Below are 72,089 nucleotides of genomic sequence, written 5' to 3'. Positions count from 1 at the left end.
TTTGGTAGTTCCACGCATTGCCGGAAACCCAAACAAAACACGAAATTAGAGTCCTATTAATGCTGGTGGCATCAGTTACACAATGGATCCGAAGCCAGCACAACAGAGCCAGCAGTGCATGAACAGGAATGGATTTCTTACTTGGAAATTCTGACACCACTTCATATTTAAAGAGGAAACGGATGGGTGAAATCTGACAATTCAATGCAAACTCTGTTTGGCAGCAATGAAGTTGCACTCAAAAGACTCCACCCCCAACCTAAAAAAAACATCTGGAAGGAAGTTCTTTTTAAAAAACGAACGTTAGCCTACTGCAACTACCTTGTTTTAATTGTGGTAGCTATCTGGGTTATGTGCCACTTCAGTATCTTTGATGTTACAATTGATGAATAGCATTAACAACCTGCTAGCTGCAAATAATCGTGCAGTTCTGAAAGCAGTCGATGAACTAACCTGAGATAACGCCAGCTAACAATGTTAGCTCGGTGGCGAGTAGTCTTCAGTAGTAATAATAAATCACACAGCAATAGTACATTCATGTAGTTGTAAAAAGCATGACAATATATTAAAAGCATTCAGAATACGGTACTCTCATTGAGTAACTTAACGGAATACGTTACAAACTAGATTTGGGGGCATGTATTCTGTAATCTGTAGTGGAATACATTTTAAAAGTAACCTTCCCAACACTGTTGTAAAGTGAGTCACAATATATGTCACACATTTAGCCGAGTTACTAACAGGCTATGAATATTATCATTCCTTGGTGTGTGCTCTAGTACTACTCACACTGCACTACTTTTAAAAACAGTTGCCATTTTTAAACAGAGCCCAAACTAAGTTTTGAAGTTGTATCCACAATATCAGAATTTCCACAAAAAATTACATTTTATTTACCATTTTATTAATAAAGCAGATTTTGCATTATTTTTAGTAAACTCTATGATAGCAAAACAAAAGAACCACAGATAATGACCTCCTAGTCATAATGTGTCAGTAGATCTAAGTCCATGTCATACAGAATTCATTGCTTCAAATTTAACTCTGGGACTAATAAAGGCTATCCATCTTATCCTATAGTTTATTATCTTGGTATGTTCTGGTTTTCCTAGTCACTTTCATCCAGTGCTCACGACTTCACAAGACGAAGTGAAGTGCAGTTAAGAATATCTGCAGGGTCAGGAGAGACTAGATCAACCTTGAACCCCTCAGCAAGTGATATCTTCAAAAGCTCCTCCAAAAAGCCTTGCATGTCTGTGATTTCACAGGGACTGTAGTGCATGTTCATCATGTCATCCGACCACGTGACCTCAGGGCTAGACAAAGTTAGGCCCCTGTATTGCTGCTTATCATACTGTTCCTGTGGGAGTTCGTCAGGCTTTGGCACCCATTCCAGTTTCAGTCTGTTCTGCCTCGGACGACATAGGTGAGGGCTGTTGAGACCCTGGGGTGTCCTGTAGGAGAAGCGCTCACAAAGCAAACCTAGAAATGCCCTCCAGGTACAAAAGAGGTCGACTGTGAACGCTCGTACAGAGCATGTGCGGAGTTCATAGTTTTCAGGCCCATGGCGCAAGTTAAAATGGAGAACACGGACCTGAAATAAGAGGGAAGAACATACTGACTACATATCCCCCAGAGTGTACACAAACAAAGAACCGGTTGTTCCATGGCTACACATGCAAACAGGTGCACAAACACAACCTCTGTGTATGTCTTGTATATACACAAAACACTAGCTGTGATGGTTTATTGGGAAAAGTTATTTGATTAAAAAAACCTTTGCTCACCTGAACGAGGAACAGATAGAGTCGAACTAGAAGCACTCACAGCAGAACAGAACCAAACAACATGACTGTTCTCTCTGCTCATATTTCATTCATATTAAATAATTAGTTAATTTTTTGTTAAGCCATAATTTACCAAATTACTATGCTATTTGAATGTGGTATGATATTATGCACCTGTTCTTAACTAACTTATGAAATCGATTAAAACATAACAGTTGTCCAAAACCATAAATAACACCTGTCATCATACTTACACTATTTATTAATTCATATTATTTATAGCGTATTTCCTTTTTTCTCGCTTATACATATGTAGGTGATGACCTGCTGCACAGTTCTGAGGAGATTGTTTTTCATTTTAAACGTTTACAGATTTCACTTTGACTACAATTGTCACATTGAGACTTCTGTCAATATCATCACTGATTAATGGCATAAACATTTGGAAAGTACTAATCATACCCACTATCCTATAACTGGATGATTGAAACTTCAGTGTTGGCTAGTTTTGTTTATTAGGTTAACTTCTTCACTAAAACACTATTTGATACCAGAGCTTTACAAGAAATGGGTCACCTCCATCATATCTGTATGAGCTAAATTAACAATCAAAATGCAATTAAGATGTTAGGCAACATCATTTTCTCATAAATTGTAAAAAAAAAATGTACAGTTGCAATAACTATTGCTACCACAATAGTTATTGCAACTAATTTAATGCACTTCACCAATGCTATGACTGTCCATCATTATATGCAGTAAATATGTGAGGGTATTCGGGGGTTTGGGAAATGCACCTTCTTTCTTTCTCTACTGTACAAAAGTCTTCGGTCAACCCTCATTTCTTTATATTTTGCTTCCAATGACTCATTTTTTAAAGTAGTCTTCAGAAACAGATCTTTCTGAAGGTCTTTCAAAGTTTGTTTGTTTTTGGTTTGTTTGTTTTTTTTAAGAGGAATGTATTTTGTGTTTAAGCCACTTAGAAAAATGGAGCAGCCTGTTGAAAACAAAACAAAACAAACGCACACAACAGGAAACTATCTGACCAGTTTCTTTTGTTGAATATCAGATAAATGGTGATAATAACAGAGTTCGAAAGGCATAAAATTGTTTTTTTTGTTTTCGTCGTTTTACCCATAAGGCAATTCCACACAGCTCTTCACTAGAAACTTGGCATAGCTTGGCAAGGTGTGGTTCTTAAAGGACAAGAGAGGAAGATTACACAAGAACTGTATTCAAAAAAATCAATGGCAACAAGTCAAGCCAAATCTGACATTCTTGGTTCAAACTGCTACAACGTTTGAGGGAAGGCAAGAGTGAACAGTGAATAAAATAGGAGCTCCTAACACAGTTTGGTGGTGCTGTAATATATTTTCTGAGCAAAATATAAAGAAATTGTTGCCCAAGACTTGCACAGTACTGTATATAGAGTGCAATCAACCAGAAACTGCCTTTTGTGTCATTTAGCATTTATGGAAAAAAATGACAAATTTGGAGGCTTTAGGAAATAAATGGTCATTTTAACAAATAATTTGGAACAGTGCCTGCTTCGGGAGACAGACACTATCTCTACTTTTAAGATTAGGCTTAAAACTTTCCTTTTTGCTAAAGCCTATAGTTAGGGCTGGACCAGGTGACCCTGAATCCTCCCTTAGTTATGCTGCAATAGATGTAGGCTGCCGGGGGATTCCCATGATGCATTGAGTTTTTCCTTTCCAGTCACTTTTCTCACTCACTATGTATTAACAGACCTCTCTGCATTGAATCATATCTGTTATTAATCTCTGTCTCTCTTCCACAGCATGTCTTTATCCTGTCTTCCTTCTCTCACCCCAACCAATCACAGCAGATGGCCGCCCCTCCCTGAGCCTGGTTCTGCTGGAGGTTTCTTCCTGTTAAAAGGGAGTTTTTCCTTCCCACTGTCGCCAAAGTGCTGCTCATAGGGGGTCATATGATTGTTGGGTTTTTCTCTGTATCTATGAAGCGCCTTGAGGCGACTTTTGTTGTGATTTGGCGCTATATAAATAAAATTGAATTGAATTTACCATTTCCTAAAAAGCAGAAATACTTCTGACTGAGTCAAGATTCACTAAAGAGGTGCAGTAACAAGTTTTTTTTGGCTAGCCTTACTGCATATGCACTTGTAGGACTTTTTCTTTCGGTGTGCAAACTTCAAGAAGGCGTTTTACTGATGTTTGAGCCATTATTAAATGTGCAGACACTGTCCACACATGTTTGCTGAGGTCAAATTATAATATAATGTCTCATTTTCTTTGTACTACTTTTGAAAAACAAAGGTTATGGACTTTAAATACTTTGCAAACCATTTTGTCCTGTTTCTATTTTTCTGCACTTAAAAACAAACTGTTTGGCTTGTAGTTAGTGGTCAAGGTAAACATGATCGACTAACCTAGTAAAATAAATAAATCTATTATGAGCAGATGAACAGTCTAGCTAACCTCATCACACGTACCTTGGAGTCGACTTTTACTATCATGATGGCTCCTAACGGCCCACCTCTGAGGCCCAGAGGCACCGATACCTCATAGTGACGAATCTCCTTCAGCAGACGGGGTATCTGGAAGAAATCGGCCTCTCTCCTGAGCAGTGCGAGTTCAGTGAAGCCGTCTGGCAGATCCAAAGAGCCAGAGCGCAGGTAATTCAGAATGTAGCGAAACACTTTACCATCACGGTCTATGAAAATGTTGCCGCAGCTGTCCCTAAGCATAGGAACTTGTCCGGTGAACATGGTGCCTAGCATCGAGTCACGGCAGCGAGTTAAAGTGTCTAAGGTCGTTGTATAGATTTCTCCACCGACGTTCAAGCACACAGGGTCCTTAAGAGAGTTCTTCTTGCTGTCATCTGAAGAGCTGAGCTCCAGCATCCTGTAGGTGAAGCTGTGCTTTTTATACCTGTGAAGTCAGTGTTGCTTTTGTGAGGACAAGAATTATGCCCTGTTCAGGAATGTCGAGGACTGTGGAAGATTCAAGTATTTCTTTTGTTTCCCCACAAAGCCTTTATTCCTTTGACAGTCAGCAAGCCACAGTGGTGTCCTGGATACAGCCAAGTTCGGAGAGATACAAGAAAATCTGCCAAATCTGATTCAGAAACTGAAGATAAAACTGCCGTTTCAAAATATGAAAAAGGCTGCTGTTCTTTTTCTTCTCACTGCTGCTTCAAAGTCAAAGTGACATCTTTATAGATGCCGGCATTTCCGATGATAATCTGCGGCCGAAAACTTTTATTGATGCATCTCTTATAAGATCCTGAATTGTGTCAACCAGCAGCAGGCCTACTGGGTAACCAGAGTAGCATGCCAATGACTGGACTCTTGGCTCCGTCTCAATGAAACTTGCTTTTATTCTCAGCTCTCACCCACTGTCTCTGACTCTCACACACTGGAGATGTCTGAGCAAGACACAGGGGACTGGGGATCTGTCTGTAATGTCCTCTTAAAGTGATAGCTCACTGAAAGGTGTTTTTATCCACTGTCAACAAATGAACAATGCTCCACACATTTTTCTTCTCACACACTGTCAGGAATGCTAAGATTTACCAGAAAAGAGAATAAAAACAGAAAAAATAGAGTTACCTACCGAAAAACAAAGCAAAAAACTGACTTTGTTCCTATGAAAAATACAATTGCTGAAAGGAAATGCTAATAAATTATTCACTTCTTTGGCGCGCACGATCAGGTGTCAAACAAAACAAAAACAAATAAATGGCCCCTTGAGGATGATTCCAAAAGCGAGTCAGTCTCCGTAGACTCTCCCGTCAAAAAAAAGATCAGCATGTTTAAAGCCTGGCACAAACAAACTGTTTTGGTTTCCATGGACAGTTTCCCCCTTTATAACAATTGTACTGTACTGTGAGCAACATCTTTCTGTAATCTAAGTTTACTTAGCCTGATATCTGCAGTGAAGACAAGTCACACACACATAGCTATCCTATCACTTTGATAACCCAGAGTTTCACTTGGATGTTTTCACACGAGAGAGGCGGTGTTGGTAGTATCTGCTCAGTCACAACTATAGATAAGTGTAATGGCAGCAGAGCAGATAATTTTACAACGATAAAACTACACTATGAAATATGAAGAGGTTAAATACATAATACAGCTGCTACAGACAGCAGATGAGAGGAAAAGCACTGCATGAATGCCCGATTACTTTACGTGTTCTGGCACATAAGACTGGAAAACAGCTACTACGTGTATTAATAAAATTTGAAGAAGAGATGGCAGAAATGCTGACTGTGTCAGACCCTGCACCCACACACACACGCCCCTATACTGTAGTGGTCATTAACGTAGCCAGTAATGGACTGTTCATACACCACTGTACACTATATGTCGATGAGCCATAAACCCTCATAGAATAGCATAATTTAATATGTTGTGCAAAAGTCTTGAGCCACCACTCATTTGTTTAAATTTAGATATCTATTTAAATATTTATTATCTCTTTATATATCTGTGAAGGCAAACATGTTGCAAAATGCAAGAGCCTGCATAATAAAAAGTGAGAATGTGTAAAAAAAAATTTAATGTGTATTTTGACATTTTTCCCCCCTTATACACACACACACACACACACGTATTCATATCCTTATGGGGACAGCTCATCGACATAATGCTTTCTGTAACACTAACCTAATTGTAACCCTGACACTAAAACCACATTTTGAGTCTCAAAAATGTCTTCAAACTTGTGGGGACCAGGATTTTGGTCCCCACAAGTTTGAAGGCTAGCTCCTACGGCTGCACGATTTTGCATAAAATGAGAATCACAATTTTTTTGCTTAGAATTGAGATCACGATTCTCTCACGATTTTCTTTTCCAGTATAAATATTTATTGCACTTATTAACTGCACATCAACTTCGTAACAGTTGAGACTGAACATAAAAATAATAAATAAACATAAAAACAACAAATGTCTCACGTTTTGTCGTTGCAGCAAAATGTTGTACTGCTTGAAATTGCGTCTCCACCGTTGCTCGACACTGCGTGTATAGAGCAGGTAGTGCAACAATAGAAAAATAGTTGCGGGACGGCACTGTGTAGCGTTTGTCTAGGGTGTTGATCGTTTTCCTAAATCCCTCGTTTTGCACACTGTTGATGGAGCCATATCTTTAGTCAGGTGATAAGTAACAGCCTCCGTAATTTCTTTGTGCCTGCGGGAGTTCGACGGGTATAGGGAAGCGCTGCATAAGGTTCCCGTTATTGATGTTTGGGTGGTTGCCCGGGACGGATTTTCTCCTGTCACTTTCTCGTCATCCCTGACGTGCTCTCCGTTGTTTTCCCTGCCAATTTTAGCAGCCAGCTTCTGTATCACGTGGTATAAGGCTCCGCCCTCGTCATTTGTTGAGCAGGAAGAGTGAGCGCTTGTTTTCATGCAGATTACGAACCGGATCAAAATGCGGCACAATCCTCGTCGTCTTTTTTTTCTTTTTTTTTAATCGTTGTCATTTGGAAATGAGATCGCACATAAGTATGAATCGAGATCGCGATTTTCTAACGATTAATCGTGCAGAACCTACTAGCTCCCCAGTGCCAGCTCAGATAACAGTTGTTGTTTCAACACACATTGCTACCACTGCTATATCCTCTACAAAATGTCTTGTGTAGATGACTTAGTGAAACAATTAATTAAACCGTCTTGTGACACAACATACATCCTCTATATTGCACAAGGCTGTAACCATCAATAACTTTGCATCTGTCCATTACCAGCTGTTTCATTTTGTACAAATCCACTCTTCTAGGTTTGTGGTTTTTCTGTCTGAGCAGATGCAGCTTTCTGCACCATCTTATCCTTATCACCACACTGTGTTTATGTGCTAAAAGAGAAATTTCCTTCCTTGTTACTAAAATTGATTCTGAAGTATGATTTCACTAACTCAGATGGTGCAGCAACTGTGGCAGTTTGTCTTGAAACAACAGCTGTAATGTCCACATTTTGACTTTTTTCTCAAAACAGATGTTTGACTTTAATCTTGAAATTTCGACTTTATTCTCAAAATTATGAATTTAGTTTTTCTTAATGTGGCCCTAACTATATTTCTCTGTGGATTTGTATATTTAAAAAAATGCTACAGTTAATTCTAAGTTTTCAAAGAAAATTTAATGATGGCTTAAAACTTTTGCCCCTATAATAAAACTTCGGACCATCATCATCAGGTTGCTCCAAGTCACGTTTAGCTTAGCACACTTTTAAAACAGCTAACCTAGCTCCATCACAAGTTTAGCTTTTACTGAACTGTTATATTTGGAATTGTACTTTCTACAGATTTTATTTAATTGCATTTCATCTTAATTTCTAACATGTAAGTTTGTTTTTATTTTTAATTTGCAACAAATATTTCTTCAAAGTCACTTTAAGCATATTTGCACTGCACAAGTCACTTACAAATGTGGATTGCACAACACTGGACATTATATTCTTCATTTCCAGTTAATACTTGTACAGCTGCTGTTATTGTGTATATATATATATATATATATATATATATATATATATATATATATATTTCTTCATACATTCTTATATATTTCTATACTGTGTATTGTATATTTTGTTGTACAGTTATTTTATTTTTAACTTTAATTTTTATATTTTATTTTATTCCTTCCTAGTTAAATTTACCCTTTTTAATTTTCATATTTATTTCCTATCTTATTCATAGCCGTTTTTTTTCTTTAGATCACGAGGAGTTGTCTAAGCATTTCACTGCATATCGTACTGTGTATGTGACAAATAAAATTTGAATTTGAATTTGAAAGTGATCATTAGAGCACTCCTGATCCGGACTGATTAAATCCACACAGAACTCAAATATACACACACATTGTGTAGTATATCACAGGGCATAAAAAAAAGCCTTGGATTTTTAAATCTATATATGCCATTAGATAGGTTTGTACTGAAAAGCTTATCACTGACCAATAACAGTGTCTCCTAAGTGTTTATTTTAAGGTTACCAGCTTTACTGAATATGTAGTTATTTGATTCTACTGGTCGTGGTCATCCTGATAACCACGACTACATGCAGTACATCTTTATACATGTGTGTGTGTGTGTTAACCTGTATGTGGTGTATGGTCCTGTCAATGGCCTCAGCGAGTAGCAAAGTCACAGTGCATCCACCGAATCCTCCTCCTGTCATCCGGCTGCCAAAGACGCCCTCCACTTCCATGGCTGCAGACACCAGCTCATCGAGCTCCCTGCAGCTCACCTCGTACAGATCTCTGCCACAGGGACATCGAGTTACAACATGCCTGACGGTGACCTATACAGTAACTCATTTGCTATCTGTACCTCAGACTGTTGTGGCTGTCAACCATATGTTTGCCAAACTCCTTGTATTCTCCTCTTTCTAGAGACTTAGCCGCTTGGACAGTTCTTTGGATCTCCTCAATTACATGGCGAGCTCTTCTGTAGGTAACGTCATCCATCCTTCCCCTGGCCTCTGAACCGATAAACAATAAACAGTGTTAGCTTTAACTGATGAGTTTAAAAAACCAAAAAAATATATACAGTCATCTAAAAGTACTGAAATGCTAATAAGTGCTTTGAAATGGCAAACAAGTGGTTGAAACTTAGTTATGTGTAAAAAAGGTCAGCAAAATAGAAATGCTTAAAAAGTTCAAAGCAGTAATAAAATAAGTGAAACATTTATGAATTACTGTAGTGGTGAAACGATTTGAGTCTAGAAAGATAAAAGTCATTTTATTAAATTTGAGTCCTTGAGGAAGAGGTCAGAGGTCACCCTGATATTTACATGCCTGTCAGTACAAACAACAGTAAGAAACATAGTTTTAAATGGGTTTGCATGCTATTATCATCACTTTGAACCTCAGATCAACTGATCTTGAAGAAGAACTCAAAGGTCAAATGTGACATATTTAAGGCTACGTCCACACGTACACGGGTATTTTTGAAAACTGAGATTTTCCGTTACCGTTTTAAAAAATAATCCCGTCCACACGTAAAGGCAGAAATGAAGGAAACGCTGCTAAGAACATGCCAAAGCAGCAGGTGGCGCTATATTCCTAACCGTGCAGAAATGTTGGCCAATCAGAAGTCTAGAAGCCTCGGTGGGAAAAAGTAAACAAAGCTGGGGCATAGCAGCAGAACCGAGTCGTATGTGTGGAGGGACAGTAACTGTGTGTATATGTAAGCATTTAAACACTGCAGAGAGAACAAGTAACAGTAACAGTATTGTAGAAATTCATTTCACTGAAACAATAACGTGGCGCACAGTGTGACGTCAAAAAAGGCGCACACCTTTGACGCTGCGTTTTCTGCGTTTTCTCCGTTTTTTTCGTCCACACGTAAACGCAAAAACTGAGTTTTGGAAAATATCCACCCTGGCCGGAGTTTTTAAAAAGCTCCGTTTTCAGTGACTGAAAACGCCGTTTACGTGTGGACGAAAGGTGCAAACGCCTAGAAAAATCTGTGTTTTCAAAAATACCCGGGTACGTGTGGACGTAGCCTAAATCTTTATATGGTACTTTCTACATGTCAAAAATAAGTTACAAGGCTTTTATGTCCATGTTTAACTAGTAAATCATAAATTTGACCTTGAAGACTTTGGCAGATGCGAAATTTTTACGAACTGTTAACAAGACCCCACTGGACACACACATTTTATCAGAAATCATTTAAACTTTTCAAGCTGTCATGTTTACAGACACAATGAGAGGATGCAAACACTACCTCCTTGGTGGAGACAACCAGCACTATTAGTAAAATAATATGGTGAAATGCCAAAAAGTACACAATCTATCACTTGTAGGGCGTGGTGGATAGCAAAAAATGTCTGCATGCTTCAAAAGGTACAAACGGACACCAAGATGAAATCAGAAATTAGAAATAAGCAAATTACATCCTGACTAAATGCAGAAACAACGTTTTCATGGGTATCAATGAGTGCCATCTTGGGTTTTTGAGGCCAATCAGGCAAAATTAATAAGTATACAAAGGTCCACCATTGTTCCACAATTTTGGAGTAAATTAGACATTATCTGTTCCACTAGTGCTCTAGTGCATGTGACAGTATTAAAACCATGCTGTCATATAAATTAAATAAACAAGACTCAGCCATATTATTAAAACTCTCAGTTACCGGCTCTCACAGTACATTATTGGCAAATAATTTATTTGGCTTTTGCAATAATTTGAATTCCTACACACTGTATATAATTAATAAAAATAACCTGGACTCAGATAAATACTTTAAGACCTTGTTTGTGGGGACTGTAAGTTGTGGTTTTTAAGGCTTTCAAAGACCTGCCAATGAACTGTAAAGCAGTAAGAGAAAATGGATTACAACAGGAAGGAAAAAAAAACATCCACACCCTCTAGGTCCTTCATCGTAGCATCCCTCAGACTGTCCTTCCCCAGAATGGAGGCAGCCGTCTCACATTGCCTCCGTCTTATGGGATACTCACTGCAACTCAGAGAGTGCCTTACATTGGAGTTGGTGATGAGAATGACCAGGCCTGGATCTGTCAGAGGAATGGGGGTGGCCTCCAGCGATCTGTCAAACACGTTTTTTTTCTTTTTAATTTTAATGAAAATATAACATAGTAACAATGTCTGTAACCAAAGACCATCACTCACTAGATGCTTGTACTACCTGCAGTCAATGAGCAATGCATGGCCCTCCTTGCCAAGAACAGATACAAACTGATCCATAATGCCACAGGGTACATCAGCATGAGTGTGTTCAGCCTGCTGACAGGCTAATGCTTTGGACACCTGGTTTCCATCATCTATGAGAAAAAGAAAAGTAAAGAGTAGATCAAACGGCTCCAACACCATCGGCCTGTTAGTGAAATCAATAAGCATCGGCTGTCAGTACGAGTATGGTTAGACGTTAAGAGCGCTCAAACACTCTAACCATATCTTGGAATACATTTTGTTGTAGCATGAAAGCTGTTATTGCCAGGCCACCATCACTCTAACAAAGAGTGAACAGCAATGGCCCCATCAAAATGTGCCACGTGAGACTGAAAACAAACACACGTGTTGAAACAAGCAGGTAGCAGAGAGGTCAGGACTCTATATCACTTATTCCTTAAGTGAATCTGAAGGCATTTACTACTTGAGAAGTCTTCTTTTGGCATAATGACTTAAATACTACTGGGTAGGCTTATCAAGAATAATGCAGCATCATATATTGGCAGATTATTATAAAATCTGAACGAAATCAAAACAATAAGTAAAATAAATGGTAAAGTATAATAACTGCAAGGACTAAATGTAGTGGAATAGAATAAGGCTACGTCCACACGTACACGGGTATTTTTGATCCCGTCCACACGTAAAGGCAGAAATGAAGGAAAACGCTGCTAGGAACATGCCAAAGCAGCAGGTGGCGCTATATTCCTAACCGTGCAGAAATGTTGGCCAATCAGAAGTCTAGAAGCCTCGGTGGGAAATAGTAAACAAAGCTGGGGCATAGAAGCAGAACCCAGTCGTATGTGTGGAGGGACAGTAACTGTGTGTGTATATGTAAGCATTTAAACACTGCAGAGAAGTAACAGTAACAGTATTGTAGAAATTTATTTCACCGAAACAATAACGTGGCGCACAGTGTGACGTCAAAAGAGGCGCACACCTTTGACGCTGCGTTTTCTCTGTTTTTCTCGTCCACACATAAATGCAAAAACGGAGTTTTCAAAAATATCCACCCTGGCCGGAGTTTTTAAAAATCTCCGTTTTCAGTGACAAAAAACGCCGTTTACGTGTGGACGAAAGGTGCAAACGCATAGAAAAATCTGCGTTTTCAAAAATACCCGGGTACGTGTGGACGTAGCCTAAGAAAGCAGTATAACACAGAAATACTTGAATTAAGTATTCAGTCACTGCCATGTCCTCTAATATGACTCTAACCTGGCTTGAGTTGCTGCAGGAAGGTGTAAAAGGCCACCTCTAGAGAGGCAGAGCTGGACAGTCCTCCACCCAGGGGGACACTGGTGGCTATCACTGCCCTGAAACCTGGGACTGGAGAAGCTAAAACACAAGACACATAAAAAGTAGACTTTTTGGATTTTTCTTTAAAATTTTGATTGTGAGATTCTGCTTGACATCTGTTCTCATTCACTGTGACAGTATAATGTGTTTACAGGCTTGTTTACCCCTGTAATGGTGTATAACACCCTTTACATAGTTGGCCCAGCGGGGTAACCCTGGAGACAGTGCAGATCCATCACTAGACAGGCAGAAGTCCAACCGGTGAGGCTCGTCAGCGTCGAAGGCTGCGGTTACCACGGTAACATCCTGGCCGGATATTTCACTTCCCACCACCACAGTCACTAAAGGAAGGGCCTGACAGCAAATGCACAAGGAAGTACTTAGTTTTGTCTTTAGTCTTTGTGTCAAGAAGAAATTTCTTTCCAGAAGTTATTTAAAAAAGAAGAGAAAAATCACTGTTGCGCTATTCTTACTATTACTAACATAAAATCATTTTATTAAAATCAGATCTTTGCCTGTTTTCGACATGAAAGTGATAATGCGAGACTTCTATTGAGTGGTAGTGTGGTACTGATACCATTGGAAGCACGAGTCCCTGGTTGTAGTCGGTGTGCTCTCCTATTAGGTTCACTCTTCCAGGCGCGCACACCGCCACTCGAGCGGGCTCGTCACCGAACATCTGTCCGTACAGTCGCCGGGCCTCCGAAACCAGCTCGGACACACTCGGAAAGCAACTAGCCATGTAGCAGATTTCTTTAAAGGGTTCAACAAAAATGATGAGCTGTCAGTGTCAACAGACAGGTGAAGTGCTCGAGCAATCATGTGACGCGTCCTTCTTCTTTTTCTTCTTCTTTATCATTTATTGGCGGTTGGCAAACAGCAAAATGGTGAATTACCGCCACTAACTGGTGTAGAGTGTGCTCTGAAATATTAAAAAAAAAAAAAAAAAAAAACTACACAAAAATCCTTCCAAACAAATGAGTCTGTCTTAAAAAAAACAAAATATGACCTGATAACTTTCACTCTTCGAGTTCTTGCAAAGTAAATCTAACAAATCCAGTTTCACTTTCATATAACGAGCTTTTGAATCAGTTTTCTTCTTTCAGCGTCACATTTCTGGCAGTGCACTAAAACATGGTGTTATCTTCTCTACTGCAGTCACATTTTCTTGTGTGGTGTTTTCCTTTTAAAAATAACGTGCTATTCAAACCAGTGTGCCCAAATCTGCCTCTCTCCTGTTCCTTCCTGTGCTTCTCATTTCTTCTGTTTTCTTTTGGATTTTGTAAAACCATCACCTTTTCCTCTCTTCCTCCCATTGCTTTTGACACCTTTCTTCCATTTTCTGTCATATTCTACTCTTAATCTCTGTCCGACTGACATAGATGACCAGATCCACTGAAATTCTCGTTGTAGCTTCCTTTGCTGTCCTATCTGCCATTCTGTTTCCTTTAACTCCACGATGCACTGGTACCCATGAGAACGTGACCATAAGCCCCATCATATTGACTTCTGCTGTCTGAGTGACTGTCTTGCAAACTTCTGTCTTCAATCCACTGGACAGCCAACAGTATTGAAATCATTTCTCCCGTGTATACTGATGAGAGAGATAAGATAAAACTTTATTAATCCCTCAGGTGGGTTCCTCTGGGAAATTCGGTAATGATCCATCACTGATCCTTTTCCTTACTTTGAAACAAAACTCAAGAACAATAAATGCTGTCCCACTTTGGTCGGCTGTCTTCCTTGATGCATCTGTGTACATTTTGACATAATTGTAATACCGACCAATGTATTCCTGTGCTGTATGTGAATTTAAAATAAAACCCCTATCCTTGTTCTTTTTGTCCAATAGTGTGAAATCTACTACAGCATCCATGGTGGTCTTGTAGGTAACGGTGCTGTTTCACTAATGCTGATCTTGTCCAGATTAAGTTCAGGTGCTTTCTGACTCAGTGTCGACTCAAAGCTCTTCATTTCTCTTTTTCCCAGCAGGATTGAAAAACAGTTTTTGTTGGATGATGTCCTCAGAGACTTGTCCAGTAGTTCAGTGTTAGCCGCTCTCTTCTGATTTCTAGTGGCATTTCTCCCGTCTACCTGTACTGGTGCTGTTGGGGTTATTTTAAATGCACCTGTGCAGACTCATGAAGACTTGCTCCGGCAGCAGAATTATATGCTATACACCCATAATCCAATACTGATATAATTAACCCAGTATTAACACTGCATTATTTTGCAGATGTTTGATGTTAAAGCACGAGGCAGCACGGTGGCACGGTGGTTAGCACTGTTGCCGCACAGCAAGAAGGTCCTGAGTTCAATTCCACCATCAGGTCTTTCTGTGTGGAGTTTGCATGTTCTCCCCGTGTTTGCGTGGGTTCCCTCCGGGTACTCCGGCTTCCTCCCACCGTCCAAAGACGTGCAGCTTGTGGGGATAGGTTAACTGGATAATCCAAATTGCCACTAGGTGTGAATGTGCGAGTGAATGTGAGTGTGAATGGTTGTCTGTCTCTGTGTGTTGGCCCTGCGACAGACTGGCGACCTGTCCAGGGTGTACCCCGCCTCTCGCCCTATGACAGCTGGGATAGGCTCCAGCGCCCCCCGCGACCCTGAAAAGGAGAAGCGGAAGCGAATGGATGGATGATGTTAAAGCAATTGGTCTGTAGGTTCCTGGCTTGTATCATCCTTCTCTGGTTTATGTGCCACATGAGCTTTGTGGTAACTTCCCTCCCTCCAAACTCTACCCTAATATTAATTGAGTTATGAATTTTACCAAAGGTTTTTGCCATCTTATGTGCCTTTTCTTCATTTTTCACTGCTGTAACTTCCCCATCATTTAATACTGGATGCCCATATTCTCTTATAATTGTATTCATCCTTCTGATCATTGACCATACCTTATCAGTTTCTGTCTCTCTCCCCACAGAATTACAAAAGCCCCTCCAACTGTCCCTCGTTGCATTTTAATGGTTTTTCTTACATTAGCTCGTGACTTTTTATATTCAACAGGATTCTGATCATTCTGATTTCTTTTTAACATTTTTAAAGCTTTATTTCAGCACTTCATCATATTCCTTTGTCCACCAGTATACAATCTTTTTGCTTCTACCTCCTTCCACTTGACTTGAAAGGAATCCATGTTTATAAAGTCAACAAGAGCAATGTGCTGAGCAACAAATTCTTTGTTGTGAGGTTCTGGTTGGTTTGAAAATATCATGTGATTCAGCATCTTTATTTTTTTGATTATTTATAATTAACTATTTATTAAACGTATAATATTCATTCACTTATAACACAATAACAAAATCCAAGACACAAATATTAATATTTTTAAGAAATATTAAAGAAAGTAAAGAGAGAGCAACCTCAGCATTCAAAGAAGACAGATCTTTGCTGCATCGAAGGCCTCAGGGGGACTCTCATGTAAAAAGTCCTCAGCAAAATTTTGGTTTCTGTCCAATTAAATAGATTCAAGTTTACTAACGAAAAAAAGTTGTTGGGCAAAATACTTTTTATATGCCAGGGTTACACTATCAATTTCCACCTGAATGCCACAGTCCAGGGTAAGTACAAGTGTCACGTCCGGTGTGGCAGACGTGTGGAGTTTGTAGAAAGGACCCAAAAGGCGGCAGCTGTGGTGCAGGTGAGTATTTATTTACAGGAGTGGGTACAAACAGCAATGGTGGGTGAACATGAAACTGGAAAACCTAAACTGGGTAAACTAACAAAACAAACCAGAAACGAAGATGCAGGAAGGTACGGCGAAATACACAGAGAGACGCAGGGAGACCGAGGGGAACAACACAGACGAACCAGCAACGAGGACGAGGTAACACACACTACGGCTGTATCCCAATTCAGGGTCTGCAGCCTCAACGATCCTCAAGGGCCGCGTACTTAAAGACCGCTAAGGCCGGAAGTGCGAGGCTTGTGAAATGGGATGGTCTAGCCTCCGTTGCGCTGCCCAGGTTGCCTAGCAACCATGATACTAACAGCTGGAAACGTTTCATACAGCTTTGTTTGACAGAAATGAAGGAGAAAATCGTTTGTTCATTTGTTTTGTTTGTTTCTACATGAGCTTTGATCGTTCTCTGATTAAGCTCAGCTATTGAACGGCGTATATTTTAAAGTAAAGACTGTAAAACCAAGTTAGTACAAACGTCACTAATGTCACATAACTTTGCCGACATGTGGCCAACAGGAATGTTTTAATGTTCTTCGTTATTAAACATTTGCACATAAATAAGTGACATAATATTCAGTACTTACTTAAAGTTTACTCTTCGGGCGCCCCTCATCCGCCATTTTTTTTTTATTATAAATTATCCACACCCACCACCGCGCTATGCATTCTGGGATATGTTGGGCCACGAAGTCTACACCGCCACGTCCTTAAAATTCAGGGAAATGAAGGACGCATTTGAGGGCCGCATTTCGAGCAGCCTTCAAATTGGGACAGCCTTCGTCGCGTCGCAGTGACGTAATCGGCCTTAAAATGCGGCCTTTAAGGCTGCAGACCCTGAATTGGGATACAGCCTATAAAGGAATCAGGGGATGGGAAACAGGAGGGGAACACACCTGGAAGACATCACAGCTGACGAGGCAGGGGAAACGTAAACAGAGCACACTGACATAAGACACAGACTTTCACAATAAAACAGGAACTTACACATGCAAGGACACAGACTAAGAAACGCGGACTAAACACAGGAATACATGAGCAGAACAGAGTAAACACTAAACAGAGGAAGAACGGAACCAACAATCACACTAATGGAAAACACAAAACGCTGGGTCAAAAGGACCCAGGACCATGACAACAAGAATTGAAACAACAATCCTTTTGTAGTGAGTAACTGTATTACAAAGTGACTACTTTGGATAAAACATATGAATATTTATTTATAAATAATTAAAAAATAAATATGAACACTGAAATCCTGCTATCATTACGATACTAACAGGTCAAACACAATTTCTTGATAAATGGCTTCACCCAACCACAAGACACTAATTCTGCCAAGATATGCAAACTTTGAGCAAACTTGTATCTGTCATGGCTTGGTCAGTCAGGTAAGTATTGATGATTTCACTGCTGGTTGGAAGTAGGAGACACTGAATTTAGAGAAATGTGTCAGAAGTGATCTACACCGTTTGATGAATAATCTGGACCATGAAACTACAATCGTGTTGCCAAAGCAACCAAAGAGGTTAAATATTAAACAGGAAGATTTATCCTGGATTTGTGTGTTCATTTACTTTTGTTTTAAACAGTTCCCTCTCCTCGACTCGTCTACAATTCTTCCCTTCATTTCTTTATTCCAATCTTGTAAACTAAATATAAAGAATGAAAGATGTTATACAAAACAACAGAATAATGACAGTGAGCCAACAATGCTGAAATCAATACTTATTTACTAGCTGACAGTGATATTTTTCAGTTTGTTGAACACTATTCAGAAGAATTGTTTGTTATAAAGTTTGATTGGTGTACAGAATGTATGCACAAACACAATATTTTAAACATAATAATAACAAAAACAGTGGAAAATGTTCAAATTTGAGTTTGTCTGCAATTTCTACAGTTCAGAAAACAGCTTTTGACATGTTAACCTACAATGTACAAAGTACAGTGAGCAAAATCCAGAGAAATAATTCATAAAATCTGGGTTTTGTGATCTTATGTTTTTTTGGTTAATCATATAGTTAGTTCTGTTTCAGTTTTGTCATTTAATTGTCTCATAAAATGATGGGCCTGACAGTAAATGTACAATTCTTCTCTCAGACATTTTTAAATATCCATTTGTGCTAAACGTATGTTCACATGCCCACGTGGTATTTTAAGTAAACATCGAACAAATATGTGACAAAGCTACCGTACTCTGACAAATAGATTTTGCATGTCTATTATGCAATCGATTTAATCATTTTAAGCCTTTATGTTTACAGTAAGCTACAGCTTCAGAATAATACTGTCTGTCCACTACCCAGTGCTAAAAATGATTTGAATTAAAACATTTTCGTATAGTTTGTCTTTATATAGATGTTATAGGTTCTGTAACCTTCTTTTTTTAAAAGTCAGATCGATTTATTATTTTTTAACACCAATACTGATATGTGGAGATTTTAAATCTCTGACATTCCAGTGAATTTCCTGTACTCTTTTCTTTCAGATGTATAAAACATGACCCGATTACCCTAACATTTATTTGTAGTTATTTATTTACTTGTTTTACACTTCACCCTGCTCAGATCAGCTGGTTCATGTGTTACCAACAGGACAGCCGCAGAGTGTCCTCTTGTGGACACAGTCTGCAACTTCAATGCTCATAACATGGTTGAAGGAGAAAAACAATATTAAAAATCTTGCCCTAAATATAATAACGCTGCCAGCCAGCGCAGGAGAAACTGCAATTAAGTTTCCACACAGGACCTGGTTTGTAATAAATAAAATTAATTTATTCAGGTTATCTTTTTTCTGATACTAAAATGTGTTTGTTGATCTGAAATATAAGTGTAAGAAATATACAACAAAAAAGAATCCATAAAAGGAGCAAATACTTTTTCACAGCACTGTATATCATGTTTATCTACAGCAGAGAGTTTGGTCAATGTGGCAACAGGATATGTGAGGGATACATTTAGTCTAGCAGCATTATCCACCTCCTCCTAGCAGGTCCCAAAGTCTTCCCAAGCTGGAAAAATACACAACTTTTCCTGCCCAGACTTGGGCATTCCCTGAAAACAGAAGATCAGCAGCTCTACTCTTTCTAAGGAGAAACGTCCTTTGGCTGATTGTCTCTGAAATCTCATTACCCAGACCTCATGATCCTAGATGAGGATGGAAAGGTCAGAGGTGAATCAAAACATGTACACTTTTATACTCTACCACAAAGCTCTGGTATGACTCAGGTATTACTAATAATATTACCATAATATATACCATACTGCAAAACCAATATTTTATCATAGATACATTAATATAGATTACAATACTCTCATACGATATCTTTTCTTTCACTTCTTGGTTATGAAATCATTTTTGTTTATGTAATTCAAGTTTACAGATTCAGAACCTCATGTCATACTAATACATAACAAAACCGTATTAATCACAGGAGAAATCAATTTTATTTCAAGTTTAATTCTAATTCTAATGGATGTTGAACATCTGCTTTGCTTTGTCTCCATACTTAAACATGAAGGTCAATATATTCATGTGTTAAAGTGGGATTCAGCAGGTGTGGGAACCCTGATATCTGAGCAGATTTAGGCTGTGGTTAGCTTAAACTGTACTACTGCTCTTATTGGATTTAGCCATCTGAATTCAACAAAAGATAAGCAGATGTTACATAAACTATCACGACTGATTTCCAGCCCATAGGCAGTATAAAAATATAAATGTGGAATTCAGTGAATGTGTCTGTGAATGTTCTCAGTCATCCAGGCCATCATAGTCTAAGGAGCTTGGAAAGAAAAGCATTTGGACTTCTTTAAGTTTCCTTGAAGATGTTTCACCTCTCATCCGAGAAGCTTCTTCAGTTCTAAGACCAACTGGTGGAAAGTCCCAGATTTTAAGCCCTATGGGAGTACAGGAATATGGGAGCCCCCTTTGGGAAGGGATCTCAAAGCTTCCCAACTTACAGACAGTTGGTGTCGTACAACCATTGATGGGAAGGTTACTTTTATAATGTATTCCACTACAGAATACAGATTACATGCCCCAAAATGTATTCTGTAACGTATTCCGTTATGTTACTCAATGAGAGTAACGTATTCTGAATACTTTGGATTACTTAATATATTATCAAGCTTTTTACAACTACATGAATGTACTATTGCTGTGATTTATTACTATCACTGAAGGTTACTCGCCATACCAATACCAACTAGATTTTTAAATCTTAATATAAATGAGTAACAGTAGGTGGACATTAGGTAAGGCTGCACTTTTTGCAGCGATCTCGTATAGAAAACTATTCAGCGCGTATATAAAACAGGCGCCGAACCGTAGTAAAGTGACCTCTGGCTAATACATCGGTTCGTGTCGGGCTCGTAGCCGAAAACTAGCTTTACTTTGTTGTCTGGGTCAACTTTGATATGCGGGCTGCAAGTAGAGGTGACATGGGCCGCGAGATTGTGACACAGTCATTAGAGGCTCTTAATGCATGTTTTGTTCGGGTGTCCACCAGCGTGGAATTACCATAAATAGAGAGGGCATAGCCTAACATATGAAACAGGAAAAGACCGCCATGCAATCCCTTTGTTTCAACAAAGTAACTGTATTCTGAATACCACCTTTTAAAACGGTAAGTGTAACGGAAGACAGTTACTTTAAACACGTAATGCCGGTACATGTATTCCATTACTCCCCAACACAGCGTACAATACCAACTGTCCAAACTTTACTCTTGGCACAGTACAGTCAGACAAGTACCATTCTCCTGGCAACCACAAAACCCAGACTCATCCATTGGATTTCCAGACAAAGAAGTGTGATTTGTCACTCCAGAGAAAACTTATCCACTGCTCTAGAGTCCAGTGGTCTCATGCTTTACACCAAGTGCTTGTATTATATAATGCTAGGACGCAGCTGCTCGGCCATGGAAACACAGTCCATTCTGCTCTCTATGCACTGTTCTCAAGCTAATCTGAAGGCTACATGAAGTTTAGAGGTTCTGGAGCAATTGACTCAGAAACCTGGTGACCTCTGTGCAGTATGCACCTCAGCATCCACTGACCCCACTCTGTGGTTTTATGTGGCCTACCACTTTGTGGCTGAGTTGCTCTCATTCCCAGTCGCTTTTACTTTGTTATAATACCACTAAAAGTTGATTGTGGAATATTTAGTAGCAAGGAAATTTCATGACTGGACTTGTTACACAGGGGGCATCCTAACAGGACATCCTGGAATTAACTGAACTCCTGAGAGTAACTCATTCTTTCACTGCATGCCTAGGCACTTGATTTTATACACCTGTGGCCATGGATGTGATTGGAACACCTGAATTCAATGATTTGGATGCGTGAGTGAATACTTTTGGCAATATGTATGCATTAAGCTGTTTGAAACTTTGTACTTCCAATTGCCTGCCACTAATGTTACTTCTTTTATGCTTGATCCTCTTCTGTAGCACTAGCTAGATTTCCCTTTGTTTAATTCATCACACACTATAAGAACCTGTGATGGATACACTAACAGTTATCTGTGACTTTGATGTTTAAAAGTGTGAAATGTCAAGAAATAACTCTTCTCAAGTGTCTTAAATTTAAAGTAACAAACATTTGAAAATGTAAGGAGTAGAAAATATGTATATTGATATACAGAAATATTTGGTTAAGATGTAGGGAGTAAAAGTAAAAGTTGTCAGAAAAATAAATACTCAAGTAAAACTAAACCAGAGCTAAAAATTCGACTTAACTACAACAACATGTATGTAATACAAAGTGCTTGTACTCTATTAGTTCTCAGCTCTGACTCCGACCCTACTTCTAAGAGTTTAAAGTACTTGGGAAGCTTTCTACAAATGAGACATTATTACAATAATTCAGGTAAAACAGACACTTAAATTGACTGCTCTGAAATCTTAGGTGTATCATAAGTCACTGGTATGCACAGTATTACCTAATTGGCTTTTAGCATTGCATAACAATGTTGTCTTCTTAACAAATCTCAAATACAGTTTTGAAACAATACTGTTGCGTAAAAAAATGAATCAGTTGATGATACCGGTGCTACATCTGTGAGAGAAAGCTGTAACCACTGAGTTTTCTCTGATTAACTACCATGGAATGATCATGTGGCTGAAGGGCAGACGTGGGATTAGGGATTCTTGGTTGGAAAGTGGGTTGGTGATTTTGCTGAAGATTTGGAGTTCTGACAGGAAGTGACCTTAATATGTATAAAGAGTGACGCAGGTGAAAGGCTTGATCCATCCATCTTGAGCAGTCGGACATGACGATAACCTGCAGAGTTAAGGGGGTTTAAGATAAGTAGAATATGTGGCTATTCATATTGTGTTGATGTTGACGACACACACACACACCCACACACACATATTAACCCATTCGCTGCCACACATACCTGTGCGGACACTGGGGAAAGGGAGAGTGAATTGTCCCAGGAAGTCATTTCTGGAAGTATAGTCATGATCCTCCACCAAAAAGCGGACCAGAGCCAAGTCAGGGACATGGACGGTAAAGTTAAAGGTGCAGTCCCACCGTGGATTAAAGCCTGTAATGAAGAACATACATTCACACACTAATTTTAGCAATGTGTAAAGTGATAGTGTTTCTAAGCTTTTATGCCTGGTGTAAAACTGAGCTGTCCACTTTTAATACAACCTGACATGATTATAGAAATCACTGCATGGCTCAAGAGCTGTTAGTGAACACCATTCATCGCTGCATTTCCAAAGTTCAAACTTTACCATGCAAAGAAAATAAAGTAAATGAAAAAAGATGTCAGAACATAATTAAATTTTTCATCAGATGAAAAGTGTGATACTTAGGACACTCAAGTTTAACATTAGCTGTTATACACTCTCATGTTGGTGACAATAACGGGAATAAATAAACATGTTTATTCATGTTTTCATGTGTTAGAGCCCTGATTGCAGTTCAGAAGCTGAGCTTTAAGGTGAGGAAGAGGAACACAGTTTATCCGTAGTTGCATTAACTCGCTATTAGTTTCTTTCACATTCTTACTTCTTCCATGGCTTCTTCTTCTGAGATGATAAAACATACAGTAGTTATAATCCTTAATATCTTGACACTCAAGGTGCAAAACTGAATTACATACGTGGCCAGTCTCTAGCCACATACTTAGGCAGAATCGCAATTTCCATCTGGCCCACTGTTTTAAACACTGCGCAACATGGGGATTTTTTACAAAATCAGTATATGTAAATTTTATTGAGCAGAGGTGGCAAAAATACACATTGTTTACTTTAGTAGAGGCACAGATACTGGTGTTAAAAATACTCTGGTAAAATTACTGATTCGATTTCTTTACTCAAATAAAATGGTAAATGGCCTGTATTTGTATAGCGCTTTTACTAGTCACGCCTAGGGACCCCAAAGCGCTTTACACACCCAGTCATCCACCCATTTACACACTGGTGGAGGCAGCTACAGTTGTAGCCACAGCTGCCCTGGGGCAGACTGACAGAAGCGAGGCTGCCATATCGCGCCATCGGCCCTTCTGGCCATCACCAGTAGGCGGTAGGTGAAGTGTCTTGCCCAAGGACACAACGACCAAGACTGTCCGAGCCGGGGCTCAAACCGGCAACCTTCCGATTACAAGGCGAACTCCCAACTCTTGAGCCACGATCGCCCATAAAGTGAAAAAGGATGAAATGTACTTGTAGTGGCTCAGCATGGGGGAAAGAAACACAACTCATAATAATTTCCATTGTTCGCTCCAGTAGATTTTCTTTGTATACAGGGTGTGCTCAGCTGCTGCTGCTGCTGAGGTTCACTGCTCTTTGTGGATTTACACAACTTAATTCAACAAGATGTAACCCAATATTTCATAAGCTATCTTGGCTTATTTCTAACCCCTGCACTAATATATACTGTTTATAATGTCTTTATACAAGACAGTATACAGGTGGTATGAAGGTGGAATTTAATGAATGAATCTAAGCATCATCAGGTTATTGTAAATTAACACTGACCATGAGCATCACAGCCACTGTGCAACAGTCCATAACAGTGCTTTACTGTAAATTCCTCACAATACTGCTAAGCTAACCTGTTCATCCTGCACTAAACTGCAGAATATGTTCATGCAGATTTTGAATAATATAATTGTAGTGTACCTCAATTTGTTTTTCAGGAAGTTTCACAATATGAAAATCATAACTTAGCTCGTGGCTCAGGGGGTTGGGAAGCGTATCTGTAACCGGAAGGTTACAGATACACTGCCGGTTGCCGGTTCGATCCCTGGTGGTGGTCGTTGTGTCCTTGGGCAAGACACTTTACCCTACCGCCTACTGGTGTTGGCCAGAGGGGTCGATAGCGTGATTTGGCAGCCTCGCTTCTGTCAGTCTGCCCCAGGGCAGCTGTGGCTACAACCGTAGCTGCCTCCACCAGTGTGTGAATGTGAGAGTGAATGAATAGTGGCATTGTAAAGCGCTTTGGGTGCCTTGAAAAGCGCTATATAAATCCAATCCATTATCATTATAACTTCACATCATACACAGATCTTATTTAAAAATTAGGGCATGCCTAAGTTCTAATTTGCAGTTTATCAAATGCCAGTTGGAAAGTACACGCGGTGTAACTTCAGCTAGCAGAAACACACAAAACATATAAGCTGTGCACAAACAGTGTGTTTGCTAGTATTTGTTGAGCTGATAGAGAAGTTTCATTTGAAATTACCTGAGTTATTCCCTTTTTATGTACCCCTCCTGTGTAGTGCTAGCTTGACACTAAAGTACCGAGACCACAACGGACAGACACCTGCACCAAAAACACCACTTCAGCCCACTTTCACCCCTAGTTAGTAGGGGTTTAAACTGGTTTGATGTTTGGATTTTTTGACATTATATATAAAGAGTAATAATTGTAATACCTCAAATTTGTTTTCATATTCTTATGGTCCTCATTTTTATTTTAGTTTAGATTATTTCTAGTTGCACAGGGGGAAAAGACATTATGGGCCAGTCTGTTTCCTGTAAATATTGCAGAATAATAAAGTTGACTTCTTTTCTTCTAAACTTCTTTTATAAAGGTGGTCACATTTGCTGCTGATTGGCCACTACTTACTCTCTTAATTTTTCTGAAAGCAATAAAGGTGTTATTACTTTTTCATAGGTTGCCTCTGCATGTTAGCTTCATTTTTCTTAAATAAATAGTGATGTTGTACTATGTCCCAAAGAGAACCCACATGGGTACAAAATTATAACCTGTCACAATCAAACCCAGGAACCTCTTTCTGTGACAGGGCTAACAACTACACTACCCTTAAAGCATTTAACTATAAAATGATCTTTTATTGTAAAGACATATATACCATTGTTTTCAACATAATGCGTTTTCTTCTTATTGTTGTCAATAGGAGCGCCGTGGATCTCCACCCACACTTGTGGGTCCACAATGGAGCTGGGCTTATCCCATTCTGGTTTAGGCAGCTGCTGAGCTGAAATGACCTGGAATAACAACAAAGCAAGAGAGATCTTTATTTAATTAAAGTATCATTATAGATTGGAGAAGAAGAACCCACTCAAGAAATAGACAAATTTCTTTAATGGGTTATGTTTGGAATCAATATTGAGGCAACTAGAGCTTTCTAAAATCGTTACAATAAGAAACATTTGGTCACCAAGCTTAAAATACAGATTTAGTTTCCATCTTACCCGAACAGTGAGCATGACAGGTTTGTGGCCAGGACCTCCTCCCACATTCTCAGGATTGAAAGTACTGTCAGGCTGACACAAGAAGGCAGGTTTCAGAATGTACCCACACTCACCATTCTGCAGAAACCTGCCTTGGTTCAAATCCATCTGCTCACCAGGTGTCTGGAAGTTCAGAGCAACTGGAGAAAACAAAACATCAGTGTGAAGAGCATGCAGGCCTCCTGAGACAATGTCCATCAGAGATGGGCAGTAACGCGTTACTGTAATCCGATTACTTTTTCAAGTAACGAGTAAAGTAAGGGATTACTATGGCAAAAACGGTAATTAGATTACCGTTACTTTCCTGTAGGAACGCTGCGTTACTGCGTTACTAAAACTGTGATTTTTTTGCGAGAATGTCTCATGACAGTGACGTAAGCGAGTGCGACATTAGTGACAACAGCTGTGTGCAGATCAACAATGGATCATATATCGAGTGCAGAGAGAGTATGAGCGTGCAGCGTTTAAAGCGTGGAAGTACTGACCTTACTTTGAGTTTGATTCCATAAAAAGTGACAAAAACATTAGTGTCCGTTGTGCGTGGGAAGAAAACTTCCCTAAACTTCCGAGCAAGCACCGAGTAGCTACCACGTAATGGGAAATTCACAGAGAAACTGCCGTATCCTTCCACTGACCGCTGCACACCTGCACCAGGGTAAACCTCCGCCTACCCTACTCCTGCTTTACAGGTGAAAATAGAGCAACAGGACCGCTAGTCTTTGACTTTATTTATTTTCTGCTGTGTTTTACTTGCATCTATTTGAAAGACTGAGTGTAAACACAAATATATATATATATATATTATGTGCTGGAATGTGCAGAATGTGCTTGATGCATAAAGTTAAAAGATTTAAACTAATAAAACAAGTTTTAAAAAGAGACTTTTCCATTTGATTACATTTTGTATGATGGATTATGCAGAAAAAGTAGAATTGGGCTGAAAGAGCTATTTATCACCTATTCAGGTTGTAAATCGTGTTTTTAAAAAGTAACTAAGTAACTAAGTAATTAATTACTTTTGAAAATAAGTAATCAGTAAAGTAATGGGATTACTTTTTTGGGAAAGTAATCAGTAATTAGTTACTGATTACTTTTTTCAAGTAACTTGACCAACACTGATGTCCATTAGTCTACCCACTGGAGGCGCGAGTGTGGGAGAACAGTTAGTGACAGTTCTTTACTTTACTTTCTGTTTGCTTCTCTTAAAAATAGAACAACATAAACAACATATTAAAAAATGCTCTCACCAATTTGACAGCCTGCATTCCACATCTCCTGAGGGTTATAGTTGGAGGAATGGAGGCGCTGGCCTGAGGGGTAGATCCTGCTCAACTGGTGACTGTTGTGACGAACAAAATACACCCCTGAATTGAGAGAACAAGAAAAGTTCAACACATTTTGCATTGTCGTTATGCTCTTGAATAAGGTACAGTCAACACAGGAATCTCTCTACCCAAATTATAAGTTTATATAAACTTCTACATCTAGATTGCAGCACACAGTTCTGTGCACAAGTCTCTACCTTTAGATTTTGCTTGCTAGGTGCCCAGGCCACGCACACACACACACACACACACACACACACACACACACACACAATGGTGCTTTGAACCACTGATCAAAGCACCATTCACAGAGAGTTGGGGAATGGCTGCAATCACAGCATTGTAAGATGGTGAAAGATGTACCCTTAGCCCCCTTACTCAATTTAGAGATGGTATTTCCCTTTTAATGTTAATGGCTTCTCTGACCACCCATTTAAACCGGTCCTGTACATCCGGTATCAGGATCTGTACATCTGTACATGCTCATCATTAAAAGAGTGGCGACCGGTCTATAAAGCAATATATAAATTACATCAATCTTCCTGGCACTTAACAGCGTGCACTATATTACTCTGTTTGTGCCGGAGGACCTGATCCTTGGTCCTAATTTTTGTGTGAGGTGCATGAGGCGTTAATAGTGAGAATGACTATGTGAAAAGTAGAGTGCTATCAAAGTTGAAGGGACAGATGGGACATGAGTACAAGACTGCTGGTCAACAGTGCAAAATCTACACCTCCCCCCCAATGTCTAAGGTGCATGTAACACTGAGAGGCAGACAGTAGTGATTGTCACCCCCTCTGCAGCCCCACCACCAACCAAGGAAAAGCGACTCGGGACCATTTCAAAAGTGCCCCAGAACACGGCTGCACCCAAGGCCAGCACCCACCGACCCTATCACAAAGGATAGTGTAGCAAATGCAGACGGGAGGAGGCAGACCTTTTCTCCAAACTAATTTAATCTAGACTAAATTTCTATATTGTGTAATATACAAATCATTTTTAAATTTCCAATTCATAAGGATAATTTTACTATCAATGTATGGGGCAGTAAGGACTAGATGTGTTGTATATGGTTGAATATCTAATTCACTTATGTCACCTAAGATGCACAGTTTGGGTGAGGATGGGATGCACCAACTAAACCTAAATGGATCGGTCTTCAGAATATCCTCTGCCAGAACCTCTGGAAAGGCATACAAGACCATACTAGTATTGCTGCCTGTACATTGGGGTTTCCCCTAGTGGACGAGAGAGTTTGTTCCCTGCGCCTTTGGGTCAGGGAACAGGTCCTGACTGTCATCTGCGCTTATGTGCCAAACGACGGTTCAGAGTACCCGGCCTTCTTGGAGTTCCTGGGCAGGGTACTTGACGGTGCTCCACCTGGGGACCCTGCTGTCCTACTGGGAGACTTCAATGCTCATGGGGCTTCAACAACAGTGAGACTTGGAGGAACGGCCTGCCGGATCTGAACTCGAGTGGTGTTTTGTTGTTGGACTTCTGTGCAAATCACAGTTTGTCCATAACGACCACCATGTTCAAGTATAAAGGTTTCCATTAGTGCACGTGGCACCAGGGCACCCTAGGTCACAGGTCAATCGGTTTTGTAATCATATCTCCAGACCCGCGGCCATATGTTCTGGGCACACGGGCAAAGAGAGGGTCTGAGCTGTCAACTGATCACCACCTGGCGGTGAGTTGGATTAGGTGGTGGGGGAGGACACCAGAGATGAAGGGAGACATCTCTGGTGTCTTTATATTTAAGCTTGTAACAGACATTTATGCAATATAATGAAATAAATGGGGAATAAACAAAGAATATATTTAAATTTAATTTCATTTAATTTCATTTAAATTAAATTCAAAGAGAATTTCAATAGTTTTCTTCAATCTTTTAGCACAGGTTCTCTCAGGTTAAATGCAATTTTAAAAAAACCTATATACTAATAGGTAAGTATACAGATATATTAGTGCTGTCAAACAATTAAAATGTTTAATCATCATCATCACAGGGTTGCTGTGGATTAATTTTGATTAATCACGATTAAATATCATTCTGTCCCTTTTCCCTTTCTATTCCTGGCTTCCTTCTTCTGTCTTTCATCTTATAAAACAAACCAACAATATTACTTGCAAAACATAAAGAAATGTGGGGTGTCTCAGTACCTTTGCTACTGTACTTGTACTGTACAAACTATTCCACTTTACTCTAAAAGGCAAGTTTAGACGTGTCCTACCTGAGTCCTTAATATGTCTGAGTGCATCACTTTCGGAGAAAGATGACATGTTGGTTGCTGGACTTTTGGCAGCTTGTTCGAAGCTTTTAAAGGGAACACTGCAAGTGTACACAACCAGGTCTGATAGCTCCGGAGTTATCTTGGAGACGCCTGCCTGACATCACATGCACATACACAGAAACCAAATGAATTAGTCACCATCCAGAAGTGGTCAGAGGTACTGTTTCTAGGACAGTGTCGTACCAACCTTTTTATCCTCCTTCCTTCTGGGCTTCCCTTCTGTGCAGCTGGTCTCCTCATCTGAGGAACTGAGGTCTGAAGAGCTGGACGAGCATTCCTCCAACCTCTCCTTCTTCCCCTTCACTAGGACTTTACCTTTAAGAGCCTACACACACACACACACACACACACACACACACACACACACACACACACACACACACACACACACACACACACACACACACACAATGTTTGTTCTGGTGGCCCACATTAATAAGAGAGCATGTTTTAAAGAATATGTGTCTACTGTGCTCAGAATACAATCACCAGCTCCTCTCCGTTTGTACTCTTCCAACCCTTGCCTATGCCGGGATGTCCCTGATCCCACATCGCTTTGGAGTTCATCACTGGACCCTTAACAGGTAACCCAATTCTAACTATTGTAGACCATTTTTCTAAAGCAGCTAATATCACTGCCCTGCCTAGGCTACGCTTTGTTCTGGAAACCACTCAACTCATCAATGACCATGTTTTCTGCCTGAATGTCATATCAGGCAACAGTCCCCACTTCCCGAGTTTGGAAAAAATTCTGTACTGAGCCCAGATCAGTCTCTGTTCTGGTTTTCACGCACAGAGTAATGGCCAGGCCGATAGGGCCAATCAGGAAATGGAGACCACCCTCCGCTGTGCTGCCACATCCAACCCTGCACACATTAACCTTTTCTGCCATTGGTCTTTCTCCTTTTGAGGCATTAGTGATCTGCCTATTGATCACGATAAGCATTAAATAATTTTCACCTAGTTAGACACAAATTGCAGATTTTTCCTATTGTATAGAGAAGTTTTTCCTTTTGTAAAGCTCTAAACATATTTGTTACATTTATACACTTGTGATACATAAAGGTAACTGCAGTTACAGCATAATCTTCCCAATAGAGCTCTCTGAGCAGTGCTCAAATTTTAGATAAAATTTAGTCATGTTCACAGACTGAAAACTGCATTACAGGGCTAAATAATTGTCTCATGAAAGGGGCTACTTTCACATTTTTCTGTAATGCTTTTGAATATGTTAAATTCTTACTGCATAACTATGTTACATGAGAAAAAGGTCAAAGGGCTCTGAAAAAATCTCATGAGAGATAAACGACACATGAAACATTTACTGCAAGTTTTCCTATACCAGGCTGAAACAAAGCTACAAATGTTCTAAGGTTTTATCAGAAGTATCAGAGGAACAAATGTATTTAATTGTTTTAGTTTCAGTTATAATAAAAGATGGTAAGCAGTCTTACCAGCTGTGTAAAATACTGACAGCTGCCAGTGTTACACCTCAGCCTCCTAGTAATTATTGTATAAATTTAAGAATCCTAGGTGACTTCCTTCTTGAGTTACAGACCTCTGACCGTGAAGGTCCCCGAGATTCAAATTCATTTGAGGTTTTCAGTAAATGAACCTATGGCATTAATTTAAAAATCCTACGTCGCCATCTTTATCATGTTTTAAAGTTGGGTGTCCACGCCTGGCAGAGTGATGACGGTACCCTATCAGCCTTTTACAGCTGAGGATTAAAAACTGTAAAAGTGGTTGGAGACTGAAAAACTTTTATAGGACATTGAAAGCCAGCCAGTCTAATTTTAACCATGTCCACCTTCCAATGAAAAGTATCAAACACAATACATATATCTCTTTGTATGGATCATTTTTATCTTTATTAATCTGATGAAAACTGTAATTGTGAGAACAATCTATATGTGGTTTAATTAACCCAGGAATATTTACACGTCCCACATAAAGTTTGCTATCAGTGGATTTAGTGGTGGTAATGGGAACTGAACTTCCTTGACTACTTACCTCTGGAGAAGGCAAATTGTGGGGATCCAGGCCTTCAAGAGGCTTTGTTAGACATTTGTCTCCCAGAATGGAGTGCAGATGTCTAGCCATAACTTTCTGCTGCTCCAGAGAGCAGTGGTTCTCCAAAGACAGGATTAGAGGGTAGGGAGAGGACTGGGATAGACACAATGTTGGAAAGTCAGTGAGAAAAGTATTTTCTGTAGACCAGAGAAAGATAAGGAAATTATCACTTGGCCTGTCAGCAAAATTGTCACTGTGGCTAATGTCGATCTATAACACACCTTCCTCTTGTGTTAGGGTTGGCACCAACCTGTTTTTAGGTTTTAAATGCATAGAAGTGCTATTTAAATTTGTTTATTGCATCAACCTTTTTTGACTTTGTCAGGAACCTCAATTTAAACAAAATAAAATAAAAAATAATTTCACAAAATTACAAAATGCTTTGGCAAAAGTTATGACCTTTGTGTTGTCAGGGTCGGTTCTGACCCAGTTAAAATAATCAGTGCCAAAACTAAAATCATAAACACACTGAGCTCACTAACACTGTCGGAGAGAAGTTAGGGGCTTCTCTCTCTGTTTGTCTCCCCAGAACAAACAGCCCCTTTTATCCCTACTGCTTGATTGAAAAGGTAATCCAGATGGAAATGTATAAAAATGTAACACATGTAAAGACGTTGGTGACATGCAGAGTATACATCTCCAGTTTGCAGCATGCAAAAATGAGAAGATTTACAATAAGCCAAGCTCTGCATCATATCTTTGAATAGAAGTAGGCAGAAGACACAAAACAGCACAACAATATGGACAAGCCAGTTTCTGAGGAGCAGGATGACAGCAAATTTCAACCACGGGATACAACAAAGATACATCTGATAAGTCTGATGAGGAGGTCACAGGTGCTGAAGCTGCTTCTGTTCTGCTGAAACATACAAATCCAAAAGTGGTCACATCTCTTGGAGTGCAGTATCTCCTGGCTTGCATGGCAGGCCACTGCTGAAAATGTCACCAAAATGACCCCTGGGATTACCAGGTGTGCCGTGACAAGAATACGTGACATCAAGACATGTTTTAATTTGTTATTGATTTCACCACTTTTCCTAAAAGTCATTATTGCTATTACAATGCTTTAAAGAAAAAACAGCCCATGGCAACATTTGGAATGTCACCGCTGGGAATACCTGGATGCTTATATTGGTGCATTATAAACACTGGCAGTTTCTGGATGCATCGCCAGGCAGAATCTTTTTCTTTTGAATGGTATTAAAAGTCCTCAGATTTGACAACAGTGGTCCTAGAGCAAAACTGACAAGCTTGCCCATCAGAGATGTATGGGAGAGATTGGTGCATCTTCTTCCACTGATGTTCAACTCAGGGCAGAGGTGACAGCAGATGAACATTTTGTCCCTTTCATGGAAAAATGCTCTATCTGGCAACATAACACCAGCCAGCCTGGCAAAAAAGACACAGAAATCCATGCATAGCTGATGCAAAAACTGCAATGCACGGAATCTACAGACTTACACAGACTAATGTGCAATTAGTATCCCTGTGAAAAATCAAGGAAAACTTCTAATCCTTAATATGATTACTGGACTGCGAGGACACGTGACAATATCATGTGCGACAGTTTCTTTACCATCTATGACCTTGGATAAGGACTTCAGGAAGAAACTTACCAATAAAACGAAGGCAAGCAAAACAAAAAAACTTGAACTGACCCCTGAAGGACAGGGCTCCACTTTCTTAAATATGTATGCATTAAACTGACCTGTAACACCACAGATTAGGGATGCAACGATACCAATTTTTTCAAACCGATACGATACCGATACTTGGATCTGAGTACTTGCCGATACAGAGTACAAAAACCGATACTTCTACCACACACACACACACACACACACACACACACACACACACACACACAAATGCAGTGAATTGGAAGACAGGTTTTATTTTATTCTCTGCCGATAAAAAATAAAATCTTAATAAAAATGACCACAAAAAAATTTGCACTTCTGTTAAATTATTGCAGAGTCTCCACATTGTAATTTAACAAAATATCACTGAACTATTGGCACTGTCTCGAGCTTTCAGAATAATAAATAAACACTTCTGTTTATTTATTATATTTCATATCGCAGCTCGAGTATGCTGAGAAGACGGTGCAATCCTATGTTTTCCACGACCGGCATTGGCTGGTCATCCAGAGCGATAAAATGAGTTGAGCCTCTGTTATTTTAACTGCCAGTGGATTTTCTCTTGACATTTTTCTTCGCTTTTCCAAAACCTGAGTTAAAGTTGGCTGTTCCACACTGCTGACATTTTGTTTAGCCTAGCTACAGCAGCCTCCAGTTTCTCTTTTTTATCTGGAGCCGCCAGTCTCACTCGCCTAACCCTGTGCCTGTTTAGTGCGGGATGTCCCCCTAGTGGCCAATCTAAAAAACTACAACAGAAATGACATGCCACCCTCTGATTAATGAAATAAGTTGGTATCGGTTCATGGTATCGGTTAACTTTTACGAGTATGAGTACACACACATTTTACAGTATCGCCCCGATACCCGATACCAGTATCGGTATCGGTGCATCCCTACCACAGATCTTACAATAGTTAATAACATTAAAATAAAGAATAAATAAAAGAAATTATTTTAGAGATATATTCTAGTAGTTGTAATTAATAGTAAGGTAACATAAAAAATCTCTTGAGGTTCAGTTTACCATTTTTTTCGATTGAAAAGGTATCCTGTAAAAAAGCCCTGTGGGCCACATTAAAACCAATCTTTTCATAGATAAGGAAGCTGAAGAAGGTAACCAATAGGTAACAAACAAATTGGATGATAAATTATTGTTTTGGCTGATTTGAGGCACGGTCAAAACTGACACGTTAACATAAGAGACAGTAACAGAAAGCTAACACAAGAGGAAGGACAAGCAGTAAAAATCAAAGAACATATACAGCAGCAGCATCTATATCTATATATCTCAAGACACAAGTCCAATCCATCATCAGAATGGACAAACATATATTTACTAGGGGTGCAACGATACTCGTATCGATATTGAACCGTTCGATACAGTGCTTTCGGTTCGGTACGCATATGTATCGAACAATACTAAATTTTTAATTTATTTTATCAACTTTCCTTCTGACGATGCTGTCTGTGTTGAGCGCTCAGTGGATCTGCGCTCGACAGTGCAGCCTAGGCGGAGTAGTCGAACGCAGATTCACTGAGCGCAGGGCAAGCTAGCTAGACAGAAGTTAAGCTCGTTGCAACATGGCAAATTGAACCTCCCCCACCCTCATTCAGATCTGGTGTCTGGAACTATTTTGGTCTTCATGTGACGTATGACCCTGAAGGTAAGCTGTCATGGACTAAAGTAAAACAGTATGTCAGATGTGCCACGCAATGCTCAATTACATGAGTGGGAACTAGTGTGTTAGCGCAGTTAGCTCGTTAACGTGTTGGCCGTCCAGCCCCACGCACGGGGCAATCCGCGGTAGCTCATTAACAGAGATTTGCCGTGTTGTGGCGTTAACGTCATTTCAGATTAACGCTGACAGCACTAGTGGGAACACAACGAATATGACTGCACATTTACTCCAACAGCATCCTCGTGCAAAGACAAGTGGAAGCAGACAAAAACAACAAGCACGCATGCTACAAACTTTAGCCGAGTCATTTAGACAGCCGTTAGCACATGATTCTCCTTATGGGGACCTGATATGTTTAATATGCTGCTGAGAATATAGCCCAGAAGAAGCGTATAGTAGAGCTTTTATTTTGGAAAGAGACATTTCTCTGTAATAAACTCTCTTTTCCAAAGATGAGTAATTCCTCAATCAGATACAGGGCTCGCAAAATCGCTAGCCCGACGTCCCGGGGCTAGCGATTTTTCCAGTCGGGCTGCCCTGCTCTGCTCGTCGGCCTATCGTAGGAAGGAAAAATATATGTCGGAAATGTAGCTGGGTAATTATGTCATTGGCATCGGTGAGCCACTGTCAATATGTGACATATTGAAATCGCGTTTGAATTTGCGCTTGTTTTTTGCTTTCACTTTGCAATCGCGCGAACTGTGTATAGAGAGCGACAGCACTGATTGGTGAGTGGTGATAATTTGCGCACCAATTCCTCTGACATCGTCTTATCAATCGTTAGCTTACTATGCAAACATGACAAGTGAAATCTCCCGCAGCAACCTTAAACATGTGAGAGGTTGATCGCGCAGAGAATCGCTGAGCGTTATGTGAGTGCGTGTGTAAAAGCAGCAGGATATATATTTTAGTTCTGCTGAGCCAAATAAGACAGGTCAGGGTGAAGACGTGACAGCCAAAGAAAAGCTTACCACAAAACGGAAAAGTTATGACAAATCAGACTATAAGGCAAAAAGAAAGTGCAGCTTTATGGTTTCATGGACAAAAGAATTTCTGTGGCTGCAATATGACGAGCTAAATAACCAGGGCTGCACATAAGTGGTCCGCAGGTGCGCATTCGCTGTCAAAATAAAAAACGGGCACAAGATAAGAAGTTGCAACGCGTGTTTGCATACATAAGATTTTCAGACATTTGTTTAGAACTCTTAAAGATGTTGAAGAAGCTCCTTTAAGCAATTACTTTGGTGTTCCTCCACCTCCAAAGAAATGTCAGGAGTCCGAACCACAAAAGAAGCGCGTATTCTCGGAAAAGTGGTTGCAGGAGGTGAGCTGGCTTCAAACAAATGATGAACGCACAGAGAGGTGGTGCAGAATGTGCCGTGAAAATTTAATAAATGACAAATTAATAAAAAGGCATCAACATTTTTTTGTGTATCGAAAAAATATCGAACCGTGACACCAAAGTATCGAACCGAACCGAACCGTGAATTTTGTGTATCGTTGCACCCCTAATATTTACCATCACTAATGATGCATTCAGATGAGCAAAACTAGCTTCTAGAAGTCATTCATAATGGGTCCAAATATATAAATATATATATACATATCTGAACACTGAGAATGTGAGCACAGTGTTAGCATTTGAAGCTTCTGCTGCTTGTGTGAGGAATTGTTTTTGGCTCATTGTGGTCTCTTTAATGTCACGTAATCAAGGTAAGAATTATATAATCTGTGGACTAAAGCAGCATCCATACAGGAAGCAATCTGATTATTGAGCATTACTTTGCAGCTGATGGTTGGTTGTTAGAACACATTCAAGGCTCCAATTAGCTAGTTAACCCTCTAATATATTTACACTACTGTAATAAGTCAGTCAATGATATCTGCAGTAGTTGCTTAGATTGTTTGAAATACCATACTACACAATTTCTACAGTAAGATTTCATTTTCTGCAGAGGACTCTTGGTTACAGTGAAGTACTTACTTTGAAAGCATACTCATTGATAGTCTCAATTACTTCAACGAAGGGCACTTTGGAAGTAAGTGTGTGTCCGTGATAGATAACTGGTTCTCCTTTGTCTCCATCCCAACAGTCCAGCTCCACACACCGACAGCCATGCTTTAGAGCTCTAAAAGACAAATTCAAGCTTTGTGAGTAAAGGTGTACCTTGGGTTAAGAAAAAATTACATCTTAAACACCTTTTATTACATATTTCTGAAGTAAAGTAAATTTAAAGTAACTTAAAAAAAATATGGCATTTAATTACTTTTTGGACAAATGTAACATCAACAAACAACAATGACTGTTCTAAGCATATCAAATCCTATAACAAAGTACATAAAGACAGCAAAATGGCTTTATAGTATTTTGTAGAAGAGATTGCTTTTGAAAATTTATATCTGTGATTTTTTGGCTAATGTTACTTGCATGCTTGCATGCCTGCTTACAATGAATATTTGCCAGCTATCTGACATTTTCCATTTTCCACCTATTTCATCAGTAAACAATACAAATGGTGCACCTGTCACGACCTGCGGGATCGGCAAGGCGCTGATCATAATCTCCCCACTCCTGGCTCTCCTTTTCTATCTCTCTCTCCCCCTCTCTCCCTCCCTCTCCTGTTTGGCCGGGGCAGAACTCATGGTGGGTTCACGCCCTCGGCCCACGCCTTCCTGGATTGGGAACACCTGGGCCTCATCAGACCAGCTGGTATTTTAGAGGGAGGAGGTCAGCTGTTCAACGCTGGATTGTTGTGAAGACTCTAGTCAGCCCAAGTTTCCCATGCCTCCGTCTCAGAAAGTTAACGTGTGTTTCTGTGTTCTAGATTCCCCGGACCCGTCCCCGTGTTTCCCCGTGTGGAGTGTGGAAGGAGTGACTGGTCACTAGCGGAGAGAGAGAGGTTGGCGTGAGCGCGTGTGTGATTCCCCTGTTTTCCCTGGAGCCCTGCCTCTCACATCTTGTATGTAGCACTATCCTCGCACTGTCTGTAAATACACTTGGTGAAGATCTTGTAAATAAACCGTTTCTGTTAAAACACAACTCCGGAGTCCTGCGAGTGGATCCTCAGAGCAACCCGTGACAGCACCATCAGATTCATGCAGAATAGCTGAGTTATAGCTGGCTGGCTAACTTTATTTTGTTTGGTTAAGTTATACTCAGTGTTGGGGAGTAACGGAATACATGTACCGCCGTTACGTATTTAAAATACAAAATATGAGTAACTGTATTCCGTTACAGTTACCGTTTAAAAAGGTGGTATTTAGAATACAGTTACTTTGTTGAAATAAATGGATTACACGGCGGTACTTCCCTGTTTCATATTGTGGCGGGTCAGGACTGTTTGGGTTTTGTTTGACAGCTACGTTCTGTTGTTCCAGGCGGCAGCGTTACGGTTGCCATGGTTACAGGGTGACGCTCTCTCTCTGCGTGTTTCCTGGGTGAGAGAGGCCTTTTTGTTGTTGTTGTGCTAAGCTAACAGGCAGAATGCTACAGGTATAGCTCTAAAGAATGTAGCATCATGGGCAGTGTAGTCCGTGCTGCAGGGAGAATGGACTGCCATACACGTTATGTGTCTGTGAGCGAGGGAGGGAGAAAAAGGAAAAGTACGAGCTGTCATCGAGCAGAAACGGGAGCTGGAAGCATGTAAATATAATAATAACCACTGCAGCCAAGAAGAGAGCCTGACGAGCCCAGCTGTAAGTAAGCTATTAAGACTCGACTGTACACCGTGTTCGTGTTTTCCTCTGAAACAATAAGTTCTGTTGGAGCAGCCTTTCAACACCTCTCTCTGTCTCTGCTAGCAAAGTTGACCCAGACAACAAAGTAAAGCTAGTTTTCGGCTACGAGCCCAACACGGAACCCACCGTTGGAATACATTTTAAAAGTAACCTTCCCAACACTGGTTATACTTAGTAAAAGTATGCGTGAGTGGAATTATCTGGCTTGCCAAATTAACTCACCAGCTGTAATGAGCCATGACTTTAACTTATGTATAATGTTGAACAATGCCATGGTACAAACATTTCTACACTAAAGTATAATTGCCAACATGGGGTTGGTTAGCCAGCTAGTTAAAACTTGTACATGTGGTGGGTTCATTTGTAAATATGGCAATGGTAACTTTTGTTAACAGTACCAAATTCCGAGGTATACACACCAACATTATGACCACCTGCCTAATATTGTGTTTATATCCCTTTGCTCACAGAAAAGCCCTGACCTGTTGAGGACTCCATTGCACCCCTGCAGACACGTTGCAGTATCTGGCACCAAGATTTTAGCAACAGATCGTTTAAGTCCTGCAAGTTGTCAGTTGTGGCCTCAATGGATTGGGCTTGTTTGTCTAGAACATTCCAAAGTTGGATTGAGATCTGGGGAATTTCTGAGGTCAGTATCTTGTCCAAGGACACTTTGGCATGCAACCAGAGACCAACCTTCAAATTAGCAGGCCACCTGCTCTACCTACTAAGCTACAGCCACCCAGGATGAAGTGATAGTCTTGACAGTCTTATTCACTTCACTTGTCAGTGGTCATAATGTTAAGCCCGATTGATGACAAAGTTAATATAAAAGTCTTGTTTAAGTCTCAGTCTAATGCAAGCTTGCACTGAGTGTGCACAAAAGTAAGCACCACTGCTGTTTAATGATTTTCTAGGGTTTCACAGAGATTCTTTCAGATCACAATCTCAATCGCTCAATCTTAATCTGAGTTATGATGTCAGTGGGCTTAGCTAGGCAGCCCAGACAACGCCATCCAGCTGTTTATAGGGGACTGACAAGTACTTGCTGCATTTTGTGTGTTATGATTGGTTTTTACAAAAATTCTAATTCACCTTGTTCAGAATTTTGTGAGACAATTTAAAGTATAATGATTTAGTACAAACCTCTCCTACAATAATAATAGTATACTGCCTTTGGTTACCAAATTAATAAATGTATTTGCACACAGCCTAGTTCGCGATCACTGCCCTGTTGCTGTTACCGTATGTAAGGCTCTGTGCTGCTGCTCCCAGTCAGCTGGTCCTTAGTGAGGTAGGTGTTGTGGGACGAGGAGATGAAGTAGTGCGACAGTGGGTGTGCCATGTCTTGGTAAACTCTAGCGTGTTCTGGGTTAAACACACAGTTTTCCTTTGACAACATGTACATGGTGAAACCATTGGGAGTCATGAAGCTATTCTTCTGGGCTGCAATGGGCAAAGAGAAACAAAGTTTAAAAAATAGGGTATTAAATAAACATCATTTTTATTCTTATAATTAAAAATAATAATAAAAATGCCTTCATTTTTTGTAGCACAGAAACAGAGGGGGAAGACATCCAGAAGGGATGCGACTGGCCAGGAATCAAACTGGTTAACTGGTTGCTGATGTATCCATGTAGACTGCATCCTCTTCACTCATTTACAGCTTTTCAACTCTTTTTATATCAGTGTCTGAATTAATCTTCATGTGCCTATGATTAGTCAATTGATACTAGGAAAATACAGTACACACATAGAGGAGCAGTCTGGAGCAGGGTTTTAATAGTTTAGCAATTTTCATTAGTTTTTATTTTTATTTAGTTTTGACTTCAGATTTTCAATTTTATATCAGTTTTAATTAGTTTTTACCAATTGTTTGCTAGTTTAGTTTTTATTTTTTTGAAAATCCTTAGTTTCAGTTTAGTTTTGATTCGTTTCAGTTATAGTTTTAGTTGTGTTTGCAATAATTAAGTGTAACAAAATCCCAGTTTCATCATATCAGTCATTCTGCTCATCCTTGGGTATGTTGCTATTCCAGCTACCATACTGCACCCTGGACAGGTCGCCTGTCTGTCGCAGGGCTAACATGCAGAGACAGACAACTCACATTCCCACCTATGGGTTCTTTAAATAAATAAATAAAGGCAGATGAACAACCATTGATACCAGGCAACTATAAAACGTATATCTTGGCCCCAATGAGACTATTAACTCTCGCAGCACCGGGTGTTCGTAATTTTGGTTCAAGTGAATTGATAAACTTTTTGAAGGTAATTGACTCACACAGTTGTGTAGATATCCCCGTCCTGTTGTCTCGGGATGCATCACGCTGCCTTGCCTGGGGTTAGCTTCTGTTTTCTGGGGATGAGGGTTGAGTGTGCTCCCTTACCTTCTCAAGCTAAGCTAGGTTAGCCTTCTTGTGTGAGCTTTTCAAGTGCACTTTAAGGTTTGTGGGATTTTTTTCCCCTTTAGAAATGTCCCTCATAATTTGTCTGTTTCCACTACAAGACACTTGCTTCATCCAAAACACAGTCATATTCAAAGTAATCCCAAATTGGACTCTGGCTCCCGACTTTTCCTGACATGATTCTGCGCGTGGACGGAGCAGCGACACAGACGACTCGACTAACGTGCTGCCACCTGCTGGCATAATGAGACACAGCAAGAAAAAAATCTGGAAACTAAACTTCATTTTCACCCTTGACTCTTGTATGACACGCACACATCAATGAAAACTAAACACATTTTTGCTATAAATTCAGTTAGTTTTAGTTAGTTTTGTGAACACTCATTCCAGTTTTAGTTAGTTTTCCTTTTTTTGGTTTTATTTTTATTTCCGTTAACGAAAATGTTTTTTCACTTCTAGTTTTCGTTATTTCGTTAGTTTTCGTTAACGATAATAACCTTGGTCTGGAGCAGCCTATGTATACTCAGTATACACAGACTATTCTATGAAGACTTGAATCTCCTTCGGGTCTGATGTAAACTGAAACACTTCAGCTTATCTGATCACTTACCTCACCAATCCTTGTGTTTTCATTTGCTCTAACCAGAATGTGTTACTGCTTATCCCTCAGACAGACTGGGAATAAATATAGAATTAGCCCATCCCATTGTGATATTCTGTTCTGTCCTATTAGACATCTATGTGAAATGTTGTCAGGTCAGACTTGGTGTATGAATCTTTGAGTTGTGGCCAAACTGTGTTTTCCAGTCAAAATTTCCTTTGTACCACAAACTTCATCCTTCAGCACAGCTGAATATTTGTCAGGTAAGCTTTGCTTTTTTTTAAAGTATTTTAATTTTCCAATCTTATAATTTATTGTTACTAGTACCGTACCCCACTCATTAAGTTCATAGGTGAGTATGAGGCTTTGGGCATGAACGAGTGAGGCATCTTCCCCCTGGTCCTTTAGGAAATCCCTCAGGTCCACAGCTGAAAGCACACAGCCATTTGCAGAGTAGCGAATGAATATGATGTCCAGTTCTGGCCTTCGTAACAACTCCCTGCAGAAAACTTCAATCTCTCCGTGATCGAGACGACCGTCACCTGACTGGTCACATTTCTATCAGAAAGACGGAAATAATAGTTGTTTGTTAATGTGCAAATAAAACAAGGTTTGCTGTGGGGGTGTTATCTCTACCCACTTTTGATCTATATATCCCTGTATCTGCTATATTATTTTTATCCCTGGTGGGGATAGCTACGTAAAAATCCAGTGTTGTGAAAAAGTGAGCAGTGCCTAACCGGTCCAGGAGCTCATCGACCTGGGGCATCGGATACGGATATTCCACACTGAACCATACAGACCCATCTTTCTTCACCACAGGAACTAGGGGGCTACACCACACACTGTTTGACTCTTCTATCACTCCTATTTTCAGCAATTCTCTCTGGACAATTTGCCTCTTGCTCAGGTAACCTGTGGGGCTGTAAACACATCGCCACGCCAGGTCGCTCTCTGCATGCCTAGGCAAAATGGTTCTCTATGAGCGAAGTACGACGTGCAGAGGTGAGAACAAAATCTGCAAAACGCTGTTGGAAACACCAACATCCACTCTCTGGCCCTGTGTGACATGTTTATTACAATGGAGAGAGGCAGGAATGTTTGAATTTGGCATCTCTGGCCCCAATTCATCTCTCTCCTCTCCTGGTTTAGATTTCATGCCCAATAATTTGTACAGCTGTTTAAGTGTGTGAGACATGAATGACCTGCCCTGGTCAGTCAGGAATCTCTTTTGGGCTGCCAACTCAAGAGATGCCCTGAACAGCGCCTGTGCAACACTCTTTGCAGAGATGGTGCCCAGCATCACTGCTTCCGGGGGTTGCTTTGCATAATCCACCATAACTAATACAAAGCGATAGCCACGTGCCCTTCGGTGAAATGGCCTGATGAGGTCCATGCGCTCAAACGGCACTTCCATTATTGGCAGTGGGCAAAAAGGTGCTTTTACGATAGCTGGCTGGTTAACCAGCTAACATTCCTTGCATGACGCATACCATCTGCTCGGGCCTGGCCAATAAGATTGGGCAATTATTCCTTCCAGAGGTTTATCATATCCCATATGCCCTGCAATGGGGTTAAAATGAGCCGCCTGGAAAATAATTTCTCGACGGCTTTTCAGCACCAACAACTGGGTGTACTCCTCTGTGTGAGTGTCACAACTCACTTGATGAAGCCTATTGTTCAATAATACAAAGTGTGGGTAGGCTGCGCGGCTTCAGGGCACACCAGGTGACCATCAATTTCTATCACTTGGTTGAAGGCTGAGTTATGAGTCATCATAAGACTGCTCCAGTGGGAAATCTCCCCTCGGGTGAATCACTGGTGCCGGCGGATCCTCCCTAGAAGTACATGTCACTGCTGAATGCCGTGCAGACACTACATGCTACTGCACTGTAAAATATTGTGTGATATTTGTGAATGTCCCCATGCACACACTTAACCGCACTTTGCTTCCAACAGTGCTCTGGGGTTAACCAAGCTTTGATGCACGAGGGCCTGTGTACAGGCCATGTCCACCAAAGTCTGGTGTATATCTCCTTGACACCTTACTAATATGTCTGGTTGGGCCCAGAACACCCGCCTGACCTCCATCAGTGGACACTCCCGTTGCAGGTGTCCCGGCTGTGGCTCGGGTGCCTGTTGTTGCTCGGCTCCGGGTTGGCAGGTTCGCTAGGACAGATTTGAGGACTGCAGGGGCGGAGGTCGCTCCGCTGGGGCTGGGCCAGGGGGCCTCCTCCTCGGCGCAGTTACCGGCGGTTGCCTACTGACCAGTTGGTGATCATCAGCCAGGGCTGATAACAGCGGACAATGTCGCCTCTCTGGGCAGCCCCTGCACAAACTGCTCCAGGACAATCAGTGAGAGCATCCACGCCTCGCCCTCCGATGGCTCGGGCTGCAGCCATCTCATCGTGGCATTGTGCAGCCTACTAGCCCAGGCGAACAGCTGATCCCCCGCCTGCCACAAAACCGCCTGCAATGGTCCTCTGGGGAGAGCCCAGGCGAACGTCCTCAAAATTTCTTTCAGTTTTCAGATCTTGCCACAGATTCTCGATTGGACTTAGATCTGGACTTTGACTGGGCCGTTCTAACACATGGATATGTTTTGTTTTAAACCATTCCATTGTTGCCCTGGCTTTATGTTTAGGGTCGTTGTCCTGCTGGAAGGTGAACCTCCGCCCCAGTCTGAAGTCTTTTGCAGACTCCAAGAGGTTTTCTTCCAAGATTGTCCTGTATTTGGCTCCATCCATCTTCCCATCAACTCTGACCAGCTTCCCTGTCCCTGCTGAAGAGAAGCCCCCCCCAGAGCACGATGCTGCCACCACCATATTTGACAGTGGGGATGGTGTGTTCAGAGTGATGTACAGTGTTAGTTTTCCGCCACACATAGCGTTTTGCATTTTGGCCAAAAAGTTCCATTTTGGTCTCATGTGACCAGAGCACCTTCTTCACATGTTTGCTGTGTCCCCCACATGGCTTGTGGCAAACTGCAAACGGGACTTCTTATGGTTTTCTGTTAACAATGGCTTTCTTCTTGCCACTCTTCCATAAATCCAACTTTGTGCAGTGCACGACTAATAGTTGTCCTGTGGACAGATTCCCCCACCTGAGCTGTAGATCTCTGCAGCTCGTCCAGAGTCACCATGGGCCTCTTGGCTGCATTTCTGATCAGCGCTCTCCTTGTTCGGCCTGTGAGTTTAGGTGGACGGCCTTGACTTGGTAGGTTTACAGTTGTGCCATACTCCTTCCATTTCTGAATGATTGCTTGAACAGTGCTCCGTGAGATGTTCAAGGCTTGGGAAATCTTTTGGTAGCCTAAGGCTGCTTTAAATTTCTCAATAACTTTATCCCTGACCTGTCTGGTGTGTTCTTTAGACTTCATGGTGTTGTTGCTCCCAATATTCTCTTAGACAACCTCTGAGGCCGTCACAGAGCAGCTGTATTTGTACTGACATTAGATTACACACAGGTGCACTCTATTTAGTCATTAGCACTCATCAGGCAATGTCTATGGACGACATTCAGGATTTTGTTCACAAGTGAGAGGAGTGCGGAATATGAGATCAACAGACAGACTACATGCCAGTCCACTGTAATAAAGAGAGAGCTGAGCGTAAATGTGAAGGTGTCAATTTACTGGTGAGTCTACGTTCCTACCCTTTCCTATGGTCACAAGCTCTGAGTACTAACCAAATAAAGTCATCACCATTTGTATACAATATGTAAATATGACAGTGAAGGAAACTGAAAAACCCCCACTGCGCACCAACAGGGGAAATCAATACTCCAGACAGAATGGCTACAAACCCCTAAAAGTTAGCTTTAATTTAAATGATTGACTTTAATTACTTAAATTAAGCAGTGTGTTCTGCTACCTGGAAGAGGCTGCGAGCATACTGGTCATTCAAGTCAATATTGATCATCTGCAGCAGCATCTGGACCTCATCGTAGCTCATCTTGTCGTCGCGGTTTCGGTCAGCCCGACTCATATAAGCATGAATCCAGGTGACACTGTCAAGGAAGCACTGGTGAGCCATATGGTGTATTTTAACATGAGGTTTCAGTGGTTACCTCTTATAGTGCTAACTCTCTAGTTTGGATCTCTTGGTTCCCAGTGGTCAACAATTATTAAATGTACACAAAGTAGTGCTTCTATAAATGCAAATGAACAGGGATGTGTGTCCACCCCCACAAAAATCAAGGATATTGGTCAAGTTTCTCCTTCTGGGTCATGTTGTCCATCCTCTCCTGCAGGGTACGGATGCCACGGGCCCAGCACTGAGCTTCTTCTTGGCTTTGGCAGAGGAGATCCAGGCTTTTACGAGACCCTTTGAAGACCACTGTTAAACACTGGTTTTCAGGTACTGAGCCAACCATCTGCCGCAATGTTTCTGACTGGCAACCTTCGTGCACACACTCCACTTCCATGATGGAGACTGGAGGATGAAGAAAGAAATGAAGTGAGCAAAGAATTATTCAAATATATTCACACCTTGTGATTGTTATGGTCCTTACAGAGAGTTTAAAAAAAAATTATTTTATCCTTGTTTATTATTTGTTATGATACACTCTGTAGTGAGCAGAGAATTGGACCCAATATGCAGGACTCAGAAACAGAACTGAACTCAAAAGGCAGCTTTATTCCTGGACATGCAGGAAAAATGTCCAGGATGCAAAGAACTTAAGTAAGCAGATACTGGTGAACATTAGCTAGAGAACTACACTGAGAAATAGACAGGGCACACAGCTATGGGAAGATCACAACAAGTGACAGAAGGAAACACAGGGCTTAAATACCCATGAGATATGGGTAAAGGTGAAACACCTGGAGAACACAGCTGAGCAGAATCCGCTAACAAAGCAAGGAAGGCAAAGCAGAACATAACACACACGAGACTATAACTAAACTCAGAAGCACAAGAGAATAATATATACAGAGACAACTCTTTTGTAATTTAAAAGAAACGAGCACATCAGAACCAAGCTCGAAGACCCAGGACCACGACACTATTAGGTTTTCCACCCAGTTCTTGGTTTGTTTGTTCTTTAGAATTTGGTTCTTTGCTTATTCTGGTTTCCTTAGTTTCCACTTACAGTGGGGCAAAAAAGTATTTAGTCAGCCACCGATTGTGCAAGTTCCCCCACTTAAAATGATGACAGAGGTCAGTAATTTGCACCAGAGGTACACTTCAACTGTGAGAGACAGAATGTGAAAAAAAAATCCATGAATTCACATGGTAGGATTTGTAAAGAATTTATTCGTAAATCAGGGTGGAAAATAAGTATTTGGTCAATAACAAAAATACAACTCAATACTTTGTAACATAACCTTTGTTGGCAATAACAGAGGTCAAACGTTTACTATAGGTCTTTACCAGGTTTGCACACACAGTAGCTGGTATTTTGGCCCATTCCTCCATGCAGATCTTCTCAAGAGCAGTGATGTTTTGGGGCTGTCACCGAGCAACACGGACTTTCAACTCCCGCCACAGATTTTCTATGGGGTTGAGGTCTGGAGACTGGCTAGGCCACTCCAGGACTTTCAAATGCTTCTTACGGAGCCACTCCTTTGTTGCCCGGGCGGTGTGTTTTGGATCATTGTCATGTTGGAAGACCCAGCCTCGTTTCATCTTCAAAGTTCTCACTGATGGAAGGAGGTTTTGGCTCAAAATCTCACGATACTTGGCCCCATTCATTCTGTCCTTAACACGGATCAGTCGTCCTGTCCCCTTGGCAGAAAAACAGCCCCATAGCATGATGTTTCCACCCCCATGCTTCACAGTAGGTATGGTGTTCTTGGGATGCAACTCAGTATTCTTCTTCCTCCAAACACGACGAGTTGAGTTTATACCAAAAAGTTCTACTTTGGTTTCATCTGACCACATGACATTCTCCCAATCCTCTGCTGTATCATCCATGTGCTCTCTGGCAAACTTCAGACGGGCCTGGACATGCACTGGCTTCAGCAGCGGAACACGTCTGGCACTGCGGGATTTGATTCCCTGCCGTTGTAGTGTGTTACTGATGGTGACCTTTGTTACTTTGGTCCCAGCTCTCTGCAGGTCATTCACCAGGTCCCCCCGTGTGGTTCTGGGATCTTTGCTCACCGTTCTCATGATCATTTTGACCCCACGGGATGAGATCTTGCGTGGAGCCCCAGATCGAGGGATATTATCAGTGGTCTTGTATGTCTTCCATTTTCTGATGATTGCTCCCACAGTTGATTTTTTCACACCAAGCTGCTTGCCTATTGTAGATTCACTCTTCCCAGTCTGGTGCAGGTCTACAATTCTTTTCCTGGTGTCCTTCGAAAGCTCTTTGGTCTTGGCCATGGCGGAGTTTGGAGTCTGACTGGTTGAGGCTGTGGACAGGTGTCTTTTATACAGATGATGAGGTCAAACAGGTGCCATTCATACAGGTAACGAGTGGGGGACAGAAAAGCTTCTTACAGAAGATGTTACAGGTCTGTGAGAGCCAGGGATTTTCCTTGTTTGAGGTGACCAAATACTTATTTTCCACCCTGATTTACGAATAAATTCTTTACAAATCCTACCATGTGAATTCATGGATTTTTTTTTCACATTCTGTCTCTCACAGTTGAAGTGTACCTCTGGTGCAAATTACTGACCTCTGTCATCATTTTAAGTGGGGGAACTTGCACAATCGGTGGCTGACTAAAAACTTTTTTACCCCACTGTATGTACTGTTACCACATCTTTGTCTCTGTGATTAGTAACTTCCTGTTTTAATTTGGAAGTCTTTTGCCTTCTGTGTTGTGCTTATAGTTTTACTTCCCCTATCACTGTTTAGTTTCACTGCTTTCTTCTCACTGATCAGTTTTCCTAATTTAGCCCTCAATGTGCTCCGATGTGTGTATAACCTGTCTTTCACTTTAAGCTGACGGTATCATACTGTTGCCTACTTATGTATTTCCCTGTTATTGTGGATTTTGTTTCATGTATTTCCGTTTACTGTTTGTCTCTGCATTTATAGACCTTTTCCGTCTTTTTCAACCAAATGGCTCTCATTATGTTTTGAACCTTGTCCTGTCACATTTTGGATGTGGGTTCTAACATTCTACACTTCACTAAGATGACAGAACAAGGCAACCAGAACATGAATGCAGAAGATATAGCAATCCTTTCCAAGGAGGAATTTAGGAAGCTTTTTGGAATTTCTACCTAGATTTTTGGATCTACAGATATTAAAAGTCTGTGGGCTGAAGGCCAGCAAATCCCATGCTGATGATGCTGGTGCCATTGCCAGCCCCCATCACAGCCCAGTCTCAAAATGGGCTCTGCCTCTAGGGGACTCTCATCCCTACCATTGATAATGGGTTCCAACCAAGCTTTTGGAGGGGTCTCCTCTGCCACTGTCAGCCTCCTCCCAACCCCCCCTGAATGATCATGACCTTTATCACCAGGTGCCATTCACCCCCTCCAAAGGGTCTCCAACCTGGGTATTGCTGGCTGTCATCACTGGCCACCTCCTCGGCCATTGCTGGCCCCCGGGCTCACTCCGAGAACTGTCTCTCTTCATTTGGGTAAACCCATAAAACTGCTTCTCTGCTTTGCCCTGCAGCCAGGCCAACCCACAGGACTGTCTTTGTACCTTGCATCACCTTTGGACCAGCTCTCTGAACATATTTTCCTTTCCCTTTGGTCTCCTCTGCCTCTTGATTCTGCACATAGGCTTTTCTTTTCCAGCTTTTGGACTCTATGGTTTTGTTTTAGTAAGACACTTGTTTGTGTCTAACAAGCTTTTTTTATTTCCACATGTCAAGTCCAATTACAACCATCTACAAGTTTTTTGAAATACATCTGATAAGATTATGGAATGAAGAGTACAAAGATTTTGCTTCAATGTGGGGATGAAATGAATCTTATTTAGAAGTGTAATATACTAGAGGAAAGCCATCTCTGTAATGATCTTGGATATCAGGAGTAAACCACAGAACTGGCACACCAAATCCAGTGCCAATTAAAGGCCCTGTACTGTACTTGGGAGTGGCTGAGTCATATGTTAACTACACAGCATCAAACCCACAGGCTCCAAGGCAGACTCCCGCCATATGTTTTGCAATCCCACTATTTAAACTATAGAAAGGATCTTATGCTCAAAATAGATGAGCTCTATAATCAGGGCAACATGTGTGACCCTCAGATAGTGAAGGAGGGAGCACAAAGTACAGAGCAGCAAACTGTATTTAAAAAGATCAAAAATAGATACAGTACATGGACATTTTACCTTACACACCCAGCCACCACTGAGCAGCCACTTGTTCTCCAGAAGGAAAGGCTACAGCGTATTACATAGGTTATATGTCATGTTATAGTTCTCTTTTCATATGAGCTAATCTAGTTACTTTAATCACTTTAGCTAAAGCATAATGATGTTGGTCAGCATGTCTGCATAGTAACCCTTTATAATAACACTGATCAATAAACAGAAAAATGTATAGGTAATTAAACTTTACTTCACTGTTAACAAATAATTAGACCATGACTTTTCTTTAGATTATTTATTTATGTATTAGTTGAATTTAAAAATTGGAGAAAAACACCTTTCTACCACAGGCCATGATCTATCGATGATGATTACATCTTGACCAAAACTTGAGACATGTTTTCAGCTCACGCATTAGTGATCTTTAAAAAAAAGCAGGTGTGATTATTTATCAAAGTATCAATGGCTCGATTCCTGTTTCTTTAGACATATAGACATATATTTAGACATATCATATTGTTCCTGGACAAGATAGTGAACCCAAATTGCCCCTGAAACGTCCACTGGAGTGTGTGTAATAGATAAAAAGTTTGTGAATTTATAACAGTGCTGTTAGCGTTTCGCTAAGAGCATCAAAGCACTACATTAAGTGCCAATACAAAGTATTTGCCCCCTTACTGATTTCCTAGTTTTTGCATATTTCTAACACTTACACATTTCAGATCATCAAATACATTTAGACAAAGATAAGATATTGATAAATCACAGATTTGTGTTTGAAAAGTTTGTATGCACAATTTGCACACTGATTTTTTGTGTATGCACTGCTGAGCCTCACTGACAAACACACTGAGAACTTGGAGTGGCCAAGTCAATGTCTGGACTCAAATTAAGACGGAGATGCTATGGCCTGACCTTAAACAGGTCCTCCATGTTCAAACATTTCCAACATAACAGAATTAAAAACATTTTGCACGTAAGAGTAAGTCAAAATTTCTCCACAGCTGTGTGAAATAGTCATTCCCAGTTATTCCAAATACTTGATTGTGGTTTCTGTTGTCAAGGAGCGCACAAAAGGTTATTAGGTTTGGGGGACAATTACTTTTTCAGACAGGTTTGGATGGCTTTTTTCCATTAATAAATTAAATGATTTAAAAACTTTATTTAGTATTTACTCAGCTTATCTTTGTCTTGCAATAGAATTTGTTTGATGATCTTTGTGTTTTATAATCATCAGCACTGTATAATATATGTTATCTGAAAATAATCATTTATTTATTCTGTGATCATGTAACAGTGTGGACTACAACTTGTTATAGTTTAATATTTCATTTACAATTCAAATTCATGTAGTGTCAACAGTGTGATGCTGCATACAACATAGTACAAGAACTTACAGGATTGTTGCTCCTTGGCCCGGCTCGATGTTTTGCATGATTGACACCAAACGGTGACACCATCTTCCAGCAACTTCAGAACCCGACGCTTCTGCCAGCGAGGCGAGCGAACCTTCCCATGTAATGATTTAATATGTTACAATACATGTAATATATAGCATTCACAAACTACTTCTAACCGCTACAAATGGTTAATAATTATTGATACCTTCACCATACTAGAGCCCTGCAGCATCTGCCTCACATCTTCATCATTTTGCACTCCTAGAAAGCATAGAGACAAAATGATTAAAATTATGTTATATACACTATATTTATATACTGTATTTGGGTGTGTATAAAATAGCAGTGAGCATACACCTAATTATAATACGATTCAAATTCAGTAGCACTGGGATAGGCTGAAAAAAGAACAGGGAGGGCATAAAGAGAGGAAAAAGAGATCAGAGTTAAAATTAGAGGCTAGTGTGTATACATCTGCCACACCACAGCTGCTCATGTGGGTGCACTGTAATTGAAATATATCTTGGGTGGGTGGACAGAGAAAAATGGAAGGAAAGACAACATTTGGAGCCATTACAAACTTGGGCCCCCCCAAAAAAGTAAAAAAAAGTAACACCTCCAGAAATATGCCTAATAGCTGAATGGATATGCTGCTAGAGGAGATTCTTTATTATACAGTTATTCATTATAAAAAAAAAAATGTGTGCAGAGCTGTAATTTTGCACCAGGCCACGAGCAATCCTTGTAGGGTTAGTTCTTATAACTTGGACATAGTTCTCTCCGTTTTGTATGTCAATACTTGAAAGTACAAACTGTCAAAATTCTTGGTTTCCCGTTTGTGGGTTCTTTTGTAGAATTTTATGAACTCTACAGCACGGAAGGAACCTTTCAGTGACGTAAGTGTATGGTGATTAGTCTAGAGCCCAAAAGGTGGACTGCAGTCTGAATCCGGATCCAAACACTATTCTGTATGGACCCATTAGATTTGATTATTGGTACAAGTTTTCTTGTATGCATGTACAGCATGGTTATTTTAATCTGTACTGCTGTTTTCATTTTTTTGACAGTCAGTGTGCGCACACAGCAAACATAGACCAGTCACACAGCAAACATAGACCAGTCACATGGATTGTAAGCCATTCAATGTGATGTTACTCAGCCAATCAGGTCATTTTTTCAAAGCAACGTTCCAAACTAGACTTTTTCTTTTTTAAAATTAAGGACTTTATATGTAAGACAACTCTTTCAAGAGTTCTTTATTTCATTTTGAATGTAAAAGAACATTATTTTATTTGTGCCACTCCAAAAATTTATTTCTGTCCACTATGAGATGAAGGAGAACAACAGCCTGATACCTGCAGGCCTGACAACAGCAGATGTATCACTGCTGTAACACCTGTAACATTCAGCAGTCGCCTCATTGTTCTGACACACACAACAAAACTATTGACTACACTGCACACTAACTACACAAGATTTGCGCTAAACGTCGCAAATCTCTCACATCTCAAAGCACCGCCGTCACTCCTAAAACTTCCCCCCGTGTCTTAACAACTAGATGCCACGTTGCCATATCATTTTTTTGATTGGTAGACATGGTACTTTTTTCGACCAATAGGAAAGGGTGGGGGTTGGTTTTGTTTTTGCTGACAGGCGGAGAGTGCTTTGAGCGTTTTCCTTATAAAACGCCGTTTTTACCATTTCTTCCCGCAGTAAATATAAATAACGACAGTATTCAGGAAGAAAACCAAACATTGCATATATATATATTTTTTATCATAACTCTGGTTTTACGTGGTCTATCAACACAATTTATGAATGAATCGCATCATTGGCTGAACTATGGGATCAGGTGGCATCGTTCTAAACACATACACGAGCAGCCAGTGACTCACTGACTAACACTGCAAAACAGAATTGTTGAAATTTTAATTTCAATTCAGGTTAGATTTTTTTTTGTGCGCAGAGACCGTGCCAGCAGTGCGCAATTGCGCACGTGCGCAGCTTAGAGCCAACATTGGTCATGTCCGGTACTATGATACATTTTTCGGGCTCAGTTTATGTTGCTCAATTCAGTGGCACATATTTAAATGTGAAAACTGTACAGCTATAACACCAGAGTCGCCTCCTTATTTTTTAACTGGATTTGAATAAGTCAAGAAAATATTTTTAAGTTAATTATCGGCTCACTGGAATACGGTAATTTCAGTAATTTTACTATCCGGATAAACGAGAGCAGCGTGGAATAGTATACCTCAAGTACCTCAATTTTTACTAGGGAGCAAAGCAAATGTACTTTCAAGCACTGCAATCTGAATGTGAAGCAGGGTTAACGGGTTAAAGCAGGGTTAACGGGTTAAAGCAGGGTTAACGACTAGCAAAGCCATTTTCGGAGGGAGTGAGGGAGATACCGGTACTCTTTCAGTAAAAATACAGAGCATAATAAACGCACAGACTGCTGTAACAAAAACTCTCACCCAGATTCCGCAGAGGATCAATGGCCTTTAATTCGGACGTCCCGGCTCCGTTCTTCACCTGGGGGACTGCTTTCTTTCTGTTGCCCAACATACTGTAAAGAGGATGCGCTTTATTTAGCTCTCCGTGCCTCCCTCCGTCCCTGCAACCGTATCCTGCGTTGTGTGTGTGACCGAGGTAGGACGTTGACAGTCTACTGGCTCGGCTGTCAAGACAGTGTATACAAATCACAGAGCAGAGTGCTCCTCATGGTTTTATCCTGCCGGTGGAAAACAAGACACAAGACAAACCTTTGCAATTTCATTGTGGTTGGATTGTAAAGCATCTCTTCCTGGATGATTTTCAAAATAAAACCTTTGCGACGCGCAAACAGGGTAGACCTACCTGTTTCATGTTATTTATTTATATTTATAAAAGACGACTTCTGGACCCACGTAGTCTCTTGAAGTATTTTTTTTTTTAAAATTCGGTTACAATAAAAATAAAAAATAGTGTAGACAGAGGCATAATTAAGACCTTGTATAACCATTCTCTGCTTGTCACTCTCTGCTTGTGTCTACAAGATTTAGTAATTTGTATTTGAACATCAATTGATTTTTATTGTTATTTTTATTGAGGGGGGAGAACATGCAAATGTTTTGGCATGTTGTATTCTACTAAGAAAGCTACTGAGACACATTATTGCAGATTCATCATGATTAACTAAATAATCAAAGCATTATTTTAAATTGATCAGAACTGCAAGGTGAACGTTTCCTAATCACGATGCCACATTAGTTATTTATTCGCATTTCCCATGTATTATCACACCTTACCAGAATAATATTTTTTGAAGCTTTTAACCTAAATCTGTGATTTGGACCTTATTATGCCTTTGTTTTGAAAGCACACGTCGATATTTCCGGGGATGTCTTCGTGAAGTTGACAGCAAAAATCATTTAAACGGATTAAAGACCGTGGACAGACGTGAAATTTGAGATGTCCTCGTCCGCCCCATCTGCTAAGATCCAGTTTTAAAAGGGACCACGGTACAAGTGATGCATTCACTGATGTTAATGATCAGCCCCAAAGCTGATCCTTAACATAGTCCTCTGTTAGGGCAGCGGAGGGTTATTATATAATAATTAATCTACAAATCGGGCTGCATGTCCCGCGTTGACTGCAATACATGAAAGTGATGGATGCAAATTGATGCCTCCTAGACTAATTTCGTAATTGCAGGATAATGTTTTAAACAATGCTAACGACAATAAATCTTTTGGTTTATTGATTACTTTGTTTCATAAACGGTTATAGAGCAGGATTAGTTCACTTTGTGTGTCCATGTTGATTAATCGCATCCGCAGTGGAAGAAGTGATGGTAGAGAACTCAGATTTTACCAACTGAAGCCTGTAAACATCAGTCCCAATATAATCAAGTAAAGAAAATGTTTGTCATAACATGTTCCTTGAAATTGACATTATTATTATTATTATTATTATTATTATTATTATTATTATTATTATTATTATTATTATTATCATCGTGCCATACATTAATATGTATGGGCAGCATTTACTGTCAGAATTCATATATATATATATATATATATATATATATATATATATATATATATATATATATATATATATATATATATATATATATATATATATACTAGTTTTAATAGTATATAGTTTTACTAGTTTTACTATTACTAGTATAGTAATAATAATAACTATTATTACTATATTATTATTGGAGATGATGGTGCTAAGAAAGTGGTGGAAGCAGAGATTTCCATTGAGAGTGACCAGGATGGACAAGAAAAGAAGCAGGTATGTCACTGGGATAGCTCAGGTTGGATTTTCGCGGTTTGGATACAAATTTAGAGAGGCATGGTTTAGAGAAGTGGAGGGATAGTGGATCTATTGGACAAAGGATGTCCAGTATGCCCATATTCAGTATGGAGCTACCAGGCAGTAGGAAAAGAGGACGCCCTCATTGTCACGTGATTTGACACGGAAGTTATTTGTGTAAAGCGCAGACTGGTGAGTAGCTGCAGTGGACGGTAGGTAAGCCTGTGGCAGGTGGCTAGTGAGCAGCTTTGTAAACAAACGTTACCGTCAGCGTAGACCAAGACATAGCAAGCTTCGTCTTGTTGCCAGCTCTGTCACTCCTTTGGCCGAGGTTGCCGAGCTGTCTTTCTTCGGCGTGATCATGGACAGCGGCAGGACGTAGTCAGTAAGGTAAGACAGCTAACTCACACTAAGCTCGCTTGCAGCCAAAGTTCACTGTAGCAGCACTGTATATCTACATATTGATATTTATCAGAAAATTCCAGCAAATGCATTACCAAGTTAAACAGCATTAAAAGTAGTTACTAAGTTACGAGTGACACATGTATGTGACCGAAACTTTAAAGTTAAATAAAGTACAAGTACAGTAGGGGTACTTGGGTCAAGGCAAATATAAACATTACATTAATAGCCAGCATGAATTAATTATGACCTAATTACCTATTAGTAACTGAATTGATTTACCCCCCAAAATGAAAAAATGCCCAGAGAGTCACAGATTAATTTGATTTACGGTATATTTTGTTAATATTGGATTTGACTCACTCTCATAACTTATTTTTCCTTATACTTTTACTTCCACATCTGTGTATATATTCTCCCTCAGCTACAGCTCCACTCATGCTTCCTGTGTCAGACCAGTCCCAGCCATGATAGAGCCTGTGGTTGATCACCAGAAACGCTTTCAGGCTGCAGTGGATGTCATCCAAAAACTCCCCAAAAACGGTACATGGAGTCTTTCAGTCATTACTGGTTCCACGTAATTGAGGGCTGTTGAGCAATCACATATATTGTGTAACTACTGTTACAATAGCATATATGTAGTTATTTTATTTTTAGGAATGAACTGTACCAGAAACACATGATCCAAGATCCTCGACTAGAGATCCAAAAGGAGAATTCCGAGTGTCCTGCCTCCACAGAGCACGTGCTCAGATTTACCCGAGTTTCATATTTGTCGTGTGCATCTTTTTTGTCATACTCTCAGTATTTCTCATTTTCCCAAAAAATTCTCATAAATAGTTTCACCTGCGCTCATTTAAAAGAAAAAAAGTTTCACAGCACCAGTTTAAAAAGTTTACAATTTTGCAAAAGTTTCAAATGGATTCACTATTGGATGAATTTTTGATAGTAAATCATTTTTTGAGATAGTATTTATTATATGAACTACACTTAGTGCCTCTTAACACGGCATAATAGAATTAAATACATGGGGGAGGACAGTGTTCATGCATAGAAGTTGACTAAATATTTCCTTAAATGTCTTTTCAAATTCCCTCCCCCTCATGTCCACCTGCCTTGGTGACTCCTCGTGAATAAGTGACGTGAATGTGGTGATAGTCCAGCCTAGAAGTAATAAATGCATGAACTAATTCTTTATTATCATTTTGACAGGATATTTCTAATCTTAGAGATGTTGCACAAATGGAAGAAAGCAGTCTTACATATTTGTTTAATGTGTGCGTTGAAGGACATATCCTGGTCAAAAATGACTCCAAGGTTCCTCACAGTGTTACTGGAGGCCAAGGTAATGCCATCCAGAGGAAGTCTGCTTAGATACCATATTTCTAAGATTTTCAGGGCCGAGTACAATAAGCTCAGTTTTATCTGAATGAAGAAGCAGAAAATTAGAGGTCATCCAAGTCTACGGGAATGTCTTTAAGACATTCCCGTAGATTAACTAATTGCTTTGTGTTATCTGGCTTCATGGACAGATAAAACTGCTATCTGCATAGCATTGAACATGTTTGCAAAGCCTTCTAATAAAACCACCTATGGGAAGCATGCATAAGTAAACAGAATTGGTTCCCGCACCGAACCCTGTGGAACTCCATAATTAATCTTAGTGCTTGAAGAGGACTCTCCATCTACATGAACAAATTTGAGTTCATTAGATAGATAGATAAAACTTTATTAATCCCTCGGGTGGTTTCCTCTGGGAAATTTGTTTTCCAAAAAGCACAGCACCGACAGAAGTTACAGAGTTAAGAATATTATATATATATATATATATATATATATACACATATATAAATACAAAGACATATATAGATAAAATATACAAAGGGGATAAATAGAATAAATAGGAATAAAAATAAAAATAAAAATACAAGTGAATTGCACATTTCAAGTATGGAGTCTATTGCACCGCTGATTATTAACAAAAAGTATTGCACAAAAGGTAATTGCACAGTGAAGTGAAGAGGCACTACAGCTTAGTTGTTCCCCCCTCCTTTGTCCTCCTGTTTCTCCTCCCTCTCCCCTCCAGAGAGGAGTTAAACAGTTTGATGGCGTGTGGGACAAAGGAGTTTTTAAGTCTGTTAAGTTTGTTAAGTTTTTAAGTCTGTTGGTTCTTGTCTGTAATGCAGCGCAGTACCTTTAGTACCAACAGCATTCTCTGATTGCTGTAATAAAATATTGTCATCAGCATTACTTAACGCTGTGCTCTAGCAGAACAAACACATAGAGTCCACTTTCAGAACTTATAAGATCATTTGTTACCGTCACTAAGCTGTTTCTGTGCTGTGATGAGCTTTGAAACCTGTCTGAAACTTAATAAATTAATAAATCATTCCTCTGTAAACAAGTTAGGTGTTTTACAACTACATTCAAGAATTTTTGAGATAAAGGAAGGCTGGCAGCTGGATCAAGTAATCGCTTTTTAACTACTGCCAGTTGGAAGGCAAGTAGCCGATTAATAGAGTTAGGTTGATCCTATTTAAAATTGAAGCAGCAATTATTAGGCAATTCCTACAATCTGAGGAGCTTGGAAAGAAAAGTGTCTGGACTTGTTTAAGTTTCCTTGAAGACGTTTCACCTCTCATCCTAGAAGCTTTGCCAGTTCATAGAATAGAAAAGACCAAATAAATGGAACTGAAGAAGTCTCCAGAAGAAATATTTGATTACACTCAAGAAAATGATGTCAGTACTCTGAAAGATTTGGTAAAAAAAAATGCACAAGGAAACCGTATTAGAGAAAAATGCAAAGCGCCTTCTCTGGGTGACTCGTGATGCAGCAGAATTAGATTCAGATTCAAAAATTGGGTAGAGAACGGAATCACTTCACATTGCATTATATGAACTGATAAAGGCCTAGATTCTTCCAAAAACTTTCAAAGAAATACATTTTAGAAAATGACAAGTTCTTAATTTAGATTTCAAATAATCTATTTTTTAAAAAAATATCAGAATTACAAAAAGAAAAGAATCTGGCCTGGTCACTATTTTTGTGAACTCATATGAAGGCAAAACAAAGGGCAAACCTATTTCCAGATTGTCTCTGCAAGAAGGAAAAAATGTATCTACCGTGTACATCAAGTCCAGCTGACCGCAGCCCTCGGCCTCTTCCTGCTGCGCTGCTTTGTGTTTCTCGGCCAGTGTAACCAAAACTCTGAGGTAGCAGACCTCTTGCAAAACAAGCCCATATCATCGCTCCTCTGCCACTACACTTGACAGTTAGTATTAAGTATTTGTGCTGATATGATGTGTTTGGTTTTCACCAAATATATCACCGTGGTTACAGATACTTTGACCTTGTCTGTTCTTTCTTTAGAAATACAAGACTTATTCCGTGGTGACTTAATTCTTTGTAGGATTACACAGAGTCCTATGTAAACTTTATTTTTCCTATGACTATGTCACAATTTATATTTTAAAGCGTATACTAATTTAGATGTGGTAAATAGTAAATGTACTTTTACTGAAATAGCACTTTTCTACTCAACTAAGTACTCAAAAGGCTTTCTACTACAAGTCTCATTTACCCAGTCACACACATTCATACAAGCTTTTTCCCTATGCACAAGCATTATTATCTAACATTTGCACACGTACACTTGCACTTTTCCAAGTATATATTGACATGCAGGCAGGAGCTGGGTATCAAACCACTGACCTTTCAGTTGGTAGACAGACTCTCGACCTCCTGAGCCATAGTCACTCTCACACACTCCTTTCTGCTAATCTGACAGGAAAATAAAATCTGTCGGCCTTGGATACTGTCAGATTGAGTGTCTGAATAGGGTTAACTGTATAAACCACAAGCAGCCAGCACATTATAATGTACTACCTGCTGGATAACCAGTGATTTTAACAAAGAGCATTTATCATTTGTCCATTTTCTTTCTATTTTGTATGTATTGCTGCACATAACAAAGGGCTGTATTTTTTAAATGGACCTTGATTATAAATGTATGTAGTATAGTTTGGTGTGTGGAGAAATAAACCTGACAAATAGTTGTGCTGTTTTGTAGGCTCCTACCGGCCTTCCTATAAGGTCATGCTGCGCTTCTACAGTCTGTACAAGCAAGCAGTGTGTGGTCCCTGTGCAGTGCCTCGGCCTGGCTTCTGGGACCCAGTGGGCCGCTACAAATGGTGGGTTTATATACACATGTGCATGCCAAAAAATTCAGTAATTCAATATTTTGTGTCAGTTAATTAAGAAAGTGAAAATTTAATTTTTAAATTTTCTGTTTTAATATTAATCATTATTGCCGACCACAAAAAATATCAAATATTATAATATTTGATTTAATTTGTAAGGAATTACTATTCAAACTGTATAAATGGGTCAGTGATATAAAACCTGAATTTTCCATCCACCAGCTTTTCTTTTTAATTAAAATCTATATTATCTGTATTAAGCACCTTTCAAATATTTGGACCCACTTTAACAACAAATCAATGATTTCTTGGTAGATACATCATGAAAATGATGCAAATAAATAAATAAATCAGGTCATTTCACTTTGATGGTTATGCATTGATTACACATTAATGATTTGTTTATTTGTAAACAGTTTAATCTGCTTTAGATATCACTGCCAGGCAAGCTCAGACCAAATCAACAAAAGTCAGTGTTGTTGATCTGAAACAAGTCGATCTGTGGTTTGTGCCGCAGGATTCTTAGCGTGCAGTAGTCAGTGTCTACTACAGGATCAATTAACAGGGTGTACAAGACTTTCAGTGAACTTTGTACACAAACGTGTGCGTGTTCAGGCAAAATTTTGCTCAAGGTCACATTTGTCATTTTATGGGCAACAGAATTTGAATTGTGATCGATCATGAGCCAATATGAGCTTCTGTATGATTGACACTCTGATTTAACAGTTTTAATCAAGTGAGTTTCTTCTGTAAATTGCCCACAATTATAGTGAGTGGGCAAATGTTACATTATAGAACAAAGGCATGATGTCTGTATTTTTTATTTTTTTAAAGGAAAATACTGTGATTCAAAACATTACACATTACTGAAAGACAGGAGGAAAATGCTCGCCCTGTGTATCCACCAGGGGGAGCAGGGATAATTGGAGCTTGTTCATTTACAGCTACCATTTTAAATTTGCTTAAAGCTTCTGTAATTATAGCAGAATTATGATGTTGAATGTTCCATAAAGCAGAATGGGGTTATACAGATACTGCCTTGCAGCAAATAAAGGAGATCTTGTGCACACGAGCCTTTAAATAACATGAACATTTTTTTGTGAGCAAACAAAAACTGTTGAAAAATGTTTATTTTACCAAAGTTGCCACGTGTAGGGTTTTCCTCACTACATTTGGCAAGTTCTGTTGAAACAACCAGTTAAAATCTTTGACTCACTGTCCTGCCTTTTAAATATAAATAAGTGTAGAGACTTTTATACATAGACATTACATACAGTACTGCAAAAACTAAATACATTCATTTTTTGGCAGTCAGTAAAAAACATCCAGAACAAATCCGCTCATGTGGGTGGCCGCATGGCCACCAGCAGAGACAAATCAGTTCAGGCAGGCGACTGCTTGGCCAGCGGTGCTGATCTGGAGGGCAGCACAAGAGATGCTGCACTGTAGACCGGCAGAGATGATGGGATGCCTCTAGAAGCTTGGCAGGTTACTGGCGGCGTGGCTTGGCATAGCCCTCTGGTGGAGACAGAGCAGGACCAGCAGGTGTGTGGCGAAGCAGAGCACTCGGCTGGCTCTGGATGCTGTGGCTGGAGCTCAAGTTGAGGACTGGGCCGCCCGTCCCTTGGCACCGTAACAGGTGGAAGAATTGGCCGGACCTTAGCTGTCCCTACCTGAGGAACAGGTACGGGTGCAGGGACAGGTTGGGTCTCAGCTGCCCTCGCCCTGGGAGCAGGCACAGGAACAGGTGAGGGCCCAAGCCGCCCTGGGAGCAGGAACGGGCTGAGAGACAGGTGTGGATATAGAAACAGAATGACAGGAATAATCGGATTTAAAGGTGTAGCTGTCCTTAATAACAGACTGACATGGTGGAGCATTTTTTTGGAAGCAGGTTGATGATGAACATTTATCTGATAGTCCAGTCCAGGTTTACAACAGTCAGTGGCTCTTTAGCTGAGCAAACAGAAATCTTAATCGGTCTTAATTTGTGGCGAGCGGGAGGGAAAAAGTCCGTTTCACTCACAACTGGAAGTTGCTGCTCTGAATGAGAAGAACTGTGGTGGCGAGAGCCTTGCCTCCTCTTGGCGGTGACAGCAGGAACGCTGAATGACGGAGCCTCTGCACCACGGCGAGGTGGTAGCGCTAGCGAGTGAGGTGGCAGGTGGAGGAGCAAGGAGAGGAGAGGTGAGAGAGTGAGAAGATCGGCAGGTGACACCTACTCACCATGGCAAAGGCTGGTGTACAGGCGAGGCAGCAGGTGGAGGACCACGGTAGACTCTGTCTGTAGCTGGATTAAAGAAATAAGTGCTTAAAGTTTTTAAAACACCTTTAGCACCATCTTCTGTCAGTATGGAGTATTACATCACCGAATTGATTGGTTGCCGTCAGTAGACTTACGTTAGTTTATGTTAGCTAACTAGTAACAGAACCAATAACTCAGGGGAACATAAGGAGATTAAAACTAAAAATCAGTTTAAGGGGATCACTTTTGTGCTGCCCTCGGCTGCAAAAAAGAGTTTTATGTTAAATCAAGGATATACTGTCCACTTTCATTCTCTATCACTTAAGCAGTAGGTCGTTCTTGATCGCAAACATACTGCAAATCAAGGGAAACGGCTATATATATATGAAATTTTACCATTTTAAATGAAATAATAAAAGAAATTCAATTTTTCTGATATGTTTTTTATGCACTTGGAAGTCACTGTAGTCAGGTTAGTTTTTGGTGGCAGACACACACTTTGAAAAAAACAAAAAACAAAAAAACAAGCCAAATCTGATCAGTTAAAAATAACAAAGGAAATAGTCTCGCATTAAAAATCTTGATAAAATTTGAATTTTAGAAGTTTTTTTGTCCAGCTGATTAATAACGTCTTTCTTTGTTTTATGTCGTTAAGTAAATTGCCGATATTAAAATTACTAGTATTGTCTACTAATTACAAAGTTACTAATAATTGTAATTCCAAAGTTAGAAAACATTTTGATACGTGTTTTTTAAACCACATTGTCATCTGATAGGCTGTCGTCAAGTGTATTTCTTCCAGTGACTCAAAATTTGTTTATCTGTGTTAGGGACGCATGGAACCAACTGGGAAAAATGAGTAGTGAGAGCGCCATGGCTGCCTATGTGGACGAGATGAAGAAAGTTGCACAGGAGGTACATTTATTTTATACATATAAACAAGCAAATTCACACAAATATATGATGGTAGTTAATTAGAGGAAGCATTAGAGGCTTCCCAAGCAGCCTGCTTTTGTTTAGCTGTTTTTTTTAGCTGCTACAAGGGAAGGATTTGGTGCTTTATGTCAAACAGACAAGAAAATTGCATAATAAACACTTTTCCAAAGACAATATGAAAACATTCAAATTTACCAAGCAATCCAAGTAAAGTAATTGCATATACAACAGTTATTTATCAAAACAATTCAAATGAATGCAGTTATTTAAAAATAAAGTGCAAAACAGACAAAAACTAACTGAGACATACAGTATGTGTGCACCGATCTCAGTGCAACATGCTTGAAGACAATTGTGTGGTGTCTCTCAGTCAGAATGCGGGGTTCTAAATAATGAGACAGGGTATGTTTTTTACCCTTTAATAACAGTAATATGACTTTTCACCGTAAATAATAATAAAGATATGTTGTTTTTGAACTCTTACCTTACTGTTGGATGAAGAATGAGATAAACTTCCAGGCAATTGATAACAAACTAGAGCTAACTAGGGCTAACAATTTAGCTCTTTAAAGTCACCAGAAAACTGCAGCATCTGCCTGTTTACTCACTGCGACTGCTGTCAACTCGGAAGGCAGATAACCAGTGAACTTATGTGCAGCAGGGTTTGTTGCCACCATGTTGGTGATGCACTGTATTACAACAGCCACAGTAGCAACTGTTACACAGTGCAGCACTCTACATACATAACAGGGCAGCAGACACAGAGCAGGTGGGTGGGACACATAGCGGCAGGCAGCTTTCTCATTGGTTGACACATAGCCTGTTTATTCTGATTGATTGGGCAGGCTGTCCATCTTTCCTCACCTCTATCATTTCTTAAAGAGGTACCCTCATTTTATGTGGGTTAAACAATGTGTGTTGAAACTGGATGCAAGAATAAACAATTAGCTGAGACGTTACCACTACTTTGGCTTTAGTTATCTGGTAATGAGGAGTAACTGGCATTTTTATAGCACTTGTCTTTTCTCACTGATCACTCAAATATCTGCTTCTGTTTAAATGTCTCAGGGACTTGCAGTGAAGTAATGAATCTCCTGATCTCTGAGTCTTTCTTATGTCCCTGTAGGTCATTGACACCATGCCCATTGATGAGAATACAGCCTCACTCTTCAAATACTTTGAGCCTCTCTACCTGTTCATTGATGACATGCCCCGACCTCCAGAGTCACTGCTGAAACTCAGAGAAGGTCAGTGATTACTGTGTAATGAGACACTTACAGGTTTGGGTTAAAAGGTTCAGCTACTGAGAATCTAATAAGTTATTAAGCACTAATGGCTTCAGATAGGAAGCCATTAGTGCTTCGTTTCAAATTACACACTATCATTTGTTTCATGGTGTTGCAAAATACACTGTTTACGGCAATATTTTTTCATCGGGGCACAGAGGATACCAGCATGGCCAGAGAAGATGAGGCAGAACCAGTTAGCTCCGAACAGAAGGACCAGTCAAAACAAATCGAGCACCTTATTTCTAAACGAGTGGCTATCTCTGTAGCATGGACATGGTTTGGTTATGAAAAGTCTGACACGGACCAGAAAACTGTAATCTGCAAATTATGGCCCAAACCGGTCCCCACCCCAGACTCAAACACGACAAACCTCTTTAACCACCGACGCAAGAATCACGTGAAAGAGCGTGGAGAGAGTTTACGGATGAGAAGCAACAAAGAGCTGACAGCTGCTCAAAATGAACCTTAGACTCAAACGTTAGAACAGGCTTTTCCCCGCAGCACGCCGTGTACTAAATACTAGTTTAATCACATACTTACCATTACAACTTATGTCTAAAATTGTAAAGTTTAATGCATTGGTCAAAACAGACCTTCCCAAAGTGTGGGGCCCGCCCCCTAGGGGGGGCGCAGAGCCATTGCAGGGGGGGCGCGGCATGAAAGAGGGGGGAGAAACAAAACGCTTGGACACTGCTAGCACGGGGCGGCCACAGAAACGCAAAGCAGGAGATGAAGCATCGCTGAATGTGTTTCCAAACCAACTTCTAAGCCAAAGACTAGAAAATATGGTGAAGCATGTCTGCCCTTTGGTTTCACCTGCACAAGTGCCGAGGTAGGTCTCCCTGCAGGATTGGTTTTCCCTGTGACTGGAGCAGTGCTGGGCTGTTCAAATCACTGACAAACAGGATCCCACAGCTGTTTATGTTTTTGAACCCATTTTGAAAAATTTATTCATAGCAATGTTGAATATTATTACACATGAAAAAAACAACTACACGTAAAATAATCACACCGTGACGCCTCTGCCTTTGTAAATGGAGGGACAGTAACTGCCTGTGTATGTAAGCGTGTAAAACCTGCAGATAGTCAGATTAACAGTATTTTGTCTCTATCTGCTATTCTGCAATTCATCTCATGTAAACAATAACGTGGCGCACAGCGTGACGTGGCACATACCTTTGACTTTGTGTGACGAACTCTGTATTCCTCGTCCATAAATGCAAAAAAGGAGTTTTAAAAAAATCTCAGTTTTCGGTAATTCGAGACGCCGTTTAAGTGTGGACGAAACAGCTGCGTTTCCAAAAATACCCGTGTAGGTGTGGACGTACTACCTGTAATTTATTGCAGATTACGTGTATTTGCTTAATCTTTTACTAAATGTTTGAGGTGTGAAATAAACTGCAATGGAGCAAAATATGGGTGTGTGTGGTTGGAGGATTTGTGCGCGCGTGTGTGTGCGTGCGCGCGTGCGGGGAGGGGGGGCGCGAACATTTTTCTTGTAAACAAAGGGGGGCCCAGCAAAAAAAGTTTGGGAACCACTGGGTCAAAACACTCAACTGCAGATACATGATGCCCAGCTGAAAACACTTCAAGTCGAGTTGTCCAGGAGTCACAGAATTTACAGAAAATGCAATATTTTGTGACATAAATCGTTATTGGGATGAGAAATGTTTTATATCGGTCATATCGCACACCCCTACGTTGAAAACCTGTGGCCCTAATGCATAACCAAATAAATAGCTTTAATAAAAACACCTCTAGTGACTTCTGCATGATTCTCAGGGTGTATGTTACTGTCAGCATGTCAGGAGTACCATATGTATGTGAGGATTTGATACCTCTGGCCTAATTTTGACTTTTGGGGGGAAGCTTTGTCGAATTTATGACGTAATCTACGTAAGTGAGTGACGTTGTTCCCAGCATGTATGCTAGTGCTGGTGCATTATGTGTTAATCATTGTGTGGTCATGTTTCGGTGTTTTATTTGTGGTGCCAGCTGAAAAAAAGAAAATACTTGAAATATTTTTATTAAAATTTTTCCCCTCGTTCATTGTTGTCGTGTGTTTTTGCGGGGATGCAAACATATTTGTCCCTCTGGTACTTTTCCTCACCTCCATTCCAATAGTTTCTCCCTCTAGGACTTTGCTGACATTTGTGGATCCTTATATTGATGCTATGATTATTATTTGTTATTATGAGGTGATGATTGGTTTTCTTTTCCTAAGAAATTAAAAACCTGCGACGAAAAAGTAGCTGGAAATGCACAGGAGGACTCAATGGTGCTGAACAGGCTAAATACAATAGTTGTTGTATGGAGCAGACATGACATGACAGACTAGTGATTCTGCCTTGTAGCTAAAGTTGTAAAATGTAGCTGTGCAAATTGTGAACTTAATAAGTCAAACTTTAGACTTGACACGGGCTCGGTCTTAACAAAGTGAACAGTGAGGGAGCGAAGTCTGGTCTCCGTGGATCCTTTAATGCCTCCACTGTAAGTGGGATTATGTGGTTATTATGCCTCATCACCGATATATCATCATATGTTCAGGTGTTAAAAGCTTTCACCCAAATTTAACAGTGTCAAAGGTAAACAGACAGGCAGCTCTCGGACACCTGAGCTGGACTAAATCAATTATAAACCAGTTATAGAGCGAAACCTTTGTTCACATACAATCAACCCTTGATATCACAGATCGTTATTGTATTTTCCTTACAAGTGCTCGTCCTGCTCACTTCTCCCACAGTGGAGTACTGCACCTGGCCTTTCTCACTAACCCTTCAACATTAACCTGGACCTCCAGTACAGGAATAATTGTATTAATTTGATTACATTTCTTTAATCAGTCGTCTTTTTCTACTTCAGAGCTTGTGGGAAAATCTGGTGTATTATGTCATATTTAAGCAGAAAAGTCTCAACTGCTTACAAAAGCTTTTAATCTGTACTTGATGGTGTAGACCAGGGGTGTCAAACTCAAATACAAAGTGGGCCAAAATTCAAAACTGGAACAAAGTTGCGAGCTAACATTAATATTTATTGAAAAAAAAACTTCCTCCAGATATAAGAACGAATCTTTTCTTATGGACTCAAACAAGTTTTGCTGAAAAACTGAATCTGGAACAAGCAAAGCTTAATACGAAACAATATATATATTAGCTGTATAATACCAGTAGGCCAGCTCTGATAGTAATTTGGTATGGCTCTGCGGGCCAAATGTAATTAAGCTGCGAGTTTTGACACCTATGGTGTAGACAGTTAAATCTCTGAATGTATTAAATACTAAATAAATGTAAATAATTATCTGTGTATTATAAAGTGAAAAGTTCTGTTTTGCCATTTTCACTTAAAAGATTCCACAAATGATTTTTTATTTTTTCTATTAGGGCTGAAAATGTGTTTCCTGTAAAAGCAAAATGCCCGTTAAACCCAGCAAACCAACACAAACATGAATACATTTGATTTTACTTGCAGCTGAATCTGCAGTGTTGGAGGTTATGCCGCTCACCAGTGATTCAGAAAGTGAAATTTTCTCTGATTCAGTGGATTCGTTGGAGCTCCATAACGTCAAGGTCTGAGGCACATCTGCCAGTTAATAACACAATGTTTTAATTCTAAGAAAACATTAACTAACTGAGTTAACTGTGTCTGCTCACAGACCCGGTCAGACAGCTTTTATAATGACCACGTGCCCCTAGAGTCCTCTCCAGCTCAAAGCCAGAAGCAAGGCCGAAAGGTTGGGGCAGGTCAAGGTGGAGAAGGAGCAGAGGATGGGACGGCTCCAGACAGGAGGAGTCGGCACGCTGGGCAAGAAACTTCTCAGCGTGATTGGAGAGAACGTAAGCTGCTATGTAATTTCTAAAAACGTTCAATTTATTATTGTCTGTGAAGATTCTCAGTCATCCAGGTCATCGTAGTCAAAGGAGCTTGCAAAGAAAAGCGTCTGGACTTCTTTAAGTTGCTTGAAGACGTTTCACCTCTCATCCGAGAGGCTTCTTCAGTTCTAAGGTCAAATGGTGGAGAGTCCCAGATATAAACCTAGTGGGAGTTTCCCCCCACAGAGGGACAAAAGGACCCCCTGATGCTCCTCTAATCGCCTGAGCCAAGGTGTGAAACTGGGTGTGGGTCCCAATCAGCGTGTGCCATGCGCTTGTGAATTGGCTACATTGGAGAGACCAAACAGCCACTTCACAAGCGCATGGCACAACACAGAAGAGCCACCTCCACAGGACAAGACTCAGCAGTTCATCTGCATCTAAAGGTCAAAGGTCACTCTTTCGAGGATGCCAATGTTCACATTTTGGACAGAGAGGACAGATGGTTTGAAAGAGGAGTGAAAGAAGCATCTATGTCCACTGTGAGCGACCATCTTTGAACAGAGGCGGTGGTTTACGACACCAACTGTCTGCCATCTATAATCCAGTTTTGAGTTCCCTCCCCAGACGCCTTAACGCCCACTCACATCCTGGGCCATCTGACCTCAGGAATTCGCATGATAAGGTGGGGCCAGGTTTCACAATGAGCTCACCCGAAACTCTGGCTGATTGGGACCCACACCCAGTTCCACACCTTGGCTCAGGCGATTAGAGGATCATCAGGGGGTCCTTTTGTCCCTCTGTGGGGGGAAACTCCCACTAGGTTTAAATCTGGGACTCTCCACCATTTGACCTTAGAACTGAAGAAGCTTCTCGGATGAAGGTGAAACGTCTTCAAGCAACTTAAAGAAGTCCAGACGCTTTTCTTTGCAAGCTCCTTTGACTTCAATTTATTATTGGATAAACTGGGTGGCTGTAGCTCAGGAGATCGAGCAGGTCATCTACTAATCGGAAGGTTGGTGTTGGGTGGCCCCCTGATCCAGGGGGCAAGACACCAATGCATCCATTGGAGTATAGATTTATGAATCATAGATCGCAAGCACTTACACAAAGATAAAAAGGGTTCGTGTGGGCGTGATTAATGCAAGTTGTGTAAAGCGCTTTGGATGCAGTTCACTCTTGTTAGTTAGTACGAGCTCATTAGCTAAATGACGTTGTCAAAGTCATTTAGTTTTGTGCGATACAAGCTGCTGCTCTTTATCTTCTATACTAGACGAGCTAGAATTATCAGCTAGTTACTAAAGAGATATCACAGAAATGTTCTACTGTTAAAAACAGCTAAATGTTATCCTGTGTTGCGCAGCCCGGGCTTTGTGGCGAATCCTGTCGTTCAGGAGGATCCTGCAGCAGCTTTCTGCGCTGTAACGATGGGTATAAATGAAATACTCATCGTTGCAATGAAATAACATCTCATCCTAAAGATTGTTATAATAAATAAATGAATACAGAGACAGTTGAAGTGTTATGGTCCACAGGTGCTCCACAGGGAAGTCTGGGGCGGTCCCCGGGTGATGGAAGTGGGCATGGAGGTGGAGGAGGGCACGGGTCAGAAGGTGGTGCAGAGATGCTGCATGAGGCTCACCTACAACAGCAGATCATCCTGGCTCTTCAGAGGCTCAGAGAGGACATGAGGAGTGTGATGGACAGGTTGGAGGTGTTGGAGAGGCTTGCTGCCACACACGTAAGCTTTACACGTCCCAACACTTCAAGTGTTTCTTTACCGTTAAATGTAAAGGATAAAAGCTCTTAATTACAGGCTTACAGGAAGTCATTTCAGTTTACTGCTGTGTTGTGTGTGGCAGGCTCACAATTCAGACTTGAGATCACACCTGCAGTGTCCACCACAACAGGTACCAGGCTCTGGTTGTACTCATCAAAGAATATTGTCCTATCATGCTCATGTAAACAAACATGTGGTCACAAGGCTTTTTTCTCACATGCTGTGGGATTTTGTCTCCCCCCCTTAGGAACAGATGTCGTGGCCGTTTGACATGTCTGGGCAGACTGTCGTCTTTTTGCTGCTGTGGCCTTTTGTTGCTCACTGTCTGGTCTACCTGATGAGGAAGAAAAGTCGCATGTCTTCATGAAGCAGCTGATATTCAACGTGAACAAGTCCACAATATCTGTGAAGGAGTCTAATGGGGAGAAGTTATCCTCTACATCAGCGGTCTCCAACCTTTTTTGCGCCACGGACCGGTTTATGCCCGACAATATTTTCACGGACCGGCCTTTAAGGTGTCGCGGATAAATACAACAAAATAAAACTAGTACTGGTACCGAAAAAAAGAAGATTTATTCATAACACACGTGAAAAGACCCAGGAAAACCGAGTTAACGATAAAAACGATAACAAAATAGCACTGAAAACCGATAAAAACCCTGAAAACCAGACATCTCACACCTGAGCCTCAACTCTCGCGGCCCGGTACCAAACGACTCACGGACCGGTACCGGTCCGAGGCCCGGGGGTTGGGGACCGCTGCTCTACATCATTATGTGATTTGATGCTCACCATGGATTCATACTTATTACTGAAAATTATAATTAAATCCTTCAAAAATATCACGTCATTTACAAGCGTCCTATAAATGTGTTATATATGATTCTTGGCACATTTTTCAATAACTGTAATAAAATATTGTTCAATACTTGTTGGATCTCCCTTAAGCCTTCACACTCTGGGTGCCCCAGGATGTAGTGCCTTAGTTGTAGACACAGAGACCCACACAGGTATGAAACAGGTAGAGGAGTCGAGGTGGTACGCTGCTGTCGCTTTATTGCTACAAACAGAGACAGTGGAAGAATCGCCCTTCTGTGTGCAGTTCTGTAGGTTCACAGTGTAATTCACTTTAAATTACACTGTGAACCTACAGTCTTACTGGAAGTGTCTAAAGAACCTTAGATCATTCAAAACGTTTGTTATTTTTATTTTGTTTTTGTTTTAAGAAATCCTGTCTGGCAGCGTTTGCAGTCAAAATTATGAACATGTTTCTTTCCCAAGATGATCTCTATAAATTCTCTTTTGGCTTCTCTTGTTCATATGATTCTTTTTATGTGTTTGTTTTTTCATTTCTATTAGTGTTATTTCAGTTATTATATATGTAGCATGACACGGTCTAAGGCGGGAAAAAAGTTAAGGTGGTATGGGCATCTCACAAGGATCCTATGCAAAGTGTTTCGAGGCCAAGAGACGGTGAAGAGACCTCGGGATGCCTCGTGTCCCCTAGATAAGTTGGAGGAGGTGGGAGAGTGAGGTCTTGGTGGCTGTGCTTAGGCTGCTGCCCACCAAGA

The 72,089-nt window shown here is 40.4% G+C and overlaps 3 protein-coding genes across 6 annotated transcripts in view; 1 reads left to right on the top strand and 2 right to left on the bottom strand.

Moving 5' to 3' along the window:
• The window catches only part of galk1 (galactokinase 1), a 19,988-nt gene extending 6,380 nt beyond the window's left edge, over positions 1 to 13,608 (bottom strand). Inside the window, exons 1-8 of one of the 3 annotated variants that reach the window (XM_087845221.1) lie at positions 13,346 to 13,608; positions 12,933 to 13,122; positions 12,688 to 12,807; positions 11,429 to 11,564; positions 11,148 to 11,329; positions 9,106 to 9,256; positions 8,873 to 9,035; positions 883 to 1,594 (exon numbers count right to left, since the gene is read on the bottom strand). In XM_087845221.1, the coding sequence (XP_087701347.1) occupies positions 1,130 to 1,594; positions 8,873 to 9,035; positions 9,106 to 9,256; positions 11,148 to 11,329; positions 11,429 to 11,564; positions 12,688 to 12,807; positions 12,933 to 13,122; positions 13,346 to 13,510 (1,572 nt within the window). In that variant the 5' untranslated portion in view covers positions 13,511 to 13,608 and the 3' untranslated portion in view covers positions 883 to 1,129. Of the gene's footprint in view, positions 1 to 882; positions 1,595 to 4,260; positions 6,173 to 8,872; positions 9,036 to 9,105; positions 9,257 to 11,147; positions 11,330 to 11,428; positions 11,565 to 12,687; positions 12,808 to 12,932; positions 13,123 to 13,345 lie in introns of those variants that run through there. The other 2 variants (XM_087845220.1, XM_006801653.3) reach the window with 2 other exon arrangements.
• Positions 13,609 to 20,515: 6,907 nt separating this feature from the next.
• Positions 20,516 to 54,299, bottom strand: LOC102791826 (1-phosphatidylinositol 4,5-bisphosphate phosphodiesterase delta-3-A-like). Of its 2 annotated transcripts, XM_087845218.1 has the most exons (16): positions 54,024 to 54,299; positions 51,752 to 51,807; positions 51,544 to 51,655; positions 46,128 to 46,356; positions 45,796 to 45,925; positions 42,256 to 42,481; positions 40,160 to 40,361; positions 37,162 to 37,306; positions 31,799 to 31,951; positions 29,973 to 30,110; positions 29,726 to 29,879; positions 27,413 to 27,529; positions 26,127 to 26,305; positions 25,784 to 25,919; positions 22,850 to 22,999; positions 20,516 to 22,731 (listed from the first exon to the last, which is right to left on the bottom strand). In XM_087845218.1, exons 1-16 carry the CDS (start codon positions 54,112 to 54,114, stop codon positions 22,589 to 22,591), a joined length of 2,361 nt encoding a protein of 786 aa, XP_087701344.1. In that variant the 5' UTR covers positions 54,115 to 54,299; the 3' UTR covers positions 20,516 to 22,588. The 2 variants fall into 2 exon arrangements, with proteins under 2 accessions (XP_087701344.1, XP_087701345.1); XM_087845219.1 differs by lacking the exon at positions 54,024 to 54,299 and having other exon boundaries at positions 51,763 to 51,792.
• A 1,705-nt stretch (positions 54,300 to 56,004) lies between these two features.
• On the top strand, positions 56,005 to 70,898 carry acbd4 (acyl-CoA binding domain containing 4). Its single transcript, XM_087845217.1, has 10 exons — positions 56,005 to 56,250; positions 56,687 to 56,805; positions 60,333 to 60,453; positions 63,535 to 63,619; positions 64,767 to 64,887; positions 68,398 to 68,495; positions 68,582 to 68,762; positions 70,274 to 70,479; positions 70,601 to 70,648; positions 70,766 to 70,898. Exons 2-10 carry the CDS (start codon positions 56,730 to 56,732, stop codon positions 70,883 to 70,885), a joined length of 1,056 nt encoding a protein of 351 aa, XP_087701343.1. The 5' UTR covers positions 56,005 to 56,250; positions 56,687 to 56,729; the 3' UTR covers positions 70,886 to 70,898.
• The last annotated feature ends 1,191 nt before the right edge of the window (positions 70,899 to 72,089 follow it).

Source organism: Neolamprologus brichardi, chromosome 8, assembly GCF_056152115.1.
Source record: "Neolamprologus brichardi isolate AB-2024 chromosome 8, ASM5615211v1, whole genome shotgun sequence".
NCBI classification, from domain to species: domain Eukaryota; kingdom Metazoa; phylum Chordata; class Actinopteri; order Cichliformes; family Cichlidae; genus Neolamprologus; species Neolamprologus brichardi.
This window is presented reverse-complemented; position numbering and strand designations above follow the sequence as displayed.

Excerpts from the sequence above, each read along its gene's own strand:
- LOC102791826 (XM_087845218.1), bottom strand. The coding sequence starts at position 54,114 with ATGTTGGGCAACAGAAAGAAAGCAGTCCCCCAGGTGAAGAACGGAGCC. Across the intron at positions 37,307-40,159 it reads AGCACAGAGCCTTACATACG|AGCTCTAAAGCATGGCTGTC; the intron begins GTAACAGCAACA and ends TTTGTCTTTTAG. Across the intron at positions 22,732-22,849 it reads TTTCCCCAGTGTCCGCACAG|GTTATCGTCATGTCCGACTG; the intron begins GTATGTGTGGCA and ends TTAACTCTGCAG.
- acbd4 (XM_087845217.1), top strand. The coding sequence starts at position 56,730 with ATGATAGAGCCTGTGGTTGATCACCAGAAACGCTTTCAGGCTGCAGTG. Across the intron at positions 64,888-68,397 it reads ACTGCTGAAACTCAGAGAAG|CTGAATCTGCAGTGTTGGAG; the intron begins GTCAGTGATTAC and ends TTTTACTTGCAG. Across the intron at positions 68,763-70,273 it reads TCAGCGTGATTGGAGAGAAC|GTGCTCCACAGGGAAGTCTG; the intron begins GTAAGCTGCTAT and ends TATGGTCCACAG.